The 72,089-nt window shown below is 38.4% G+C and overlaps 1 protein-coding gene across 4 annotated transcripts; it reads left to right on the plus strand.

The window, feature by feature from the left end:
* Window positions 1–12,268: 12,268 nt before the first annotated feature.
* On the plus strand, window positions 12,269–47,679 carry PEX2 (peroxisomal biogenesis factor 2). 4 transcript variants are annotated; one of them, XR_005017105.1, is made up of 2 exons: window positions 12,269–12,748; window positions 47,182–47,679. XR_005017105.1 is itself a non-coding variant. In XM_036831012.1 (2 exons), exon 2 carries the CDS (start codon window positions 26,682–26,684, stop codon window positions 27,597–27,599), a length of 918 nt encoding a protein of 305 aa, XP_036686907.1. In that variant the 5' UTR covers window positions 12,620–12,748; window positions 26,665–26,681; the 3' UTR covers window positions 27,600–27,945. The 4 variants fall into 4 exon arrangements, 3 of the variants coding, with proteins under 3 accessions (XP_036686907.1, XP_036686909.1, XP_036686908.1); XM_036831012.1 differs by lacking the exon at window positions 47,182–47,679 and adding an exon at window positions 26,665–27,945 and having other exon boundaries at window positions 12,620–12,748; XM_036831014.1 differs by lacking the exons at window positions 12,269–12,748; window positions 47,182–47,679 and adding exons at window positions 12,767–12,827; window positions 26,665–27,945.
* Window positions 47,680–72,089: the final 24,410 nt, after the last annotated feature.

Raw genomic sequence — 72,089 nt, forward strand, 5'->3', positions numbered from 1 at the left:
TGTTGGTAAAAGTGCGTGTCAAGAAGTAAAATAAAAACAATTGAGTTAGTTTTATGCAGAGTTTCCACTGTTTCTGGTAAGAAAAAAAAAAAAAAAAAAAGATATTCAAGTACAAGTTACAAAAAAGCATCGTGCAATTTTGGGTGATTCCACATAAAAGTTAAAAGCTCTTCTATTTGCACTGAAAATAGACATTGCACAATACAAAGATGAGTGGCAAAATTCATGCTAATAATTTCAATTTTTAATTTTTCTTTACTTAGAACGACATTCAATGGCTAATGAAAAATTTCGTGACAAGAGGGTGACCATAAAGGAAGGGAAAAGGCTTTATATTTTACTATCGCTAATCCTACTTTTTGAACAAAAGGCCCCACGTTTTCATTTTGGACTGAGTTCCGCAAATTATGTAGCCAGCGCTGGCCACAAGCTAGTTCTTCCCATCTCACTCATTTACTGTTGAGTGATTAAGTGAAAAGCAGGATTTGGCTACAGTTGCTCAAGTCCCAGACTGTGGCTCCAGGCCTCAAAATTCAGGGGAGCTGAGGTGCAGGCTGATTTGTGGAGAGAAAGCATATCACAGTAATTAAGAGCACCGATGCCAGAGTCAGGAGTCAGGGTGCCTAAGTGCAAATTCTGAACTGTCGCCTTTATGATCTGGGACTATTTACTTAATCACTCTATGCCTCACCTTCTTCATCTGTAAAATGGGATTGTGATCATCATAATGCCTACTACATGGTGTTGTTGTGGACATGAAGTGAACTAATACCTGTAAAACACTTAGAATAGTGTCTGGCAAATAGTTGGTACTACATAAATATTAGCCATTAATATTATTTCATCAAATAGAAGGAAATAGTCTAACCTTAATCTGAAATAAAAGCCACCTACACTTTATTTAAGATTAGCATTATTTTTAAAACTTCTGTATGACAACACAGAAACATTTGCCTTCACCAAACACTACTTAAACATACTTGGATATAGTATAAGATTTTGATAGGTGAGCAAGGATCCATCATGATTACCCGCCAAATGAGCATTTTCTGGTCATCTTAAGCTTATGATTAACATGCTCAGACGCTGCTTCAGGTAATCAGCTGATTGATAGCCAGATAGCAATAATAGGTACATTATTGCTATATTGTGTTTGAGCTACAATTACTTGGGAATGAGGAGGATGTTATAAAACTGTATTTCCTAAATTATATGTTTATTTGGTAATTCACAAGCCACATGGAAAAAAATTACTCAGGACAAAGCTAGCTGAAACAAATTTGCCTTAATGTATCCTAGAGACTCAGCAATGTTTGGAAGATCCAGGCACACAGATCATACATTATACTGGTGTAACACAACTTGGAAGTTTCAATACTACAGAGGATAGAGTCTGAACTTAGATAGAACTGGGAAGTAATGTTTGTAATTATAAAGACCTAAGTGCTCATTTCTCTAAACAGCTATGAAATGCTTCCGTGTTCCAAATCCCTTTGGAAGCACATGACTGTAAGAAGGAAATAAGTACCCAACCTCAATAATTAAAAATACCACTGCAACGTTTATCTTTAAAGAAAGCTTTGCACGCTGGGAAAAGAAAGATTTCAACCTGCTTCTAAGTATAATAATCTTTAACAAAGTATTCACAAAATTATTTTATTAGAAAACCAAAGCATACATTTTTCCTTTTAGCTAATTCTATTCTCCTGCAAAATTTCCTGGGATTTTTGACTCTTTCACTCCTGTTCATATTTTTGCTTCTTTGTGGTTTTTCTCCTCTCCTAGTACTCAAGCTACCTAAGGGCAAGTGCTTTCTCGTAAGTGTTTGTATCCTTCCGAAGTGTCATATATGTAATATACCATCACATATGCAGTAAAAATCTCGTGTCATTGTCATTGGATTAGTGAAACTTACTAGGATTTTACTAACGATAAGAATAATTTTAAAATGATGGAATTTGAAGGAGAGTAAATACAGAAATCATAGATTTTATGTTGTCTTTCTGTAATGATGGCGGAAAAGAACACCTTGAAATTATTAATCTAAGTTGACTATTATAAAACAAAGCACTTAGAGATGGTATAGCAAGAGCAAGCCTCACATTCATTCTGGGCTACTTTTCTTTTCAGAAGTTCTTGGAATCAAAGTGGGTAAACCTAAGCCTCTACAATTCTGGATAATGTTGAAGCCCAGCTAAGCAGCACTAACCTTTGATATTCATTGGCCTTGGTGTTTGGGTCTAATCCAAAGTATCAACAGGCATGTGGCAATTTACTCATAGAATTGTAGAAATTTAGAACTAAAAGAGTTCTCAAAATTTATCTAAGCCATACTCTTCAAAGTCACATGACCTGCTGAGGCCTCAAGAATTCTGCCATTTGTCTAAGAGCACTCAACTCAATATATATGGTGGACATAAGTGATCAAGTCTCCTTAATGCTAAGCTCAGGTCTTGTAATTTTACAGCATCACCTTTATCCAACTTTCAGGGAATCTCTATGACCCAGAGATAATCAGAAGCAATGTTTCTTATTAGATCCTTTAAAATGAGTCGCAGGAGGAGCAACACGCTAATCAAGAAACTCAGGAAGGATGGGGACTTCTGGATGCTTTCCAGGCTGTTGAGGAATTATGTGAAATTCCAGTGCACCTATATAAACCTTTACTCTACTCCCTACACTTCTGAGGGATACAAGAATACTGGCTGCAGACCAGTCCCGCACTTCTGATGTAATGAGTAAATAGCTCTTGTTTGGAACAGCTTATCATGGTTTCAGAGGCTTCTTTTTGAAGAAATTCCCTGCCTCTAAGACTGACTGCAGTGCTCTCAGGTTGAGAGTTGTGGGCTCGGGATGGATGCTGAGGTTGATAAGGTTAAAGGTGTCAGGGTACATTATTGCCATATATTTTTTCTCTTTTCCTCACTAACTACCTCTGTTATGGCAGTAAGATATACAGTACAAATACTTAAATACATGCAGAAAGGAGAGAGATTTTACAAGGAAATGACTTCAAGCTTATTGCTCTAGCACTGGTATAGAATCTATCTGCCCTAGGGGTGGAGGGAGTATCAGCTCCTAAATTATGAGACCAGAATTAACCAGAAGAGGAGCCATATTTAGCCTCTTATGGATGTAATTATGTTACTGCAGAAAACCTGCAGACATAGAAAAGATGGCTTGAAAAATATATATGGAGACCCAAGTGTTTAAGTATAGCATTGAGCTGAAACTGCAGTCATGCAAACTTGGCCTTCAGAATCCTAATCCATTAAAACCAAAAGGAATCAAGGAATCTTTGAGGACATGTCAAACAGATGAGAGAATAAGAAACCGAGGCTCGTGACAGTTAAGAGACCTTCCAAAGGTCACACAACTGTCAGACAAACCAGAGTCAGGCCTCTGTAGGTATTTCATATTGTAATTGCTTGCTTAATACTGTTGTGAAACAGAAGTTCAACCCCTAAATTTGAGAATCAAAATGTACACTGCTTGAATCTAGGCATTGGAGAGTTTTGAGACATGTCAAGGACACGAGAGGCTACAGGAAAGGGGATTACATATTTTCCTTTTGTCATTATTCAATGAGCTCTCCATTCCTCCATGGCCATTGCTTTTGGCTAGGTATGAGCTGTGGAAACATTTTCCTGGATTCATCTATTCCCTGGAAAGGAAACTCAGTCTGCTTAAGAGAAAAAGTTCTCTCCAAGTAATGATAAATTGTCTAAATTGAAAGCTCACACCATAAACAAATTTGAACAGTACAGACATCTTACAAAATTAAATTTCCATCTAGTGCACTTGAATGATGTTTTGAGAAAAATAGAGGATAATATTTTAAGCCCTGCTTCATATGACTCCCTTCCATAGTACTGTTTTTAAGGTCCACTCCCAGGTAACTGAAAACACAATCATAATGCTTTTTTGTTCTTTATTTCTATAGGCTCTATTTTTAGTGAAATACTTAATATGCTTTGAGGATAACCACTAATAGTATTGTTTTTACAAGGAAATAAAAAGGCCTACAAATTTTGATACTCTTGCAGTTTTACTGAACCTAAATATAAACTGAACACGTCTTTGAATGTGTTAAGAAATTTAACAACATGAAATGTTCTCCGTGTATTTCTATTTTTCTTTTGCACTTCACTGGAACTAAATTTCATATTCCCACACAATCCATACAATCAGATTCTCTGTTTCAGATTCACCAGAATATTACCTCTCTAATAGTTCCGTTCTATAGTTTAAACTAAGAGGTAGGTGATTGAAACTACTATCAAAAAACTCAAGAATCGATTTTTTTCTTAAAAATATTCATAATCTTTTTACATAACTATAACCAGGCTCCAAACTACCTTTCTAATTTTATCTCCCACCATTCCTCATCCTGCCCAGCTCTAGACGGTGTGACATGGTGTTTTCTCATCTGTGTCTCATGCTTTTCCACCTCTTTTGCTCAGCTTCCTTCCTCTAAGAGCCACGCACCTAAATCGTACCCAGCCTCCGAGAGTCAGATCAGATGCCTTCCTGGCACCCTGGCATTTCCTAGTACCCCTTATCAGGATTAATCTCATCTAGTTGTGAACTCTTGGAGCTCTGCCCTTTCTTCCGGCTGCACCCATCACCTTTGCCTTATAACATGGATCCTTTGGGAACAATTTATTATAGTTGTTAAGAGGAAAAACTCTAGAGTCACACAAACTGGGTTCAAATCTTGCCAGTATGTTGTTAGTCAACTGGAGATCTTGGGCGTGTCCTTTATTTAACCTCTCTTAGCTCCAATTCTATTACTTATAAAATGGAGATAATTATAATACCTATCTTATAGAGTTGTTATAATAATCTAAGATAATATATATATATAAAATAATTTGAAAGGTGCCTCATAGCCTAGTAAGTGCTCAGTAAATGTAAGCTACTACCAGTATTCTTATTATTATTATCATCATTGTTTGCAGTGGAAAGAGCTTTCACTAATAAGTGGGAGACCTACAAATTTGCCTTAACATTCCAAGTGGTTTTTTTGTTCGTCATCTGTACTGAAACAGTATTAGCTATCTATTGCTGCATAATAAATTACCCCCAAACTTAATGGCTTTAAAAAATATTTATTACCTCATAATTCTATGGATCAGGAATCTGGGTGAGGTTTAACAGTGCCCTCTGGCTCAGGATCTCCCAGAAGGCTGCAGTCAAGGAGTTCACTGGGGCTGCAGGCATCTCAAGGTTCAACTAGAGAAGGGTCCACTTCTAAGTTCATGTTCTGGTCCTTGGTAGGACTCAGCTCCTAACAAGCTACTGGACTGAGGGTCTTGGTTCCTTTCTGGCTGTTGGCCGGAAGCTGCCCTCAGTTCCTTGGCCTCTGTATAGGGCAATATAACATATCACAATTTTATTCATCAAAACAAGCTAGAAAAAGTGAAACAGAGATAGCGTGAGCAAGAGGGAAGTCACAGGTCTTCTATAACCTAATCCTGAGATGATATCCTATCACCAGTGTCCTTGGGAGTGTCACCAGATCCAGCCCACACTCAAAGGGACAAGATTATACAAGGGCATGAATACTACGTGGTGGGGGTCACTGAGGGCCTCTCTAGGCTGCCTACCACTCCTTATAAAGTTATTGTGGGAATTAAATGGGACTAATGTATCTGAAATTCATTGTAGAGTGCTTAGCCCATAGCAGCTATTCAACCTGATTCTCCCTTCCTCACTAGAATAAAAGTTCTTGAAAACAAGGACATTGCTCAGTGAGCCCTGCAGTACCTTAGCACTCTGCGAAGAAGACATGGCTCTTACCAATCACTGGAAGAATAGATGATAAGTGATACTGACAAAACTGTTCACAATTTAGTTAATATTGTCTCCATTTTCAGAAAGTACAGCCCATGTACCTTTCATCAGGGATACTTTTTTTTTGTTTTGGCTGCATTGGGTCTTCGTTGCTGTATCAAGTTTTTCTCTAGTTGTGGTGAGTGGGGGCTACTCTTTGTTGCAGTGTGCAGGCTTCTCATTGCGGTGGCTTCTCTTGTTGAGGAGCACGGGCTCTAGGCGCGTGGCCTTCAGTAGCTGCAGCACATGGGCTCAGTAGTTGCGGCATGTGGGTCCTAGAGTGCGTGGGCTTCAGTAGTTGCAGTGTGTGGGCTCAGTATTTGCAGCACACAGGCTCTAGGGCACAGAGGCTTCAGTAGTTGTGGTTCGTGGGCTCTAGAGTGCAGGCTCAGTAGTTGTGGCACACAGGCTTAGTTGCTCTGCGTCATGTGGGATCTTCCCAGACCAGGGATCAAACCCATGTCCCCTGCATTGGCAGGCGGATTCCCAATCACTGCACCACCAGGGCAGTCCCAGGGATTCATTTACAGTACAAGAGTGTGGTAGGCAGAATAATGGTCCCACAAAGATGCCCTTACCCGAATGCCCAGAACCTGTGAATAAGTTACATGGCAAAAGGGACTTCGAAGATGTAATTAAGGACCTTGAGATGGGAGATTGTCCTAGATTATGGAGGTGGATCTAATTTTATCACAAGAATACTTAAAAGCAGAGAACCTTCCCCATCTGTAGTCAGAGAAAGAGATATCACTGCAGATTAGTTAGAGAGCTACAACATTGCTGGCTTTGAAGATGGAGAAAGGTGTCCATGAGCCAGAGAGTGTGGACACCTCTTAGAATCTGGAAAAGACAAGAAAATGGATTCTGCCCTAGTGTCTCCTGAAAGGAATGCAGCTCTGCTGACAACTTGATCTTACCTTGGTCAGATCAATGATGGACTACTGACCAATAGAACCATGAGATAATACATTCATGTTGTTTCAAGCCATATGTTTGTAGGAATATGTTACATTTAGCAGGTAACAGAAAAATAATACATAGAGAAAATATGTCAGTTACTCAGGAGAGGAATCATACACAAGTACTCTCTAAATGTTTAATGAATATATCATTCTATAACGTAAGATATTAAACATCACTAAAAGCTAAAACATCGCTAGTTAGATATCACAATTACAAAACACTGGGCTATTGTTTTTATCACTGTATTATAAGGACATTAGCTATTATCAAAAGTAATGAGAACATAAACTATTATGTCTTAACTTAACCAACACTTATAGAATATTTGCTTTGTGGTAGACACTACTATAGACACTTCATAAACACAAACTCATTTGGCTCTATTAACCCCAAGAGATAGTTACTATTATCATCCCTGTTTTACAGACAAAGAACAGACTCAAGGTTCAGAGTGCACAGGCAGTAAGTGGCAGAGCCAAAATTCAAAGCCAAACACTCTGTCTCCAGAGTCCATGCTCTTAACTACCAGTTATGCTTCTTCTAAAATCAGAACCTTATATATTCCCAGTAAATTGCTTTGGATACATTTGGGGATTTAAGCAGCGTTTTTTTAACTGTATTTATTTGGGGTTATTTTTCCCTATTCATTCATTCAACAATTACTAAGCACCTCCTATTTCTTGGGCACAGAAGAAAAGAGAAATAAAACAACAAGCTTCCCCTTAAAGCGTCCACAGTTCAGTGACAAGAGACAGACATGTAAATAGGCAATAATGAAATAGTATAATAAATTCATGCAAGCGAAAGCATCTCTTATTCCCTATCAATGAGTTCATCATTTAGAAGGAAAGACGAGTGCTTAAATAAGCATACTTTGAATGCAACAGTGGAAGCACCTAACTGGTGTTAAGAGACATAAGAAAAGGAATAATATTTGCAGGAACTGGTGTCAGGGGTAGACAATGAAGGGTTTGAAGAAGAGTAACTATGTATGGAGTTTTGTACTTTAGAAAGATTATTCTGGTGAACAGGGAGGAGAGTAAGCTTGAAGGGTGATAAGGAGGCCACGAATTTGTTAGGAGATAAAATGCAGAGAACATGAGGGTTTGAATTAAGGCAATGGCAGCAAAGATTATTAGAAGAGGGTAAGGTTTGGAGTAGTATTAGAAGGCGTTATGGCCAGAGACCCAGCATCTGCCATGTCTCCCTCCAGGAATAATAATAGCAAAAGAGAACAGTGAGAAGTTAGAAATGGTGGATGTGTAAATACTAGGCAGAGGAATGGCAGCAGGGGGTATTTGGAGCTTGTGTCCTGGTGCCTTTCTATGGAATTTGGATGTTAACCTGGGGCAACTAGAGTCTGGACAAAGTGTTTAAAGTGTACGATCAGGTAGCACTAGAAAGTAACACCACCAGAAAGACGGAGGCGAGGCTGCAGTGGAGAGAAATTAGAGGCTGGGAAAGGAGACAGCATTGTGGTGTTTTAAAAGGAAAAATTTAGGGCTTCCCTGGTGGCACAGTGGTTAAGAATCTGCCTGCCAATGCAGGGGACACGGGTTCGAGCCTTTGTCCAGGAAGATCCCACATGCCACAGAGCAACTAAGCCACAACTACTGAGCCTGCGCTCTAGAGCCCACGAGCCACAACTGCTGAGCCCACGTGCCACAACTACTGAAGCCCGTGCACCTAGAACCCGTGCTCCACAACAACAGAAGCCACCGCAATGAGAAGCCCGCGCACCACAACAGAGAGTAGCCCCCGCTCGCCGCAACTAGAGAGAAGCTCACGTGCAGCAACGAAGACCCAACACAGCCAAAAATAAAATAAATAAATAAATAAAATTTTATAAAAAGGAAAAATTTAACTTTCCGTTTTTATTTCATAAAGAGACTGAATTTGCGTAAAGGAAACATTCCTTTTTTACAATAAACTACTGTTTTTAAAAGTTGAATTGTCACCAATAATTATAGCTAGCAACAGCTCACGTGGAGGCCCTTTTCTAGTACTTCACGTATAGTGCCTCATTGAATCCTCAAGTGTTATTATGAATTCAGTTAATAATTCAGTTACCTAACCAGGGAGGTTAGGTAACTTGTCCAGGTCATCCAGTAACTGGTAAAAGGAGAATATAAATCCACACATTGTGATACCAGAGCCTGAACTCATAGTCACTATATCACTAAAGCATGTTTAGTAAATCCAGACGTTCACAAATTATTTCTACAGTGTTGCGGTTAAGAGCGTGCAGGGGCCCTGGAATCAGACCATGTAGATTCATATCCTAATTCTACCACTTAATAGCTGTGAGAAGTTACTTCCCCACTCTGTACCTGTTTCCCTATCTGTAAGTGGGGATAAAAACAGTACTTGTCTCCTACGGCATTTCTGAGGACTAAGAGTAAATGCAGAAAAAGGGTTTGGAATAGTGCCTGGAACATATTATACATATGATAAAATTTACCTGTTATTATAAACATTATTATTCTATCCTAAAGTACTGTGAGAGTACTGATAAGAAATGATGGATATACTGCATGGACCCAAGTATGATCTGTGGTAGGTAGAATAACCTCCCCTAAAAATGTCCATGCCCTAATCCCTGGAACCCCTGAATATGTTACTTCACTATGGCAAAAGGGACTTGAAGGATGTGATTAAGTTTACGGACCTTGACGTGGAGAGATTATCCTGGATTATCTAGGTAGGCTCAACTTAATCAGAGTCTTAAAAAACTGAAATTAGAGAGATGAAACAACAGATGAAACGGTAAGAGAAATCAGAAGGATGAGAGGATCTCAACCTACCATTGCTGGCTTTGAAGATGGAGCAAGAGGGCCACAACCTAAGGAATGTGAGTGGCTTCTACAAGCTGGAAACATCTCTCAGCCGACAGCTGGCAAGGAACCAGGGACTTCAATACTACCATAGCAAGGAACTGAATCTGGTCAACAATCTGAATAAACAAAAACCTGATTCTTCCCTAGACCCTCTAGAAAGGAACACAGACCCGTGGACACCTTGATTTTAGCCCAGGGAGACCCGAGCTGGACTTCCGACTACAGAAATGTAAGCTAATGTACTGGTGTTGTTTTGAGCCACTAACTTTGTGGTAATTTGTTACAGCAGCAGCAGTAAACTAACATAAGATTTATGTTTACCTTTTTCCTAAAAGACTCAAATATATTGATTTAAGAACTCTGTAATATGCTAAAATAAATTTAAGTTTTAAAGTCAGCAATTTTAAACTATGTTGGGGCATAAATCAATGTCGCCTTTCCATTTCTGTTATTAAATTCCTTAGAACCTAAAAGTTGCTGAAAGGCTAAAAGAAGGTATCATAAATAAGATGCTATTGTAATTTTTTCATCTTTTCTTTCTTTTTAAAGGTGAATAGGCAAATTTAATCTTTTTCTTTGAGTTCTCATAATTAACAGATGAATTAAGTATACTTTGATTTTTTTACTAATATATTTTAAGCCCATAGTCAAGTCCTAATAAGACTCTTCATTAAAATGTCCGCAGGAATATATAAATTCTGGGTTTAAAACAATGTGTTGAATTTACAGAGGTAAAGCACTTACTCAATGGCAAAATACACTATGCCTTGGTTATTATGTACTTTTTCACTGTCTCTGAATTGATAACCATTAGCTCCAAGAGAGTAAGGGCCATGTCTGAGTGTTAACCTTTACATCAACACTGCTTAGCAATACCCCTGGCCCCCGGCAGGCTTTTACTAAATAAATGAATGAAAAATAAATATATTTTTAAAGCAAATATAAAAACTGGAAACAAAGTTTCCCTGAAACCTCAGCTTACTAGCTCACTGGAAAACTAAAAAGTTCACTATATCTAGAGATTAAATGGTAAAACCCAGAACCTATGTGAAACATTTTCAATAGAAATTTTAAATGTTCTACACGTTTTGCCCTCTTAATCAGATTCCTTAAACATAATTCAAATTTCTCAATAGCTTGGTATCTTTTATCAACGGATATCGTGACGTTCATGTGATATACATAAGGCTCCATGAATTAGAAACTGCTTCCTGAAAATGTCCCCTATGTTAGTCTTTCTTTTGGTCCCTTTTTCTCCCTTTCATAAAAATTAAGTGAAGCACAGTACAGATGTAGGTCCACCTGAGAAGTACACGGTTGCCTTCCTTCACAATTGCTGCATGAAAGACTTGATCTTCTTCAAAGAGCTAGAACAGCCCTATCCAACATAAATGTAACGGGAGCCACATATGTAATTTTAAAATTTCCAAAACATTCTCATGTTGACATGTAACCAATATAACAAATGAATAGTTTCCATTCTTTGCTTTTCATACCTTATCTTAGAAATCCAGTGTGCATCTTACACTTAGAGCAGATCTCAATCTGGCCTACCCACACTTCAGATGGCTCGTGGCTACTAGTGGCCAACTCAAGCTCTGCAGAAACCTCCCCTTCTGTACCTAAGGGAACTACACACCCTTTCAGCTTGGAGCTCCTACTCTATATCACTTGTACTCTTGGTTCCTATAGCGGGAATTTCATTAATTGTAGAAACCATCACCATCATTCTCCTAGGCCTGACCTGAGAACTCCTTAATGTATGGAAGACAAGAAAATTCCAGGTATCTGTGGTGTTAACTGTGTATCTTTCAGGTAAAAATGAATTTGAACAGTTATTAGACTTCACTGAGAAATGTTCTTTTATCTTGTCTATAATGTTTTAAATTCTGAATAACAAGTGTTCCACGGGATAATTAAAAAAAAAAACAAAAACAAAAAAACCCAAAGCTTTCTTGCATCACTGCTTCTACACGATGAGCTCTCCAATGTCTATCAATACAGCTGTTGTAGGACTGATTGCTCCTGGTGATTAGGCGGGGCAGGGGAGACAGGAGCTCAAACGTTTCTAAGACCTACTGTGTGCAGGAAACTTTACGCACCTGACTTCATTCAAACCTTAGAGCAAACCAGCCCGACAGTGCCATCCATGAGTAGGCGGTGGCGATTCTCAACGCCGGCTACACATAATCGCCTGGTGAACGCTCAAAAAATACCTTCCGTCGGGCCCCAGTCCTAGAAATCCCCCCTCACTTCCCCAGAACTGGGCGACCTGGCTGTCGGTGTTTCTAAGAGCTCTGGGGTGATTCACACCGACCCTGCGGCCGGGAGCTCACGGCCCCCAATGCTGCGAGCGCGTCCAGTTCGCCCGGTAGGGCCTCCCGAGCCGCGGTTTTGCAGGGTGGACGGCCGACTAGACGGGGCCACCTGCCTCCCTGAGCCTGCAGAGGCCAACAAGCCCCGCCCCCCCACCCCCACCCCCACCCCCCACCCCTACGGCAGCGCCGCGCCGCAAAACTGCCCCAGCCCGGACGCTGCCGCGCTATCCGGAGGCTCCCTTCCCAATGGGGCTATCCCGCGGTGGGACCTCCACCCGGGGCGAGCGAAGAGCCCCCGAGACGCGGAGGCGCCCCGCCGCCACTCGGCGGCGCTTGTCCGGAGGCCAGCTGCCGGCGCCCGAGGGCAGGGAAAGCCTTGCCTTCGAGAGCCCCTACTTCCCAGCGACCCCTGACACCGAGGCCCCTCCACGCGCGGCCCCCCCGGGTTCGCCACTCTCCTGCCAATCAGATACGGATTTCCTCCACTGCCAGCCGACCAATCATCGCGCGCGGGTGTCCTCTTCGGTCCTTCGGCCCTTCGGCCCTTCGGCTCTTCGGCTCTTCGGCCCTTCGGCCTTCGGCACATGGACATTCGCTGTTCTGCGGCGCGCTAAAGCTTGGTTCTCGTTGGTTTAGTTTCCCCTTTTTTTCAGGCACTTCCGGGTGCTGCGTCACTACGTAAACGCGCGAGTTCCGGAAGCTTGGAGAGCCCAGGTTCTGCTAGGAAAAGCCAAGCTTCCCAGAGAATGTTTCAGGAACAGTTACTTGGAGCGGGGCGTTTCGCAGACTCCTAAGGTCAGTGTCGCCCGAGAGAGCCGGAGTGCGGACCTGAGGTCTTGCGTACAGCTGGGAGGGCGTGGAGTTTCACGACCTTGTAATTGTCGCCTTTTACTTGTTTCCCTGTTGTATTGTCTTCCTGTCTTCCTGGAAGAGGCAATCACAATCTGATTTTGGGAGAGGCAGTGGGACAAACGTAAACTCCTAAAAATAGTCTTAGGATCGCACCATTAAAAAGAAAAAAAGAAAAAGAAACACAGCTAGACTTGAGCTCCTTTGCATTCTGCGAAGTGACTTTCTAGACACACACTTGGAAATCTTTTCCCCGCACTTGGCGGTGGTGAGATTTAACTGTTACGAACGGCTTAAGAATTATTCAGGGTCAAAACTTTAATATCTGATGGTTCATGTAAAATGTTATGTTTGGTACCAAAAAAGTTGAGTATGCTTAAGTTTCCAAAATTTTTGAAAGACGATGAACTCAAAAGCAGTTTTAATTTTCTTGGGGAGAAAACGTTACTGAGAATTTTCTTAGAAAATTGCTTGCCATGAGCGTGTTATGTTTAACATTGATTTCTGATAAGAGATAGAATGTAAAAATCATTGTTCTTCTGAGGTCTTAAATTAAAACTCATTGTTTGTTTACTTATTTCTTTAGGTCCCATTTTCCAAAAATACTACACTTAGTGAAAGGGCTGTTCACAGAATCAGACCAAGTTGTAGACCGTTCACAACACATCTGTATTCTATGATGTCCCTGGAACACTTTATACCTGAACAGTTTCAAGCAATTACAGGGAGGCTGAGGTTCCGTCCACACCATAGTTTGTCTTCTAAATACCTTCCCATAATGAGTTACCTTTAGTTAAGCCTGAACAGAATAATCTTGGGATGGCTGACTCTTCCTTTTTCTTTTTCACTTTATCTTCTCACTGATCTTGCCCATATTATCCATTACTTGTATCCAGAAAGATTAGAGTTGAATGGTTTTGGGCCATAAAGAGATTTGGAAGAAAAGAGAGAGTGGAATTAGGAATTATTTACAAGTTAAAAGGAGAACCCCTTATTTTTTTCCTTAAAAAAGAAAAAAAAAAAAAGGAAAGAAAATAGAAGTAACAGGACATAGTAGAGAACATGCTAGACTAAATCAAGAGAATTGAGTCCTACTCCTGACCAGGTCTACCTCTTAGCCTTATTCTCCTCATTTTTAGAAATTAGGAGAAGCACCTCAATCTGTGGTGTTAAAACTGTTCCATAGGAGGACTTCTGTAGAAATTTACTGGAGCCATGCAGAGGAGAGATGAAACAAGCTGACCCTCAGCAGTATTTTACAAGAACAGCTATTTTTTTCTGTTCTGCTTGAAAAACAGGGATCCCGTTAGGAAGATTAAATTCATATTTTAGACTAGATGATCTGTTTCCTTCTAGCATTAAAATTTTGTTTCTTTGGTTAATTTTTCATTTGTATTCAAGGTGCATTCCTTTGATTATTACAGTTTTTTTAAAAATAATAAAGTGTATATGTTCACAGTTAATTCATTACCAAAAGCCACAAACCTGTCTATATTCAATCTTATTTAATAGATACAAATTTTAAGTTTCTTTCTTTTGATCAGAGTTGTAATTCCTTTTCTCTTTTCCCCCTACTTTTTAAAATTTTAGCCATAACATTTTTGCTTATATTTGAAGCTCATAATAGTCTTTGCAATAGGGAAGGCAGATGTTTTCCATTTTCCATTTTTGGTAGCTGAACCATAAAGATGTTAGCAGTCTTACCTAACGTCACGTTACTAGTAAATTTCCAAGTCCTAGCCCCATGTTTTCCTCACAACATCAAGTATATTTTAAGTGTCTTTGCCTCTTGCACTCCACCATAGTCCAGTTCCTCTAGCACAGGAAAAGGTATGCAATATGCACAATCTTTATTTCTGGACGAAAGTTCTGCTCTGAATCACTGGCTCTTTTTTTTTTTCCTCCCTTGATTATCTGGGTTGGACAACCTAGAAGCAAATTGAACATTCCCTTTTTCTCTTCACTGTGAAATGACAGCAGTTTCTAAACATTCCATGTTCCTCCTCAGTTCCTTTGGAAGGTGGAAGAAACCTCAGGAGAAAAGCCCCCAAACTGCCCGCACTTGCCCCACATCTGTAATCCTGTCACTGCAAGTGCCATCGCTGTGATTTCTGGATGTGGACATGGAAGCAGGGAAGAGGATGTCTAGCACCCTCTGTACTTCCCATCGTGGGCTGTTAACTTCCCAACCTTTTCCCAGCTTGGAATCAAAATGCCCTTTTCTAGATTGCTTTTTATCTTGCTTCATTTTATTTTCCAGAGCTCTTCCTTCTTACCTGCCTGTCAATAAGGTGAGATAAAATTTCATTCCAGTTTTCTTTTCCTTCTTCTTACTATAAAAACATGAAGACCAAGAGCTCTGGAGTAATTCTGTTTTGATTATGTATACCCACTCCTTTCCAGTGTCAGGTAGGTGAGTTGGCATTGCCTCTATCTTGCGTATGGTATATGTTCATAATAGTTAAATGAATGTTTGCACCTCCTTTTTTCACCCCCATATTCCTTTGGTTCAGATTTGATATTGAGTCTCTTTGAATGGTTCTCTGACCACACAGAAAGACAGGGAAAGTAGATGAGGTGCATCCCAGGCAACTCGGGCAACTTTACCAGATTCCTTGAATTTCTTCCCTGTCTACAGTCCTGAGAGCTTGACTGGCAGTCTGGTGTTTGGAAAGATCATGAGGGAAAAATTCTGCTTTGAGCTCTGTGGGATTGAATTTGATCCAAGCTTACCAAATACCCATACTACTAACTTCCTTTTGTGTGTTCCACCATTTCTCTAGTGTTTACCAGAAATTTACTAAGCGCCAGCTTGACCTTAAACAGGTTGTCAGTCTTCTCTTAATTTTTTACTTCTTAAAATGGGCATAATATTTACCGTGTTATGAGGATTAAATGAGGTAAAGAACTGTAAAGAAAACGTCTAGTGCCTCATACATAGTATGTATCCCATGGTACTTCTCCTTTTCCATTGCTAATACCTCTGTTCCTTCGTGGCTCTTCTCACATTCTCTCAAGTGCCATAAAATGTGCAAATAAACCTGTGTTCCAGTAATCTTAAAGTCATTTAGAATTCTCTTCTTAGGCAATTATATCCTCAGGGTTTTTTTCCAGATTTATAGAGCACTTAAAGATCTATTTGCTCCGTAAGTTTTATCGGGTTGCTCTTTGTTCATCCTTGGATTGCAATTTTTGCTGTAGTGCATGCCTGTCATCTTCATCTCGTAGTACTTAGCCACTTAAAACAGCCCCATCTGCATGTCCTGCAGTGCCACACTGAAGTGTTTATGTTCATCTTTTAGGTCCGTCATCGCCTTGTCCATAGAGGATGCTGGTACAGAGCATGGCCCCACCACTTCTGCTTGTGTGATTTCATACAAGTCAGCTCATCTCTCTGTGCCTCAGTTTCCTTGATTTAAAACAAAAATACTGAGAGAACCTCTTTCATAATATTGTAAGGATTAAATGATTTAATACTTAATTTTGCAAAGGACACTTAGCTGTTGTCGTTGCTTATTAGCACTTCATAACCAGAAAGTAAGCGGTACAGGTTTACTGCGGTTGTAAACTCACAGATTGGTTGGGTTTCTCTTCCATCAGACTTCACTACTTTTTTCCATGAGGACTGAGTCTGTCTCATGGGTACCACCGTTCTGATTTCTCTGCTTTCTCTAGTCTTTTCCAAACTCATGTTCAATGTGAACCATTTCTGCAGTTGGAAATGACTGTTCTTTTATTTTTTTCTCTTCCTCTTCCAAGGTTTCCTAAAATCCTATAAGGATTCTAGAGAGGTGGACTTTTTACAGTGCTTTTTTTTTTTTTTTAACTGCTGAAGAGTATAGCGTGGTAAAATGACTTGTCCAAAGTCACACAGCCTGTTGGTAAACCTGGGCTAGAATACAGAAGTAATCAGAAGCAGTTTAACTCCCCTCCCCCATGTTCACTCAGACATCTGCTCTTTATTTCCACAATGTGCTTTCTTTCTCAAAGACTCAGAAGTATCAACTTTCTGAAAGAAAAGATTATGAGTGCCATGCTGTCTTCTTACAAATGTATTTGTGAAGTGAGGCCGAAGTAATGGGCAATTCTGCTCTCAGGTTTAAAAAAAAGTATTTTGTGTTACTTGTAGATACTTGAGTAAATAACCGTAAGTGAAATAGGTAAGGTGCTCAATTGTGTAAGACTAATTATAGTCTTGAAGATTGTAGTCTTTGAGTTGAATTCCCAACTCTCTCCAAATAAAAAGAGTATTTCCCCTCTGCTAGGGCAAGTTACTTATCATTGTTCTTCTTTTTGAGAAATGTATACTATTTTGAACTTTATCCTTCAGATATATTTTAAAGACACTTTGTTGCGTACCCACTAGCACCCCCAAAAAGAAAAATTCTATTTGGAAAGTGATGAGGATTGCATTTAAGTTAAGAGTAATTCAGAGATCTAGTGTCCATAAGGGAATTTTCAAATTCTGCATGTCTTGTCTGTATCCAAATGAGAACAGTTGGGATTTGTATCATCAGATATCTGTAAACTATTGAGACTTAGTTCATATTTGATGAAAGAGAGGAACAAAAGAGCAGTGACAAGTCACTTAGCAAGCCTGTGGCAGAAGTGGGATTTGAACTTACAGTTGTTGATTTCTAGGCCTGTTCACAGTGCCAGAGGTCACTGTGTTCTAATGGGTCCCAGCCATAGCTTTTTCTCTTTTGCTCATGTTTGAAATGTGTTCTGGGAATCAGTGTCCTGTTAAATCTCTCTTTGATGCATGTCCCATTTATTAGTATTGATTTCAATACAATGGACAGTAAATCTATCTGACTACACAAAGGAAATAAATAGTAGGGTATAGGTTCAAAGCTTAAGATCTCGGGTTATAGAACTTTTTTCATATAACCTCCTAATATGAAATGCTGATTAAATTTCTTTTTTTAAAACCTAAAAGGCAAAAATGGTCTCATCCATTTTGATTACTAGAACCTTTAAGATAGTGTGACAGCAACATTGTTATACTAAAAATTAGTTGATTATTGTGGATCTAGAAAAGGATAGTCTGGCAGGGAGCGGGTGCATGGATGGGTTTGAAACCTTAGGGATTACTTGGGAATCACATGTTTCTGCTGACAAAGTTTACAGGACTGTAAATTTCAGTGTAGAATTTTCGTCGGCAGCATGCATTGACAAACATGCCTAATGGTAATACATCTAGTACTGAGCATCTCGGAATAGGTCAATAATAATGTGTATATTGACAGCAGTAATGTAGGAGATGTTACTTGGTATTATAGCTAAAAATCCATGTTATCCCCTTAATCATAATTACATTAATATTGACAGGCCCTTGACAATACCCACATTATTATTGATAGATTTCTGTCAATAACATGTTTTTAAATAAAATATATTCATTCATAATTTGTACTATACTCAATAAAAGCTCTGGAATGCATCCTGAAAAATTCTTCCCTCTTTAGTGAGATACAATCATTTGTTTTAGTTTTGGAATGCAATATAGATGACAAAGTTTTATTTGGGGAATGAAAAGCTTAAAAAGAAAGCATGAGTTATTTAAGGGATAAGGTTATATATTGCTGCTCTTAGTAAACAAATTTTCAGTTGTTTTTTTCTCGGTGAAAGAAAAGCAGTGTGGCCTGTCTAGTGATAAGATATCAGCAGGAGACCTTTTTAATAGTTTTTAGTGCTAGATCATTTTGTCTTAAACATATTTATGTGACAGGTTAATGACACTAACCCTCGTAGGTGCTATACTTTTTATCTGGTCTTGATTTTTGCCTTAAGCATCTTTTTCACGTATCCTTAACATAGCAGTATCCTTCACTAAACACTAATTTATTTAGTGCCAATTATACTTTTAATTAATTATTGTATAAGTCTCTTTGCATGGCTGTAAATGTTTCCCCCTGGGTTAGCTTTTTAGAATCTTAACTTAGTATAGTTTGGGAAATGGGGAGTGGGGAGGAAGAGGTTGATAGGATTGTGTATTAAAAGAATGAGATTTCATGGCAGAGTAGGAAAAAGCATCACGTGATTTTGGCCTTCTGGAAAAATCAATTTGAATTAAATCTGATGGTGTTTCAATTCAGAACAATCCCAACTTTTTTGAAAAAAGATTAGCTTGTATTTTTTTTAACTATTCAAGTTTGAGCCTACTTTTGTGAAATTAGATACTAACCTACAAGGACCAATAATATGGGATTTTTAGTACTTAAACTCTTGAAAGTAGAAGTAGACTGACCAATAGTTGCGTGTGGATAGCAATCAATGTAACAGAGTCAGGAAAGCATTGGTTTACCAGAAGAGTTGGGGATTTTTGATTCGAAAATGTGAGGACACTGTAATCTTTTCTATTTTCATAGTTGTCAGTGAAGCAAGTTAAATTACTATGACTTGTTCAGAAAGTTATTAATAAGCACCTTAGTTAAGGCCCTTGAAAGGTTGCAGAAGTCCTGTAACTGGTCTTCCAGAATTGCAGTTTTCCTTTTCTTCAACTTCTTGAACTCTACCATCAGATTAATCTTTTAAAATTTATATCCTGTTATGTCTCTTCTCTTCAGTGGTTACTCATGGCTACAAAATCAGTGCAATTTCCTTAAAACAGGGTCTTTTTGCAGGGTGTTGACTCTTCAGCCAGTCTCTCCTGCCAAGCCATTAAGCTCTGGTCACAGCAGACGACTTGTTTCTTTACTTCCTAACAAGTGCAAAGACGTTGATGGGGATTAAATAACGAAGGATGCAGCTCCTGTTGGAACCCATCCCTGTGTTTCCCAGATAGACCATAGCCAGTGTCAGTGTTTGCATATTTCTGGAGTTTGCACAACATTAAATGCAATTTTTCTCTTTTCTGCCCCGGGGAGTTTGTGACCCTTTATAGTGTTTTCCGATTTTGAGATCCATTCTTTGCTTCAGAGATCAATGGCTAGTCTTGATTACCATAGCATCCTATTTCTTTAGAAATGCTTGACTAAAAGAAGTTAACTGAGACTTAACTATTTGGACCGAATCCCTGGTACCTAGGAGAATTCCCGGCATTTTGTCGGCACTCAATAAATATTGGTTAAATTGAGTAGCCATTTGTCAGAGAATTAGAATTCACTGAAACACCAACTTCTTACATTAGACTGAGAATAACTTTATGTGATTTTAAGACACTTATGGCATTTTTCTGTATTCTACACCCATTATGGGGAAATAGTATTGTATGACAGTGGAAGGAAGAAGTTCTGTAATCAGATGAATTGAACTTCTAGTTATTTCGATTTCATCAGTTTCTTCTACTCTTGAGCACTGCCCTTCTCTAAAGCCAGTATTCTAAAATAACTGACCTGCCAGAAAGTAGGAGGGGTGGGGAGGAGGAACTGAATGGAGTGTGTCAGTGAGGAAGCAAGGTTGGATGCTCGTCTTGGACTGCCTGTATCAGGCCCTGTTCAGCGAAGCACCGTAGAGTCAGGTGCTATCGGTGTGCATTCTGGAGGTTTCTTTGCTTCCGGATCAACAGGCACAGCCACGTGGATGCAGGTGAAACAGCCCAGAGAGCAGGTCATGCTGGCATCCACCCCTGTTCTCTCGGGATTCCCACCCCAACATCTCCTCTCAGATAAGATGCAAGTGAAGGGTGTGATGAGTTCCACTGGACCATGTCTCGCGCCTTCCCGTCCGACCCCCACACGTGCCCACATCAAGGTGACATCATGTTCACTGTGTAACTGCCCCAGTTATGTTTTAATGGTGTAGTCAGTATTTCCTGCGGAAAAAAAATTATTTTACCACAGGTCGATTGAGGCATTAGATGAGTAACAATGAAGATTTCAGTCTTTTGAAATGAGATTTGGTAAAATCCACCGAGTCTTTTTCTTCTGATGCTCATCCCTAACCAAAGTAGCAATAATACAATAATAATACTGCTTTCCCGTTTCCAAACCACTTTCATAACATTATCCGCTTTAATCTTACCAACATTGTCAGGTAGTGGTTCATTTCCAACTTCTAGAAGAATCTGATGCTAATGACTTTTTTAAGATTACATAGCAACTAAATGACCAAGCTGGAATTTGAGCCCAAGTCCATCTGATTTTAAACCTGGTCTTTCTACTCTGTCACAGTTGCCAGACAAGAATATAGAGCAATAGGAAGGCTATTGTACTTTAACAAACTATGGTGCCTAATGGACAGTGTCTGTTCTATGTTTACAACTAAAAGAAGTCACAGAAATGACTAAAATGTTAGAAACTAAAACCTAAAACAAAAAAAACAGAGAAACAAATTATTCATCTGGAAGAGCAAAGGCCAAAGAGTAGTTAATAATAGTCTTCTGCTCTAGTAAAAAGTCTTCTGTAGGGAGGAGATCGAGCCCAGCTGTTCTTAATCTACACCGAGGCCAGGCCTGGGGCGAAGAAAAGGAAAGAAAAAAAAAAAAATGTTAAACTGTAACAGAAGGGATAAGAAAGAATTTTTTGATAATAAGGATTGTTAAATATTGGATTGGTTAGAGAGTGTGTTAAGTCTTCTTTTCTGGCAGCCATTAAAAATTCCTGTCTTTACTAAATGTCCATCAGTATGGGTCCTCCAGAAATGAGGGACTTGAAATAGATGATTCCTCTGAGAAGCCACTCTCTCCGAGCAGTTTCTCCCTACATGTAAGTAAGGAACCTGAGAAGAGATCGCGCCCCACAGCCTCCAGTTCCTCTAGATGCTCTCAGCAAGGTTCAGTCAGTACAGATTCACTACCAAACTACTCATTCCACTGCATATGGGATCAACAAATCTTTACTAAGCAACTACTATGTGCCTGTCTTTGTGGTAAATTTTATAAGATTACTAAGAACTGACTGTGACTCTAATATCTGAAGATACATAAATTGGCACAACTGGTGCTCTAACACAAGCCATATTTCTCACCTGACCCTCAACTGAAAAGAATAACAATCCATCCAGTTCAATGCTGGGGGCAGGGAAGGGGTGAGGGGAGGGAACTGGTAGTGTTGGACTTGATATTGATGTCCAGTATGATCCGAGCTTTTTCAGGAGTACTTTTTTACAAATAAGGGAGTTTCCCTTATCTTGCTGACCACAGAATACAAAACCTGGGGAAGACACCGAGTTGTTGACACTGTCACAGTAGAAGAGTTGCATATACCGTATTCCCACCTATCCTGAACGATTATAGAATTTTGCGTGAGGAAAACTGAGTTAGGTATCAAAGTCACTTTGTGGGTGGCAAGCACTTTGAGAAGCAAGTATGAGGCACTTTCCCGTAACTAGTTTATGGTCAAGTTAGGGAGAGAAGATGTATTCACACAACTGAAATCACAGTACAGAGTTGAGGGCTCAAGCATGTGACACAGACAATTGCTGTCAGAGTTAAAAATGCTGACAATGGGAGTTGGAGATAATTGTGAAGGTTTCGTGGAAAATGTTGTAACTGGGTTGGAATGTGAAGGGCAGATGGTCGAGGGTGGTAGGAGGAGTTGCTGGGGAAGGTAAGTGTTTTAGGTACATGAGAAAAGGTACAAACGCAGGACCGAAGGATAGTCTGCAATTAAAGGTTCTTTGGTGAATAATGGGTTATATGGTTACAGAGATGGAGACAGAATTGAGCTAGGTTAGGTCTAAGAAGTTTGTACTTTATCCCAGGGGCGATAATGAGGTAAAAAAGACATGATTTGGTAAATAAGAACAAATAACTTTATAGAGTTTGGTTTGCTTATGAGGTTTTTCAAATAATGTTTTCGCTTTTTCTTTTCTTAATTACATACATGTTATGTTAATTAGAGAAGATTTGTAAACTGCAGAAAAAAGTGAGCAAAATAATCACTGATGATTTTTTACATAAATTTTGGGATTTTTTTTCTATTGAGATAGTTTGAAAATTTATGTAGCGTCTTTGAGAATCTTGCAATGCCATCTACCTTCGCTAATGCCCGACTTGTCCATCACCTTGCCTGCTTCCCTTGTGCAGACCTTGGTGGGAGTCTTTAAAGTGAGAGCCAGGATAAGACTTTATCTTTGCATCCCAGGCACCTGGCAGGGCTAGGATGTATTGATGCTCATAGAATTTGTGGAATCTGTGAATGGTCTCAATCTCACAAGGACTACTTAATAGCAGAAAGAGAAAGCCTGAATCAGTGAAGATTTGTAAGAACCTCTGTAGATCTAGGAATGAAAACCAAGCAGAAATGAGTGGGAAGACCAGCATGCAGCATTGAGCTGTATGGGTGATAGATATGACCACAAAATTATGAATTCAGCTTTGAAATGGACTAGCCCAGTAATTTGCGACATCACCTGGGAACTTGCTAGAAATGCAAATTCTTGGCTCCCACTCCGGGCCTACTGAATCAGAAAATCTGGAACTGAGGGACGCAATCTAACAAGTCCTCCACGTGATGAGTGCCCAGGTTTGAAGAGCGCTAGACTAGAAGCGCAGAGAAACTACAGGAATGTGATGCGAAGACCCCAGCAGAGAAAGATTGAAAGGCCAAAGGTTTGTGTTAGCAGTGAACGTAACCCATGAAATGCCACAGTAGCTGGAGTAGGAAACCGTGAGAATAAGGTGATGTTGATACAAAGAAAGTTGAATGTGCTGTAAATGGACAAGATCTGCCTAACTTTAGACCACTGCCTTCCCGATCGTAGCATTTAAATAGATCAAGTAGATTTAAAATAGATGGGTCCCATGAGAGGGGGCTCACACTCAAAATCTCCACCCAGATTCTCTCTGTCATATCCCCATAACCGCCTACTGAGCTTTTCCACTGAACTGTCTCACAGGAGCCTCAGATCTCTAAAACTACACAGATTTATTATCTTTCCCTTCAAATCTATATCTCTGCATGTGTTTCCTATTTCAGAGAATTGGACTACCATCCACTCCATTACTCAAGTCAGTTATTCTTGGCTTACTTCTCACTAAGTCGTGTCCATTCTTCCACCTCGAAGCTTTCAAAGGTACCTGCTTTTCTCCATCCCCATTGATACCTTTCTAATTTAGACCATCATTAGTTTCTCACTAAATCATGTTAACAGTCATCTTAATTGGTCTCTCTGCCTCCAGTCTTTCAGCCTCTGATCCATTCTCCATGTGGCCAGAACAAGCTGTCTAAAATGCAAGGATTAGTTCTTTGCTTACAGCCGTTCAGTGGCTCCCCCATTACCTTCTTGATAAAATGCAGCCTTCTCAGCCCGGCGTTCAGAGCCTTCGCTTCCGTCTTTTGCTTTCCTTTCCAGCCTGATCTTTTGCCCTGACCCCTCCTGTCCTTGGCGCCTAGCGTTCCCCCTGTTGGAGTGGTTTTCTTACCTTCTTTTACCTGCCGGACACTGCTCATCCTTCAGGTGGCTGCAGAGATCTTGCCTCCGCCACCCGAAGCCTTCTTGGACCTTCTGAGGTCTAGTTGCGAGCAAAATGTTCTGAAGTTCCCCTTGCGCGTCACCTATCACACTTTATCGTAATCGCCTGTGTGTTATTTTCTGCAGCACACTCTTCCTTTCCCCCTCCTCCCACTCACTAGATTATCATCTCCGCAAGGGCTGAGACTGTGTCCGCTCTCCCATTTTATCACTGGCTCTGACACATTCATTGGGAAACAGCAGAGGCACAAGAAACATGTTGAAAGAAATAGTAGTCAACAGTCTGGATATGGTAACTTGAAATAGTTTTAAAGGTTTGGGGATGGGAATTTGTATTTTCTACCCTTCACCCACCCTAGACTTTCGTGTTCGCTACTCCACTCATCTAGTATTTGCAGGAGGCAGTCTGTGTACCAGGCACTGCGCTAGTTGCTAAGATTCAGCTGTGACAGGACTGAATCTTCGCAACAGGGCTTATCCTCTAGCGGAGGAAGTAGACAATTAAAAAGTAGTTTACGAACAGTAAATACATAAAGGCCAAGAAAGAGGAAGGACGGGGTGCTAAAGGAACAGCTAGAGAAGCACCTAACTCATATTTGGAGGGTCAGAAGGAAGTGGTCCCTAAGCTAGTACTTAAAAACTTAGTATCATGTGAGTTTTTCAGTTAAAGAATGGGAACAGACTGTTCCAGGTGACGGGAACAGACAGCAGATGTCCACTAGCGAACAAGAGAGGGGGCCGCTTTGTGACTAGAGGTTGAAGCATTAGGAAGGAAAGCAACCTAGGGGTAGATTTGGGGAGGCTTGTGTTGTAGAAGGATTGCCGTGTGGGAAATGCACTGAAGGACGCAAAAGGTAAGATAGACCAATTAGATGTCATCCAGCGGGGAGCTGAGAGCAGCCAGAATGAGGAAAAGGCTGGGAGGGAATAGAGTCGTAAATGGATTAGAAAAACAGAGAAGAAAGGGCACTCTGTCCTAATCCCCTTGTTTCTTTCCTGTAGCTCCTGGCTAGTGTGAGGCAAGGATTTCACAGAACTTGCAGCCAAAATCCCCACTGTTGTAGCTTATAGGCTGCCAAGTCAAGTCTTGAGGGAGCTGCAGGAAGGGGGAAAAAGTTGAGGTCACCCACCCCATTTATCAGTCAGAAGCATTCCTGTCATGGATCTGGTTTGAGAAGAAAACAGCACTAAACCACCTATTATTTAGTAGTCATTTCTGTTTCTTATTTTTGTATAGTTTTGTAAAAAATTATAATAGATTTGAAAGAACTTTAGAGGTCATTTTGTCTCCGGTTCTTAGTTTTGTAAGTGAAGAAACCAAAGCAGAGACATGGTAAAATGACTTGACCAAGGTCACAATTACTGCACAGTTGGCGGCAGTGAACTTCACCAGGATCCCTGCCTCCATCTGTAGCTCAGTGTTCCCTTAGTGCCTCGGGCCTTGGAAAGGCCTTTTGACGGCCCAGAGATCATGATCCAGCTCTGTGTGTTGAGGGCCTGTTTTAGAAACTAAATTTAAAGGGATTTCTTGTCATAGTTTGGATTTGCCAGTTCATTAATAAAATGTAAAATACCTAAAGTAAAATGTAGAATCTCTAAACTCCTTAACAACAGTAGCTGCCGGGTGGTTTAATCTCATTGATTTGCACAAAATAGGCATTTAATAAATGTGTTTTGAATGAGTCAGTCATACCCAGCTAACCATTAATCAGCTTTTTTCTATTTCATTTTAAAAGATTTTTATCCCTATAGCACCTATTGTTTCCTTAGTGTTTTTATGAAATGATCTCAGTGTCTATTTTTACATCATAGTTTCCTTTTCTTAGAAAACTGTATGTGCACCTTAATAATGACATTCCTGCATTCATGTTGCTTTGTGCTACTATTTATTTTCTATGATTGTGTGCTAGAATAATACTTACTGGTTAATTTTGTTTTCTCCTAACTTCCTTTACAAATGTAAAATGTTCTTGAGACACATTAAATGACTTGTTGAAAATATTCCTTCGGAGTCAGTAGAAGTGCTGGAAATTAAACTGAGGTCTTGACTTACCATCCATTGCAACGTTCCACATAGTTCATGGTATTTATTAAGTTCATGTATTTAATAGGTCATGTTATTATCCAGCCTCATCGCTGTTAGCCTCAGGATTTTATCATCTCCCTTTAAAATATCTGACCCAGGAGGACTACCTAGGGGAAAGTTTGTGGAAAAAGGATGCAACTTGCTAAAACTTGTTATTCCTTTGATTAGGAGGGCCAAAAAAAAGAATGGAAAGAAAAGATAGGAAAAGAAAGGAAAGGAGAGAGGGAGGAGAGAGAGAGAAGAAAGAGGAAGAAGTTCCAAGTAAGAAGTGATTACTGTGCTGCTTTGATGCTACTGAAAGCCCATCTCCTCTGTGTCCTGTGTCATTTGTGCTGTCACAGTTTTCCAAGTGTAAGTCGAGAAGATAGTACAAGATTGCAACTGTTTGTTGATGGTTTCTAATTATACTTTTTCCTAGAGACCTTCAGAGAAGGCATGGCTTCCAGAGATGAGAATATGAAGCGGACAAACAGAGTGCTAAGAATAAGCCAGTTGGATGCACTTGAACTAAACAAGGCCCTGGAGCAGCTCGTTTGGTCCCAGTTTACTCAGTGCTTTCATGGATTTAAGCCAGGGCTGTTAGCCCGCTTTGAACCAGAGGTGAAAGCATTCTTGTGGCTTTTCTTGTGGAGATTCACCATCTACTCTAAAAATGCCACCGTGGGACAGTCAGTTTTGAATATTCAGTACAAGAATGATTTTTCCCCAAACCTGAGATACCAGCCACCGAGCAAAAATCAAAAGCTCTGGTATGCCATCTGTACAATCGGTGGGAAGTGGTTAGAAGAACGATGCTACGATTTGTTTCGAAACCGTCACATAGCATCCTTCAGGAAAGCCAAGCAGTGCGTGAATCTCGTGGTTGGACTTTTGAAGCTGGGCAGGTTGATTAATTTCTTGATTTTCCTTCAAAGGGGCAAGTTCGCAACTTTGACCGAGCGTCTGCTGGGCATCCGTTCTGTATTTTGCAGGCCCCAAAATGTCCGAGAAGTAGGCTTTGAGTATATGAATAGAGAACTCCTCTGGCACGGCTTTGCCGAGTTTCTGATTTTCCTCTTACCACTTGTCAATATCCAGAAGTTGAAAGGCAAGCTCTCTTCGTGGTGTATCCCTCTGACCGGAGCTCCAAGCAGTGACAGCACGCTGGCCACCAGCGGCAGACAGTGTTCTCTGTGTGGGGAGTGGCCCACCATGCCTCACACCATAGGCTGCGAGCATGTTTTCTGTTACTACTGTGTGAAGAGTAGCTTCTTATTTGATGTGTCCTTTGCTTGTCCTAAGTGCGGCACAGAGGTCCACAGCCTGCAACCACTGAAATCAGGAATCGAGATGACAGAAGTGAATGCCCTTTAGAAGCTAAAATTGTTTCCTCTGAGGAGAACAGTATTTTGTCTAAATCCTTAGCGTGAGTCATCCTAAGCATTCTATTTAGGTATGTCTTATGAGGACATAGGCTTCTCAGCCGCTGCCCTCTGTTCCTTTCCAGGCACGACTAAATTCTACTCACACTGGAAACCACATGATTCTAAATATATGATACAAATGGTAACGTATTATTATTTTTTTAATCATTGCATTTCATTTTTAATGTCAAGAATAATGGATAGTTTTTATCAAATGACCACTAAGAATGCTCCTTCATTCTACTACTTCCTGGAAATAGGTTAGACTCTAAAATAAAAGATTGTGGTGACTCTGAGATGAGTGGGCATTTATTTTCAGAAATGACACCATAACATCATAAAATGACAATAGTAAGACCTGTTGTTTTAAACTTTCAGATCTGATGTCTCAGTTGTAATTTTAAGCTTTTCTCTGAAGCCAGCTTTTAAAGGATTCAGTCAGCTTCATTCTCAGGCCAAACGACGGCCACCAGAAGCTCAAGACTTCCATTTTACCAGCTTTCTGATCCCACTGGCCTGAGAGCTTCTTGCCTAATAGTTCTGGCAAAGTCCAGGAGCTCACCGTTAATGGTCAGCCTGAGATTATGTGCACATTCCTAAACCAGAATGGAGAAATACTGCTCCCGATCATTCAAATGTGGGTGACATACCCTCACGAACACCCCATGCACCTAAAGCAGGACAGGAAGCAGTTCACCACCTGTGTTCTTAGGAGAATGGTGGCCACCAGAAAGGGGGAAGCAGTAGGTCCCAACTAGAATCTCCCTTTGCCTTCTATATCCCGGAGTCTTTATTTTACCGGTGATCTACTTTGATAAGGACATTATAAGTAAATGGTCGTCTTAGACTGCAGATTTGAAAGGATGAAATAAAGTTAACAAGATTTTGTTCTACCAATAATTTTGTTATGGTGTTATTTTGATAGCGAATTCTGAGTAGGTGCCCACGTTGTCATAATTTTAACGTGAAAACACAATACACCTATGCTAACTAACAGTTGTCAATATTATGGGGTTTTCTTCTTCTCTACAGACCCTAATGGCACTTAGTACAATTTTTTTTTTCCTTTTTTCATTTCACATCTGCCACCCCCACTAAGTGATAACCCCCCATGAGGTCAGAGACTGTGGCTGTTCTGCTCATCGTTGGATAGCCAGAGGCTGCCTCTTGGTTCCAGTGTACCAAGAGACATCTCTTTAGCCAGTGATGAAACCTAACGTCACAGGTCGGGTTCTGCAGAAGCAGATGTCAAAAAGGGTTAGAAGTATCAATACAAGATATTCATTAGGGATCCACGCCTGTGAAAGGAAATGGTGAAGAAGCAGGAATAGCAGAGGAAACAGAACTGTAAGCCAGGCCTGCCAGCCTCGGCCAACCCTGAGGAGATCTCTGGAGCGTTTTGTCTTTCAGGATGTCCTAGGCGGGGCCAGAGTAGTCAGGCCTTTGACCTCCACCTCTCAGACCCTGGATGTGGCCGCTCCGGGGAGGGCACAGCCTCAGGCCTGGCAGCACTGCACCCAGGGCGGACCCTGAAGGAACCGAGGGCTGAGGCAGCCTGCGGACCTGACCCACCACAGTGAGGCCGCAGGGCCATCCTCAAAGGAGGAGCCGGGTGGCTACCCCAGTGGGTGTCACAACCGCTCCCGTCTCTCTGTCTTTTTTCTTTATAGTTTCCCTTCTTTTGTTTTCCCTGCTTTTAAGGATATTTGGCACAGAGCACACTAAGGGCAGCTGGCATTCACCTTCTCATCAGTGGGTGACGTGTACCCTTAGTGCTGCCTCAGGGAACTTCACCTCCCCCCAGAGACGCAGGCCTGCTGGCCAGGCTGCTGTGACAGCCTCGGACTCCATCAGTCCCTGCTGCCCTGTGGCTGCCAGGAGACTTGCTTGAACCCTGGCGCTTGCGTTCCCACTCCCCAGCGGCCTCAGGGCCCAAAGTTCACGACAACTGGGTCGTATTTAGCCACATCCTGTGTTTCCACTTCAGCATCCAGAACCTAACGTTCAACCTGAGTGTACCCCTTTGAGAAAATAAGAACTTCCACACTAATATTTTTCTTTTCTCTCCCGTGCAACTTGTTCTCAAGTCAGGTTTGCTACTTGTGTATTTAGTGTATCCAAGTGGCTTCAGTGATCGTATCTAAAATACATCCCTCCAAGCGAACACAAGGCATGACCCGCTCCCTTGTTCCCAGCTCCCCCGCCTTCAGTACTTAGCGGCTATGGGGTGTGGACAGGTTTATTTAACTTCTCTGAGTTTCAGTTTGCTCAGTCTATGAAATGGGCATTCAGTAATGTCAACCTCTTAGGACTGTATTGGGAATTAAATAACATATCATTCTTTCAAAAATTATCTCTTGAGCCCCTACAGGCATTATTCTGTACTCAGAGATGTGTTCATGAATAAAACAAAACCCCTGGCTTTCATGGAGTTTACATTCTTGGAGGGGTGATAGACAATAAACACATGTTGTAAGATCATTTCAGATGTTAGAAGTTCTCTGAAGAAAATAAAACAGGCTAAGGGAATGGAGAGTGACAAGAGATGCTGTATTGAATTACATGCTCCTGGAAGTCCTCTCTGAGGAGCTGAAATTTGAAGAGATCTGAATGAAAAGAGGGAGAGAGCCAAGCAGAGAAGGGGTGCCAGGATAAGAAAATGGCAAGTGCCCAAGGTCTCAGGTGAGCGTCCATCGCCTGTTCAAAGAACAGCAAGAAATCAGAGCGAGCAAGAGAGGTGGGAAATGAGGCAGTGAGATAAGGGGATCCGGGGCTGGCCCTTGCAGGCCAGGGTGAAAAGATACCCGAATTTATTCTAAGGATGAGGAAACCACCAGAAGGTTTTAAACAGAGAAATGACATCAAACTTACATTCTTTTAAAGGATCACAATGACTAATGTGTGAAGAGTTATGAGTAAAAGCAAGAAAACCAGTTCAAAGGCTACAGCAAATAATCAGTCGATACAAGCCACGATTCTTATGAATTCTATTAAGTTTGTGGTACGTTAACGGCATCACTATCTGAAATGGCCACAGCCAGCAAAGCCTTGAGAAGTTCAAACAGGTTTTCATAGATTTCATGCACCAAAGCTCTACCCATGGCATAGTTCTTTGAGTTCCCATTTAGGGGCTGCTTTATTTTGAATAGATTTCTAATGAACTTTCACCAACAGATGAAAAATAACAGACGAGAGATGGAGAACACTGGTAAAAAGCAAGCATGTTTATACTAACAAGGAATAATAGAAAACCTGGTATCAATGGAAAAAAAGAATTTAAAAACTCTAATCTGGTAACATTTACAATAGGGACACACAGACTCTGGAGAATAACTGAATAGTAATTGTGGCTTAAAAAAATGACCTCGGATCATCAATAAAAGTACTTTACAAGCTGTATCATCTGGTTAAGGAGGCAGTGACATTAACATTGCTGTATTTGAGGAAGCCTTCAAAATGTGTTGGCACTCAAAGGCAAAAACTTGATTCCTTTGGAAGCTGTTTTTCCTAACAGCGCTCAGTAAGTGAAGTGTTACTCTATTAAGAAAAGATGTTTTCAGCAACAGAACAATTCCAAACAGACTTTTTAGCCAAACCAAAAGGCCATATTGTCTATAGGACTGATGTTCCAGGGTTCTCTGCAGCCAAAATTAGTGTGTAGTGTACATTTGTACTCATTACCACAAGTAATTTGGCAAGTATTTCACATGTATGTTTTTTTTTTTCCTTCAAAGAGTATGTACATTATGTAACAAGACAGAATAGGCCTTTATGTTTCCAGGTTGTAATTTTCTTTCGATATTTTCCAGGTCTTATTTTCTCTCGATATTTTCAAGAAAAAGTGTATGGTTTTTAAAATGTCATTTAAAAAAAAAAAAAGTAAGCACCATTTTATACAAGGGCCTTCATGGAATCCTGCCTTGAGTTGTTGTTCTGGCAATTAAAACAAGTCAAATGAGGTTAAACCAAGTCACTTCTGAGGCCAGGGAGTACAGTGTTAAATAGGTAGTTCTCTTTCCTTCTCATTAGCAGTAAAGTAACTTCTTCTCATTAACAAGTTTGGTTCATGCCTTTGCTGAAATCCCAGAACCAATAAAAAATCTATGGAAGTAAAGCTGATTTTAAAATCAGATGGATGTGGACATGTTTATATCCATTGACCTTAAGAATATATTTCAAGGAAATGATAAGATTTTAGATATAGATTTACTGAAATGATGTTCAGTATAGCACTATTCATAATAAAGATGTGAAACAACACAAATGTTCAACAAAAGGGAAATAAATAAAATGGTAGAGCTATTTAATTAACGCAATGTTATAAATACCATAGAAAAAAATTTTATGCAATAATATACATAAATAATTTTAATTACATGAGAACATGCTTACAATATAATATTAAAATGAAGAAAGAAGTAGGTTATTAAATTAAGTACAATATGATCTCAACTATGAGATAAACAGGCACATAAACTTACAATAAATAATTCAATTTTGATTTTTTCTTTATACTTTTTCTGTATTCCCCAATTTTCTACAATGAGCATGCAATACTTCTTAATTACACCAAAACGAGTTACTTATTTCTTTAAAATCTCCTGGCCAATTTTGTTTCAGTTCAATTCAAAGGTAAACATGTGCACAGCTAGTAAACAAGTCCTTTAACTATGTGAATTTAGGAGATACAAGATCCTAAAAACCTTAGAGTAGCTATTTTTGCATTACAATAAATAGTCTGCCCTTTTTATGGACAACCACCCACAACTCTTAAAAGAGTCTGAATTATTTAATGCATTTATAAATTACATATTAAATCTCTAACTCCATATAGCATATACACTTTTTTCAAGCACTTAGAAATATGTAGGCAACAAAAAGGTAAAGAGTCCCCACTCCCTTTTCCAAAAGTATTTGTATGGTACTTACAAATGCATGTACAGTATTTGTAAATGAATGTAGTTTAGTTACTTTAAAATATCTAGAACTAGTACACCAGATCAAAACAATTGACATAAATATATTATCAATTCACCTAAGCCTGTAAGATGACCATATGTCCTCAACTAAGAGTCAAGACACAGGTTCTGACCCAGGAGTTTGTATTCTTTCCAGATGTGGACACAGAAATGCTGACATTTCTGAGGTATTTTTATGGTTTGGTTGCCAATAAGACATAATGCAAGCTTGAACTTCAGCTGAGACTTTATCTAGTCAGAGTTCTGAATTAGTGGAGCCAGAGGCTTTACCGTCCTGTGAGGTGTCAGGGATGGTTCCCTGGTAAACATATTCCCTAAGCACTCAGGAAATACCATCCTCTCCTGACAGCCTCTATGCTTTCAAATCTCCAACAATTTGTAAGAGTGCCTTTTTAATCAGCAAAAACTATAAAACACCACGATTGTTTTCCACTCATGAAAAGTATGGTTATTTGCTTTAAAAATGCTTAGCCCCAGACCAAGTACAAAGGGCAAAGAAATTCTTTGAGAGTAAGGACCCCCATCCAGTATTGTGTGCAGTATTTCTTAGTGCCCCTTCTCAAAGCTACCAGAATATTCCTCAGTTTCAATTGGATGACTCTCTTTCTTAAATGGCAAAATAGACTGTGAGCTCAGTGAAGACAGAGACTGTATCTTGCTCATTGTTTTGTGACACTACAGCCGAAAACAGTGACTGGCACAATACAAGTGCTCAGTAAGTGTTTGAAGAAGGCAGGAGAGTTTGGGGTTTGATCGTGAACCCCTTAACAAACATCGAGCAGAGCAACTAATGGTATTATTGTGAGAAGATTTCTACATGCATTTCTATAACACCATAGAGAGGCCAGCACCCCCAGTTTGTCTTTGTGGTGAATCTTAGGTGTGCCATTTTTAATTTAAAATGTTCTGTGGTATTCTTGCTTTGAGGGGAAAACAGTTGGAATTCAGGAGCACAATAGAGAATTAATAACTTTTCTTTGAAAATACATGCAATTTTGGAGCTGTCAATTTCAGCTATGTCTCTTTAAATACTTTTTCTTCTAGAATACAACTGGGTAGATGAGATTTTTTTAATTCCATTATAGAAGTAATAGCCCTGTTTTGGTGTTTTGTAAGCAGATAATATTCTGCTAGTGACTGTCTTTGCAGTAATGCATTGCTCTGAATTCTGAATTCTATTATTTTACATCTACAGCAGCTTAAAGTGTATTTTTTATAAGCAGCAAACTTCACCTCATAAAAATTCATTACATAAGGGCATAAACAAGTGCTTTTCCTTCTAGTCATTGGCAGTAAGTGATTCATCAGTTTCCCACAGAAAACCAATTTCATTGCAGATGTCCTGTAATTTCCAATCTCCCTGAATTGTGGAACAATATCACACAATCCCAATGCAAGGAATGTAAGGATTTTTTTCTTTTTTTAAGGTCTGTGCTTAGTCTCTTTAATAGGATTGAATATCATTTGCTGTCTCATCAGTTTTATTTTTAAAAAATTAAGTAATCAGTCTTCTTTCCTTTCCCACGTATGTTGCTTCCACACATGGATAGATTACTGGTAGAAAATTCAAAACCCACAGATTACTTGATGTCTGCAAACAATAACATATACTCCTTTTCCCAAGGTCAAACTAGAAATACTGAAACAAAATTTTTCCAAGACTAAATCCTTTTTCCTCAATAATGTTTACTTTCTCTTTTCAGCCCCACAGTGAAGGAGTGTAAGAGGCTTTCTATTAAAAGTGGAACTTCTGACAGTGATCCTTGGGAAAACTACCTCTACCAATACTTGAGTTCAGTTTTGTCTGGTGTTTCAAAAAGTTGATAAATGGAAAATGGGCATTCAGGTATAAAATAAGGAGTTAAGAGGGAAAAAATGCCTGCAGATTCCGTGATGGTCTAAGGCCATATATGATACATGAAAATTTCTCAGAAATGCTGACAGGGAAAGGGTTAAATATCTCCTAAAAAACTTAGGAAATTAAAGTCCAGTCTTTTTAAAAACACCTCAGTCTTTGGATTGAGAAGTTGAATCAAAAGCATGATAATTAAATTTACTAATAACACAAAGTTATGAGGTATTGCAAGGGTGAAGTGACAGATTTTCAAGATAACCAATTCGATTCTGAAGCTGGTCCTTATTTACCCCTCTGCCTTCCAACTGCAGCTCTGGTTACCCACATATTTCCTTTAATGAGTTACATAAGGAAGGCCCATGAACTTGTCTCAGCAGGACAATTCCATGCAGGGGCTTCCAAGTGTGTTTTGAAAAGTATAAATATCTTCCATGAGTCTGCCATGGTGCCTGGAATTCTAGCATCAGTGGATGTCTCTAAAGTTAGAGCATGATTTCTAATTTGCTAAATTATATGGAATGTGCTGCCACTTCTAGTGGCTTTTCTGCTGGCACCAGGCAGAGACCAGAGGGAGCCAGAGAAAGGGGAAGGTTGGTCTCTATACATACACCCATAAACTACAGAACCACCAATCAAACCTGGTTTATCTCCTCGTCCCCTGTGCTCCCCGATTATTGCACATTGCCTCTTTTCACTTACTGTCCTTCAAGTACGTTTTAAATCGGCTTCTCCTTTATACAATCTGAAATTGGAAGTCATAGGAACAATTAAACATAGGCTTCCTCTCCATCCAACTCAGACAAACAATTATCGAACACTTTCTTCTGTCTACTGAGCACTAGAAATCCAAAGATAAATAGGAGATCAGAGTCTACCAAATGAGAAGATGAAGAGAGTAAATAGACAAAGTGCTTCAGAGCATGGAGAAGTGAGTAATTTATTTCATCGGGGACCTGTGGAAGGCCTCCCAGGGAAGGTGACATTCGGGTTCAGTCTTGACAAGTATGTAGGAGATCTTCAGGTGAAACAAACGAAAGACATTCGAAAGAGAAAAATAAAATTACCCTGGGATTTAACACATGAGCCTTTAGCAACCAAGTTCAGATGAATAGTCATTGAATAGATAATCATCAAGCACCTGCAGGGTGCCAGACATTGTGCAAGGTAAGCAGTGAGGATGCAAATACAGAGAAAACACAGGGCATGATTTCTGTCCACAAGGAGCTCATAGGTTTCCTTGAAAACTATTTATCACTGGGGAAAGCAGGGTCCAGTCGGAGCAGGGGTTTGCACATGAGCAGGGCGAAGATAGGTTCATAACATAAGGCGTTGTCTAGAGAAGAAAGCACACATTAATAACCTCAAGTGGAGATCCACATCTTCCAGTGCCAGCAGGGAAGGCTAAGGATTCCTCAGAAGACACCGGGCAGCAAAGCTAGAAATAAGATCAGTGAAATGAGGCAGCCCAAGTAACAAAGTTTGGTCGAAACAAACCAAAAATTCTTAGCTCTGCTCTGTGGCTACTTTTCTAGAATTTTTTATTCAATGAGAAAAGTATTATACAAGCCACACTTCACAAAAGCAGCAACTAAGTAATTTGTCCAAAGTTACGGTGCAGGTGTAAGAACTACGATCTTTCTTACTCAAAATCTATCCTCTTTCTATAATACGAAATGGCTTTTCAATTTTATTTCACAATTTCTCCCAGAGGCTCACTGTTCAACTGGTTTGTCCATATCTCCTGTGTTACATGGATCTCAACAAAAATCAGGAATGTATCAGGAAAAAAAGAAAAAAAGTTACTCAGAGGGAACTATCCTATAGAGTACTGGCCAAAATAGAGCAGACACTGGTCAGAATGTCCTATTTGAGTAACTGTACCATAATTGAGAAATAGGGGAGATACAGTGTATCCTTGAGATACTTAGATACTTGAGAGAAAAAGTCCATGCCAAGAATTTCTTCTGACCCAGGAAATGAAGATAATGATTCAGGAAAAGGAGGGGGTATTATGGTTTTCTTAGAAGTCAGCATTGTGCCTGGTCTGTGGTGGGACTCACTAATTATTAGTGGAATGAATAGAAGAATGGATGTCAAGGGAAAGGTGAAATATCAGAGATGCTCATTTTACCCTACATATTGGCAAAGTTATTTTCTAGTGGTGCTATTTTTAATAGTCATACCAAGTATTGTTAGGGGTATAGAGAAATGAGCATTTTCTTATATTATTGAGGAGTATAAATTGTTTCGGAGAAAAGATTGGTTATATGTATCAGAAGCTTTTAAAATATGTCTCCTTTTTCACAAGAAATTATAATTCTATTATTTAATACTACTGATAGTTGGAGAGATTTGTTTACCAGGACGTTCATTCCTATTTACTATGGTAAAAATTGCTGACAACCAAAAATTTCCAACAGGAAATAGGTCAAATAAATCATGCTATAAAAGAATATTTAATAACATGGCAAGATGTTTATTATATATTCTAGAGTAAAAACTGAAAATCTTACATGCAAAATGTGAAATATTTTCCTAAAAATGAAATATTTATGTGTATATATATTTATCTATATTCACAACAAAAGACTAGAAGAATTTGTAGAAAAATATTGGTAATAGCTATCTCCAGGGGAATTGGAGTAATTTTTACTTCCTTCTATGTGATTTTCTGCATTTTCCAAATTTTCTACAATAAATATATATTTCTTTTACAGAAAGAAAAGAAATTCATAAAAATGTAAAGGCAAGCAACAAAATGAGAAAAATATTTTCAAATTATATGAAATAAAGGGTTAATGTCCTTGAACCTCATCCTTAAAAGAATGAATAAAAAGACATGAAAAGACAATTCTCATAAAAGGAAATAATAATGGCTAAAAAACATAAAAATATGTTCATCTTGGCCAGCATTCAAAGAAATGCTAATTAGAATAACAATATGCTATACAGATGTGACTATTCATTATTGATGAAGGCCCAAATAATGATATATTTGAGGAAAGCAATTTGCCAGTATGAATGAAGAGCCTTAAATAACTCATAGCTTTTGACCAAAGAATTCCACTTCTCAGAATCTATCCTAGGAAAGCAGCCCAAAATGGAATAAACTTTAGAGATGTGCATATCAAGTCACTTGAGGAGTTTTGACTAAGACCAAGAAGAGGAGGGAGAGGATTTATACTCTGGTGCCAAGACTGGAAGGAGAGACTGGCATAGTGTCCTGCCCACCCACATTAAATAAATATGACCCTTGTATTAGTCAAGGTTATGCAGAGAAACAGAACAAATAGGATGTGTATACATAAATAGGATATAGACATAAATATGTATTTTTATATATATGAAGAGATTTATTATAAAGAATTGGCTTTCACAGTCATAGAGGTTAGAAAATTCAAAACCTGCAGAGTACACAGGCATGCTATTGACCCAGGATAGCCGATGCTGCTGATTTGAAGGCCAGCAGGCTGGAGAATTCTGTCTTGCTGTGGGTAGGCTGATCTTTTAGTTCTATTCACGCCTTCAACAGACCGGATGAGGCCCACCCACATTAGGAAGGGCAGTCTGCTTTACTCAGAGTCTGCCCATTTAAATGTTAATCTCATCCAAAACAGCTTCATAGAAACACCAGGGTAATGTTTGACCAAATATCTGGGCACCATGGTGCCAGCCAAGTTGACACATAAAATTAACCAACACACCCTGTGATGGAGGGGCTGCCAACAGAAGATAAAGGAGATGTCCTTTGGAAGATCCTTGTCAGGCACAGACATAAACAGTGTTGCTCTGGGGCCTGAAGGACAAAACCTGGTCAGAGTGGAGAGAGAGGCCTTCTTCTGGTCTTTACAGAGAACATAGCAATGGTCTGATGCAATGACTACTTAAAGAGTCAGCACCATTTTGATACCTCAAACATTTGCAGCAATGGGAGCTAGCAAACAAGGCCCCATCTTCAAATGGTAATTTGTTATGCAGCAATAGATAACTGATACAATAGTACCTTACAATACTGAACCTGGTTTTAGACTATGCTCATGCCAAATGGCAATAGACTATGAAAGGTTGCCACATGAGACAGAGTAAATATTATTTAAATTTTTCTTCTCCACTTTGACATAAAATACTTTCAATTAAGTAGCAATGATAGTATGCTAAATCCAATAATAGTTGGTTTATCATAAAGATGCACATTTCTGGTCACTTACTAAAGCTACTTAAATTGAAATAATATTTTAGTTAGCTAGCTTGTTAGATCAAGCTGACAACAACTGATTTTTTTTTTAAAGGCACTGGGTGGTGGTCACTGCTGCTGCTTATTGTTTTCATCTTGATGAATGGATTTCCCATAAATTAAATGAGAATACATTTTTTTAAGTGATAAGTTATTTGTTTCGCTGAGTACCTCTGATCTTTTAAAAGTTTATTTTCCAAAAAAAAAAAGTTTATTTTCCTCCATTTCTGACAATTCTGATTACACTGCTGTCACTATAAATAGGTATTGGTTTACATAATTGGTAGACCCAATGTTCTACTTTATTAAAACTATTAACTCTTAGGTACACTGATCTGTTAGAACCTGTTTCTAATCTCCAATGAGAGCTGTGAATTGGAAGGTAGACTATGTTGCGAGATGTGCAGGAACCCCCTGAACCAGGAAACTGGATTTTTATCTTCCTGACCTTCTATTTATCCTTTGAAAAGACAGAAACAACATGAACTGTGAAACTAACCTGCTGGTTCAGGTTCCTCTTCTTCCTTCTTAGTGAGCTGTTTTCCTTTCTCCATTTTCTTTCAACTTTCTTCACTGCTGAAGTCTGAAAAACACTCAATTTTATAAGCTTACAATTTTTTTCGAAAATAAGTTTCTTTTCCTTAAATTTGTTGGTCAATTAATTTAATATTCAATGAAAACAAGGTTTTTGATATTTATTATTCTTACTTTCTTACTTCAGTTAAATACAGATACTTGATACCTGTACACTTATTTACATCTGGGTCTTACTGAAGACCCCCCTTTTGAAATAAAGTGGATGTCCTAGATGTGAAGTATACCAAGTCAAAGCAATTGAATGCAGAAACAGAAACCAACAAACACTAGTTATCCAATTACCTACATTAGAAAATCTGGGGAATGCAGACACATAATCTGGCCAAAGTCAAATCAAGATTTCATCCATATCAACTTCTACTAGAATAATCTATCAATCCAAGTAGGACTTTTAGGACAAAGCTGCTCTGTTAAATCATAGTCAACTGTAGCAAACATTATACAGCTATGTAAATATTAAAAGGTAAGTGGGAGCGGGGAGGGGGCTCTTCTATTTTTTCCCCAAATCTTTGTATTTGAGAAAATATTCTTCTTACAAGAGCCAACCCAAGTTCTCTCTCCTCCATTCCAGCCAGTCAGCTCTCCTCTGTGGTCACAGATTTATTGGTCATAACACTCAAGTAATCATCAAATCACAGGCTTGAAAGAATTTTCTTGAAGAATTCCTCTGTAAAATATTTATCAATTAAGTATCCAGAGTCCATTTTATTACTTCCAATGACTGAGTTCACTGTCTCCCAAGAAAGTCAGTCATGCTTTTGAGCAGTTTTATTTACTTAAAACATTTACCTGCCATTTTGAAATAGTTATCTGCTGGTCATAATTCTGCCCAGTAAAGCCCTTTGAAAAAGTCTAATCTTCCTTCCCCAAGAGAGTCTTTTATCTACTTAAAGTAAAAACAAAGCATGGCTCCCTTCCTTTTCTCTTATCTAGGCTTACCCTCCCTCTGCCACCAGCACACACACTACAAAGGGAAATTGGGTCAAAAGGGTGAGTGGGAGCTGAAATTCAGGCCACACTCTCCATGCTAGGTGTTGAGCTCCAATATGGGGCTGTAGACAACCACAGGAGACGATGTCTTTTATAATTTTCATGAAGGCACTCACCCCCCATTAAGTCCCCTTGCCAAACTTTCCACCTGCAGGACTTACTTTATCTGGAGAAGTGACCTTATTCAGGCACCGATGTTGTATATGTCAGGGAATCTGTGCTCCTTACATGACATGATGTCAAATCTCCCCTCTGTGGTTCCTTCCTAAATTTTTCTATTGCTATCACCATGCCTACATCAGCAGCTTCTCAAAGATGGATTTTTCTTAATCTGTGTTTTTCTTAAAAGTTGTATCGGGATATACAATAAAGTATACTTTAATACAATTTTTATTATTCCACAATTTAGGTCTTCAGTAGAGCTTGTCTAATTACTGTATCAAAGTTGAATTCTTTGACCTGGTTTTCAAAGACCATCGTAAATTTGGTTTAACCTGAAATTTTAACTCAACCGGTTCAAAACTGAACTGATCATCATTATCCCCAAACCCACTTCTTTACTATGTTCTTTCTTTTACTAATTGAAGTATAGTTGATTTACAATGTTTCATGTGTACAACAAAGTGATTCAAAGTTTTATATATATATATATATATATATATATGTATATATATATATACTTTTTCAGATTCTTTTCCATTATAGGTTATTACAGAGTATTGAGTAGAGTTCCCTGTGCTATACAGTAGGTCCTAGTTGTTTACCTATTTTATACATAGTAGTGTATATCTGTTTGCTATGTTCTTTTAATTGTATCGCCATCTACCCAGTCACCATGAAAGGAATCTTGGGCTCGTTTCTTAATTTCCACTTCTCCTTCACTTTCACACTCAGTTGGTTGCCTAGTCCTGGTACTTCTACATTTGCATTACCTTGTACATCCTTTCTACCCACGGCTCTCCATTTCTACTTTTCCTGCCTAAGTTTAGGTTGCTACCTCTGACTTACAGTAACTAGTCCAGCCATCCAATATTTTACCGTGAGGCTTGCTATCTAAATTTCAAATTAATAGGGCCTTATCCTGCTTTAACGCGTTTTTTGATGGTTTTCTATTTATGTAAATGGAAGAATATCTAATTCATTTGGCACAGGTTTCAAAATCTTTGAAATCTTTCTGTCCCCAGTTGGCTCTCCATAATGGAAATATCATGGACATCTATGGCTGTGTGATTCAGATGATTCCCACTGCTTTATAACTCGTGCTTTCTACTTCTTTCCAAATGTCAACAATCATCATGGCTATACTAACCTAATTATCTTTATTTCTAGTTCATCCCAGTTATCAGTGACCTTAAACAATAATCACTCTTCATAATCCATAAAGGAACTAGTAGTAGGGATTAATTTATGGTAACTAAAATAAATCCTCTCAGAATGGCACTTTAAATTTTACCATGATTTCTGTCTTTCTGTTTTTAAATGTCCGACATACATGTGTCACTTTTACTCTCTGTAGACTCTGTCTTGTTGTAAATGGCAACACCATAGTTGAGTATTAATTATTTGTACCTTTGCTTGTTATCTAGCACTTTGTGATTTTTATGTACTTTCTTACATTTCTATTTGTAGTCTACAAATCCACAGAATGTGGAATCTTCACATAAGGCTGTGACCACATGCTTTTAACTATGTTGGCGAAAACATTGTCTAACCATTTTCCCTCCAAACTAAGTAACATCAGAGGATTTTAACCTGTGAAGAAGTTAGGTCAGAATCTGTTTTAAATTTGCTCCTCGTGTGTTATGTTGGAATATTAAGATGGTCTAATGAAAAAATATTTTTAAATAAAAGTTCTTATGAGCAGAAAGCTTACTTGGCTCCTTGTCATCAAACTTTCCTAACAGTTCAGGTAGAGATAGGATAGACCAAAAAATCTCCTTAAGGTTTAAAATCATTTGAAACCCACAGATAGGAGGGTGAGCTGAGTCAGATCTAAGCCTAGGATACACCAGGGTATCCAGACTTCCTACATTTTTCAGAAGTGATAGAGATCTGCTGTCTCCAAGCCCACTACTGTCTTGCTTGACCAACATATTACTTTAAACAAAGAAACAAAAACAAACAAAAGGGGGTGAGGGTGCTACCCTGACAACATTCTTCTGTTGGAGAACAAAGTTTCACGGAACAGTTTCATGGTTGGGGATGCCATGAGCACAGGGAGAAAAGGTTTGGCTCCCCAGTGAATGGACAACTTTTCTTAGAGCTTAATTATTGGAGTAAATTAAAAAGTCAACACCTAACTGGCTTCACGTTTATCCCAGAGGATTTAAGCCTCAAGGAGGAAGAGCAGTTGGCCTTGTAACAACTCCTGGGGATGTCCCACAGGCAGACTGCTCCAGGAAGCCATAGATATGAGTAAAAGTTTGGGAATCCTAGATTGAAGATGGTGCATGAAAATGAAACCCAAGAAGGCAGTCTGAGCCATCACAGATCAAGAAGAAAAAAAACCACAAAATCATTTCAAAATTCATATCTTATTTCCTTTGTCCTTTCTATGGAGTGTGTCATTAATATTTATGATGTTTTAATAGGATTTGCCTCATTTTGGAAAATGCACATCTCTAGAGTTGGTTCCCATTGTTAGCAATCGATGAGAAGACTGGGGTAGGATTTTAGCTACCTAAGAAGACAATGAAACCATCTAATTGTGATCAGTCTGAACCATTAGGCCAAAGTCTTTAAGAATGTGATTCAATCCACTTGTTTTAATGGTGAGCATCGCATTGCCTTATCTGAACGCTAGTAGTCTTTAGAAGGGTGTTTTTCAAACTACATATCAGGACCCAGTAGGGGTCATTAAGTCAGTTTAATTGGTTGGGACCAGCATTTTTGAAAACTAACATAAAATAGAACTAAGCAGAACAGAAAACACATTTCCTCACACATGGGAAGGGTAATGTATTAGTCAGGATAAGCTAACCTATATTTGATATCTAAGTAGCTTTAACACAATAAAACATTTCCTTCTCACTGTTATAAAGCCAGTTCAGGTTAGGTGAGTCTCCTCTATCTAACAGCTTCACAATGTACAACATGTGGTCTCCAAGTCAGGGTGTAACCAACCCTGAAGAGAGAGGTTGAGGGCCACACAAGGAATATTTAAGTTCTAGGCCTGGAAGCAGCTTGCATCACAGCTGCCCACATCCCATGGGCCAGCCCTGGGTCACATGATCCCAATCAAACTTGAAGGAGCGGGGCACAACGTAGTCCTCCTGTGCACACAGAAGAGACAGTGGAAAGGACATTTACACCCACTCTATTTACACCCACTCTTCACTGAGTTCAGTATGGATGAGCTTCTGTAGAATACGCATTGTACTTCAGATATTTTAACAAATACCTCACCTTTCCTGGAATATTAGGCAGCAATTTTCTTTTCTTTTTCTGAAAAGAAGGTACTTTCTGTTATCACTGGGCCAAAAACACAAGTTGGTTTTTATGTATTTGGATTTTCCTATCAAGTTAATTAAACTGACATGTATTGAACATCTGTTAGTGTATCCGGCCCCATGGAAGAATCAAAGATGGAGGGGACAGTGGTTCTTCCCCTTTCTCCATCATCTCTTTCTATATCAGCATCATTTCTTAAGTCATGTGCTCCCACTGAGCTACACCAGAAGCCTGACATTAGAGACTGCTTTTTGCCCTAAAAAGTTGGAAATATGCAAAACGTCCTAATCTGAGAAAAACTGTTACCCTATTGTGAAGAACTTCAACTCTGGTGAAGAATTGCTAGTGGACTAGACTACCTGCCTGCGAGTTCCTTTTGCACAGCCTCTCTGTGTGGATTCTGTATCCATCATCCCTTAGTCTTTACAGCCTTGGCGCCTGCCTCTAACTAGATACTGCTGTGGACTGAATTGTGTCCTCCTGCACCCACCCCCAGCCCAATTCATATGCTGATGTCCTAACCTCCAATGTGACCTTATTTGGAGATAGAGATTTTAGGAAGAAATTAAGGTTAAATGAAGTCATAAAGGTGGAGCCCCAATCCTATAGGACTGGTGACCTTATGAGAAGAGGAAGAGATGGCAGACAGTTCTCTCTTTCAGCACGAACAAGACCACATGAACACAAAGGGAGTAGGCAGTGGGTCTGTCAGCCAAAAAGAGAAGCTTTCACCAGAACCCGACCATGCTGGCACCCTGATCTCGAACTTCTAGCCTCCAGAACCGTAAGAAAATAAATTTCTATTGTTTAAGCCACCCAATGATGGTGTTTTATTGTGGCAGCCCAAGCAGACTAAGACAAATGCCTACCTTGGGTAATCAGTAATGATATATAGCATTAAATGTCTCCTTCTCTGTGCAGGTTGCTCTCACCTGTCCGAGCAATCTTTCTGTCATTTGAGGACTTTGCAGACACACTGTATCCATCACACTCTACTGTGGTTACTAGAGTACACATTCTGTCATCTACTCAAATGTAAGTTCCTGGAGAAGAGAGATCAGTCCAAAGATAACCCCTAATGGTGGGAACACATGAAACCACCATCAGAGGCAAGCGTTATCTCCTTTTGCAAATGAGAAAACTAGCTCTGATATGACCCTGAGGTCAGGCTGTAAGCAATCAGTGGAACTAAGATTTCAATGAATGGATGTCGATCTCCAAGGAACATTTTCTTTTAATAATAAAAGTTATAAGCCTCCGCTCTTCCCTTTCCTCCTATCTTGCCAAATTTTTGGACCTGGTACCAGAACACTAGCTCAGCCCTGAGCACTGAACCATCTCTTTATTATTTACTTCTCTGCTTTTCCACCATCTCTGTCCCTTAAATCCTTTCAGCTTTATTTGTCCTAGGTCCACAACCCAGGGCCATCTACATTATTGGAGCTGACACTTTGATTAAAACAATGCAATATTGTAATATTGACTGCCTCTGTATTTAATTATTTAACAATGCTTTCCTTAGTGCGTTAGTCATTATAACATAGCTAATGAATCAATTTAATTAGATATAAACAAGTTTATTTTGTTTTCTGTTAAAAACTATAATCCAGTTCTCTTCTTCATCATTTTTATCGCTACAAAATAACAAGCTAAGCCTTTAAATCACTTAAATCCATGGGGTTTATGCCATCAGGTACAGAAATGTTTTGCCATCCACAAGTCTTTAATTATTTTTCCCACTCATAGTAGGCACTCACAAGTAAGATACGATATGAATTTCTTGAACTATTGCAAAACAAAGAAGAAAAATCACGCTCCTTAAAAGCTTGATCATCATCATATTTTGATGATTCAGATAATGAGCAGTAATATAAATAGACTAATGAAATTAAGAGTGATTCATATTCACTCCCTGGTGCAACTGGCTTCACTAAAGAAAGCATGATGCTATTCTAAGGCTAAAGGAAGCTCGTTCTTTTAGCTGAATATTTATATATGCCATTTTAAAACAAGTGCTTTGTTTAAATTTGATTGACTCTCCTCAAACCATATGGCCTTAAAATATTTATGAGTCATTTTTGGTTGAATGCAAGACATATTGGCTGTAAAAGTACATTAAAAATAATACTAGTAATAATCTATAATATTATTTTCAAGATAAGTCTTTTCCTGATCACTGGTAATGTTATTTTTCTTACTCTTAGTTACCATCTTTATTTCTTAAAAAAAGATCTCAAGTTTTAGCTCAAAGATGTTCTCACTACAGAGTTCCAAATAAGTTAATAACCTGTTGTAAGAACAGTGGGAATGAGACAGAATAAATTGAAACCAGCATTCCAATTAATCTTTGCTCAATTCTAGCTTTTGGGTTTCTCCAGACTCTGGGATCAGGGATTTCATAGAGAAAAAAATCAAAACCCCCAAATTACCAAACTGCCCTACCAAATATACTCCCTGTCTTTGGATATTCCAAAAGAAGAGTTCCATGGTCTAAGATAAGTTCCCAATGCAGCATGATAGTAAATGGATGACAGCCTAGATCCATTGATCCTAGTGCTTAAAAAAAGAAAAGAATGCATATAAAGGGACTGGCATTGTTATTGACTTCTATTTATTTTTATAAGGGTTTTTAGTCCCAGGCCAGTTGTCCCTTAATTGTTCAGCAAGGTCTTGGGTAGCTTTCTGCTCAACCTATGTGTTCCCATGGAATGCAATCTAATTGCAAATATTGGCTATCCATGAATCATGTAAATCTCATTCCTTGGAAAGCCACAGGTAAGTTTCCCCACGAGGAATACATTCATTCCAATGATCTGTTATTCTGGATTATTCACATTGCTGCCCTTGTTCAGCCATTCAATGTACATCTTTTGTGTGTCTACCAGAGGGCTGCTATCTTTAGCATGGGAAAAACAAAATGAGAAGACACCATTCTCACCCTCAACAAGCATACAGGATGGCAATGTGTTAGGAATTACTGTGTTTGAATCCTTACAACAACTGCCTTGAATGGAGTAGGTGTCACCATCCCCATTTACAGATGGGAACAACAGAAGACATAAACCTGAACCTCAGAAAGGTTAAATATTAAGTCCAAGGTCACAGAGTTAATATGTTACAAAATTTGAGTTCACATCAAAGGTAGCTCTATCTAGTTCCCAAACCTATGATCCTTTTATTATTACTTTCTGCTTTCCTTTATCAGTTTAAAAAACAAAAAATTTACTGAATTTATTTTGTTTCTAAGTCTTCCTCAAACCTTCCTTATTCATTATTCTTAAAAATTGACATTTTACTATCTTGTATACCAAAACTTTAATACATTTGCTTTTTTTATAAAAATAATACTATTTTAAAATATTTTAGGCACTAAAATACCATACAGGGTCTTGTGCCATAAATATGTTTTTACTTTCCCCGCTTGCAGAGAGAAGAGGTGCATAGGGACCACCCCAGAATGAGCCCCATTCTTCAGGCCAGTCATGGGGGTGAAACGGCTGGAATTAGAAAGAGAGTGTGGTCATGAAGAAGCATTGCCTGAAGAAGAGCCAGAAAGTCCACTTAGTCATTCTAGAATTTGAGGAGTGATTTTTAACACGCCAGGAAGAAGTGAGTCAATAAGGAAGAATGTAAATCAAAAGGGTACAAGTAAAAGGAAAAACACAGTCACTTTTATGTAAATTGAAAGATCTGCTTTTGCCAAAAGGATATTCTGGGAAAGATCTTGCCTGCACATCAGCAAAATGCAGGCAAATTCCCTTTTGTTTTCACCCCTCTGTCAGGAAAACTTTTCCCAGACCAGTGGGGCATGTAGGACTAGAATGGAAACAGGATGGATTGAAAATTATCTTTGCTATGAAATCATAAAAGGTGCAAAGAGGTAGTTTTTTTTCTTTCTTTCTTTCTTTTTCTTGAGCAATTTTCAAGACTACCATATGAGCTGGACTAAGCTCCAGGGCTAAGACCAAGTCTTTTCTAGACCCTTTCTAGATTTAAATTGTCTAGATTTAAATTTTAATTGACCAAGAGGTCAATCATTTTAATTTTGTCAACCCTACAGAACCTAAGATTATAGGGAACAAACTGTATATTCTGCAATGGATATTCACCCCATTTCATTTAAAAAAAATGTTTTTCTTTAATTACAAAAAGTAGTGGTTTGTGGTGGGGTTTTGATATAAAATATTATTCATTTTAGCTTATAAAAACTTTTTAAGGACTAATTATCAAACTGACATTTCACATTTTATTACATAATTTCTATTTTAAAGCATGTAATATGAGATCCTTCACCTCTGTGTAATTTTGTGAAAGAGTGTGACCTTTGAAAAATAAATTATCCATGCATTTTTGGAAACCTGAGAAGTCTTTATCAATATCCTCCTAAATATTTTATATGTTTTCTCTAAAATCCCCAATTTTTTTGTCAGAAAATTACTATAAAATGTCTATTTCGATAATGGCCCCTGAATTCTTTTTTTTTTAATTGCCGTTGTAACAAATGATCACAAACTTAGTGGCCTAAACAACATACATAAGTCTATTATCTCACAGTTCTATAGATCAGAAGTCCAGGACAGATCTCACCAGGGCAAAATCAAAGTGCTGGAACCCATCCCCTGGGGATACCAAGGGATGACTCTGCAGTTGTAGAACTGATATTGATGCCAAAATTCGGCCTCAGAATACCGGTACAGAATTGAATCTCAGAGACAGAGTTTTGGGTGAAGTAGAAAAGAATAGCTTTATTGCTTTGTCAGGCAAAGGGGGCCACAGAGGTAATGCCCTCAAAACTGTGTCCCCACCTGGAGGTGGTAGTGAGGAGTTTTATAGTCATGGTTCAAAGAGGAGGCCGTGATCAGCTCGTGGACATTCGTTTGGTGGTGAGGTAAGTGGGAGTCGGCATCATCAACCTTCTGGTTCCCAGCGGTCTGGGGTCTACATGCTTGTGGGCAGCATACAGTTCACCTCTCCACCTGGTAGGGATTTCAGTATCTGCAAAACAGCTCAAAGATACTGTTATGTGTATCCCTTGAGGGAGGACCAGGACCCTGCCCCAAGGCTGCACTATTGTTTCTTGACTGCTCTTCCCCTGTCTCTGCATCCCCTCCCTTCCCTGATTAGCAACTGTTTGAACCTGCTCTTTGGAACTCAGGGAGGGTCACGGAGGCTGAATGAAGCCTATATCCTTATACTCCAATAAAGATGTTAAAAAAAAAAATTCATAGCAACAAACCTGGAATCTCAAAAAAAAAAAAAAAAAAAGAAACGGGAGACACAGAAAGGCTTTTGTGCCCAGGAGCTCCAGAGGGTCCTGCTCTGTTTCAAGATCTCTGTTTCCTTGCTGTCAGCAGAGGGGACCCCTTAGCTCCTAGAGAAAACCTCTCTCCCATGCTGGCCCGTGGTCCCTTACCTCCCTGAACTAGCAGCAAAGTGTCAGAATCATTCTCACACTGCCACCTCTCACTCACTACAGCCAGAAGAGGTTCTCAGCTTTCAAGGCCACATGTGATTAGATTGACTGCACAGAGAGAACCTAGAATAATTTTTCTGTCTTAAAATCCTTACGCTCAATCACTTCTGTAAAATCCTTTTGCCTTGTAGGGTAGTATATTCACAGGTTTGGGGATAAAAATGAGAACATACTAGGGCCATTATTTTGTCTCTCACGGCACCTCCACTGCAGTGGAGAACTGGATTCCTTCAGATGAACTATCTTTCCCGGTAACTCTCTCAAATGAAAGTGGATCACTGTCCCAATTTATAATATTTCAGAACCAGCAGATACCACCAAGATCCACCTCCTTTCCTTTCTCACTGCCACGTCTTCGTCTGTGTGTGTCCACCCTCGTTTAATTTCCCTTCCCACTTTTTTGCCTCTATGACTCTACTCCTATTTTTTTTACCAGGATTTTTCTTAACTTCAGGAAGCTCCCCTCCATGTTCAGAGTTCTTGAAACCTGCACCAGATTCCCTCTAGACCTGCCTTACCTCATTGCAGTAGAACAACCGCCCAATACTCAGATGTCACAGTTCCTGGACCAAATCCAACACATTTTGCCCTCATCTGGTTTTAACAGAGCCACACCCTAGCACTTCCATTATTTGGAATTCTTTAGTCCCTAAATGCCAAACTCTAAATTTTTCCTCCGATCCTTATTTTGAGCTTCTCATTGTCAATCTTGCACTACCACTAAATCTACTCTTTAATTTCATCCAGACTTCCAGGCCTAACTTCTCTCTACTCTATAACCATTCATTTATGCCCGACTCATTAATTTTTGTAAGACCAAATTCATTCATTCATTTCTTGATCAAGGGTTTATTTAAAACCTATTCAATGCAGATTTTACAGAAAAACATTCTAGTTGTTCCTGATCTCAGAGTTTACAATCTGGTTTCACTTTCCTTCCTACCCAGTCAGATCCCCAAGAAAAGGTTCAACTATTCACTCACAAGTATTCAAAATTGTATTGACTGCTTACCTTATTCTAATTCCACTGTGCAGTTAGTTCCCCAAATATAGGTTCTGTGCTTGTCTAAATCAGCTAATTAGGCAAAACCATAAATATTAGATAGTTGAATAAATAAACATGGAAAACCTAAAATCCACTTTCTATTTTTGAATTTCCCGACTTTCTAAATGAAGCTGTCAAGAAGGAGAGACATGACCAAACCTGATTTATTTGGTGACAAGTGTATAGAGCAGCCTTTACTAGTCCAACGCTGCTCACTAATTCATTGAATTAGTTAACTTACTATTCTTTTTCCAACAGTGATTACTTCAGAAGTTTTCTGCTCTTTTAAACCACCCACATAACAACACTCTAACGTGTTCTATACATCACAGAAAAAATGAAGACCACCAGATGCAAACTCTCTCAGTTGCTATCACTTATTCCTTTCCAAACTTACTTATAATGGCAGCCACTAATTTTTAGATTAACTCCGGTACCCCCTTTAACCCACTTTATGAACACTGCTACTTCCCAAGTGCCCTATGCTTGTTCCATCAATTACCCCTACCCTCCCTTGCACCTTCCATGGCTTCTAACACCATTGGTTACAAGTCTGATTGTCTCCATCCTAATGAAAACTTCCCCATTCTTCTCTTTTATTCCCTTCACTACTAAATTTTTCAAGAAAATATTCATTACTTATGACCCTTTTTTTCTCACATCTCATTTCCTTCTTAATCCCTTAGGATCTTATTACTGCCCATAAAATATCATTGCAACAATTATGTAAAAGGTCATTTAGAATCTATTGGTCACTATTCAGTTCTCATCCAGCTTGACCTATCTAGGAAGAGATACTATTAATAATCTTGCTATTTTTGAAATTCCCCCTTGGCTTTCATGAATGTCTACCTTCCTGACTGCTCATCTGAGCAGCCTTCTACATTTAGGACTGCTGCATCTAAGTCTCATTCACTGGCTCCATTCTTTCTGCCTATCCCACATCCAACCCTTCATAATGACTTCTGAGCCTGCACTTGGTCCAGAGGAGGCTTCCTCCATATCATGGTGTCAATGATGCTAATGGATCTTGAGTCTATATCTCCAAGCCTGATATCTTAACAGATGACTGATATTTATTTATTTATTACAGTAGGTCCTTGTTGGTTATCTATTTTAAATATAGCAGTGTGTTCATGTCAGTCCCAAACTCCCAATCTATCCTTCCCCCCGACCTTTCCCCCTGGTAACCATAAGTTCATTCTGTAAGTCTGTAAGTCTGTTTCTGTTTTGTAAATAAGTTCATTTGTATCATTTTTTTTTAAGATTCTGCATCTAAGCAATATCATACGATATTTGTCTTTCTCTGTCTGACTTAAATTCACTTAGTATGATAATCTCCATGTCCATCCATAGGGCTGCAAATGGCATTATTTCAGTCTTTGTAATGGCTGAGTAATATTCCATTGTATATATGTACCACATCTTCTTTATCCATTCATCTGTTGATGGACATTTAGGTTGCTTCCATGTCTTGGCTATTGTAAACAGTGCTGCAATGAACATTGGGGTGCATGTACACTTTTGAATCATGTTTTTCTCTGGATATATGCCCAGGAGTGGGATTGCTGGATCATATGGTAGCTCTATTTTTAGTTTTTTAAAATAGTGGCTGTACCAATTTACATTCCCACCAACAGTATAGACATTTTAGATGCCTGATATTTTAACAGTTCAATATAGTTGATTCTTCTACTCTGGCAAATATGCCTCCATAAAAACCTGAAAGGCCAGGTTCAAATTTAAACTTCTTTCAGATTTCTGGGAATTCCTCCCAAGAACATAACAAAAGGTGAGAACCATTCCAGTCCTGCCCTCTCTCTTTTTCTCCACCTCCTGGCTCTATCCAATACCATGTGAGACCTCATGTGTAGAACCCCATACCTCAGGTGCAGGCTGTATCCATACACTTACAGACAGCTATCCTTTGAGCATCTCTTGAGCCTAAGGGAGCACATCGGAAGATGGACCTAATGAGGAAGACTGCACCTATTCCAGAAGTGGATTGAGGGCCATTTGGGCATGGTTTCTAGGGTCTCAGGAACCCAGAGCTGATTTAGCAATGAGTAGTGGACTCCAGGGCACATCCCTCTTAGACCTGTGGATTCCTCATCCCATGGGGAAACATATCCAGACCAGGACCAGGGTAGAGCCCTCTAAATTGTGGGTCCTTGGGCAAGGGCTCCTCTCCAGGGTCTAAGGGCAGGACTGCAATTATTATCAGACAATAATCTTTATAATGATATTATACTGGTTTATCCAATTTTTATTTTTTCTGGTCTGAACTTATTTCACCAACGTTATTCTTTCTAATTCTGGTCCTCGTCCCATGGGCCTATGGGCAGAGAAATCAAAGCATCTTGAATCTCATCACCTTCTTCCTCCCCTCATTTGAATGCTCACCCAGTACTATTGGTTCATTCTCTGAAATGTATCTAGCCTTTTCCTCCTTTCCAACACTACTTCCACAGTCCAAGCTGAGACCTCCGTTCTCTTTCCTGAGTAGCCTCTCAACTAGTATTTCTCTTTCTAATCTCTTGACTTTCTAGTCCATCCTTTAAATTCAACTTATCTTTCAACAGGTTAAATAATGATGCATTCTTCCTCCAAATCTTCACTGGTGTCTCACTGTCTACCAAATAAGATTCTTAGTACATCATTATATGCCCTTTGTATATCTAATGCCTCACAAATTCCTACTCTGGCCACATTTGCTAACTTACCATGCCAACAATATCTAAAAACTTCTATATTTTCTTACTTTAAAAAAACTTTTCTTCCGTTAACCTAGAAGAACTTTCCCCTTTTCCTTAGTCTATTAGGTTCAGCTCAAAAGCTATGACCTCAGGAAACCTATCCTACCTTACTTTGAGAATTAAATAAATTCTCCCTTTACTTTTAATTTGCCTTGATAATTCCTCTGCTCATCTATCTGTCTTTTCTTTCATTCCTCCATCCATCCATTCATTCAACAATGTTTATTGAGAACGTACCATGAACTTGGCACTCTGCTCTGTCCTGTAAGAGTTTCTGCCCTCACAAAGCTTAGACTACTGGGGAAGACAGCTATTAATTAAATAACGGCCCTAAGAAATAAGGATAAACTGACGTGAACTAGAAAAAGAGCTCTTCAAGAAAACAAAGTGTTTTTTGAGAATGTATAACTAGGGTTTTCCTGAGCAGTTGGGATAAGCTTTTCTGAGGAATTGACAGGCAAACTGAGATTTCAAGGATTAATAGGAGTCAACTAGATGAAAAGGGGAAAAGGTAGAGGGAGCTGAGAATGCTAAAGCTTCATGGTGGGAGTGACTTTGGCTTATTCAAAAAAAATGAAAGAAAGTCAGAGATACTTGGAAGACATAAAGCAAGGGCTGAATGAGGTGAGAGTATCTGTTGTGATAGGAAGTGTCCAGATTTCGTCTTTATTCTAAGAGAAATGGAAAACCTCTGAGTTTTAAGTGGGTGACATGGTTTTGTAAAGAACCCTCTGGTTGTAGCAGGGAAATTATCTGAGGATAACAAAAGCGGATGCAGAGTAACCAGTTACAAGATTATTGCAGTAGTTCAGGTATGAACTGGTGGCTTGGGTGTTGGGGATGTCAGTGGTGGTAAAGAGAAGTGTACAGATTTGAGAAATACTGAGATCATAAAATCTTCTAGACTTAGTGATGGTTTGATATGGAGAGTGAGAGAGAGGGGGATGGCAGTGTTTCAGGGTTGGGTATAATGAGTGGTGGTGCCATTCACCAAGACAGGGAACACTGGAAGAAAATCAGTTCTTGGGGAGAAGATACTTTCACTTTGGTGAAACTTGTGTTTAAGGTTCACTTAAGATCCAAGGAGAAGTCTGTGTTGATGTATATTTGAGGCTCATTGGCCTAGAAACTTCTTAGAAAATATAGAACATTAGAGGGGATAAGAGCCAAGGACCCATCCTTGAAGAACATCAACAGAGAAAAATCTTTAAGGTGTGAGTTTGTATGTGCAGGGGAGGGAGCTGGCATGGAAGGGGATATCCCTGCAAAGGAGTCTGGGAATTTTTTTTCTGCCTTGATTTATACATGTTTTGGCTCTGCAAGTCACCCCCACTGAAAGTTCCTTGAAGATAGAGAGTATATCTTATTTATATTTATAGTCCCCCAGCATCTTGGGACACTGTATTTATGAGATGATGCTTGAATTGAATGTTGGTGACTCTTTGACAGCCATTATTTTCTTCTTGTGGAAAAACGTTGTCTTTTAAATCTGGAGTAATTTGTATCCATTTAATGTTTTTAAACTTAATTTAAAACTTCTTGGGCTATGGTTTAGGATAATTATTTCCAAAAGAAAAGTTATAATATGTTTCATCCTACTCATAAGAGAATGAAGATAAGGTCATAGTAATATCTTTCTCTTTGTTTTGTTTATAAGCAAAAAGCAGTCTTCTGTACTGATTTTTTTAATGTGACTGTCACCAAAATTTGAAACCATCATAAACTAAAAACATAAATAAAATCTAGCAAGATTAATTTTCCAAAAGTCATAAACTTCATTCTAGGTCAATTCCATTCTAAAATAAGTCTGAAAGGTGATCGTTTTTAACATTTTCAATAACAAAGTAGTTTTAAGGTTAAATAGGTTAGTTTGTACACTTTCCATTATGTCATTTTTTCATATAAATAGGAATTTTCTAACTGTGGGGTCATTAACTACATGTCAAACTAAATCTAAGAAAATACACCGCTTTGAAATTAATAACGTCTACTTAAAATATTCTCTTGTAACCTTAATCTTTCACAATTTTTAAACACTGATCTTAATGTAAGTTTTCTCCTCTATTTATAATTTTTTTTCTGACTCCTTCCTCCAATAGCAAGATTATATGCAAAAGAAGATACCTAATTGAAATCTCTGAAGCAAAATGACATAATACTTTGCAAAATATTCTGTTGATGAAAAAGATTGAGAATAACATTATATATGTTTTTTGAGTTGGGCTGAAACTTTTCTTCTCCTTGGTAATTCTTAATTAGATTTATGTAAGAATGTAAATGGTGTGCATTCGCTTTCAAGGTTAACAGTTCTCTGTCCCCAAAGCAGATCAGTGACAAATGAAGTCGGCATTTATTACCACATCCCTGGCAGAAATTGATAATCACCTATGGCTGGTGAGTAAGTGCCTATTCGCAAAAACAATAGGATTTAAAAAATTCAATCTCCAAGAATCTGTTCTATCTGCTCTTTATGCCTTTTATGTACTTTTTTTCCTCATATTTTCAGGTCCTTAAATGTGGAGCCAGGGAACTCATGGCCCGACATTTTAACATTTTGGCTAGGGACTCACTGATAGCCTTTAATTACAAGAAGTTTTAAAAAAGGGAAAAATCTAGAAGCTACACTAGTTTCATTATCTGTGGCACATCTATTGCAGAAAACAGACAGATTTTAATAGTTAGTGAATATTGACTTTAAATCTCTGGTTCACATATTAGACAATAATTTGAGGCTTCCACTCACAGTTTGCTTATATTCACTTTACAAGACTTGAATGGCTCATTGGTTTTTCTTACATGAAATAGTAAACATCTTGACAACAATGTTATTGTTTCAAGCTATTCTGGTCTAAAAAGGACTACTCTTGCTATTCCAGAGAATCTCTGACTATCTCTATTAGTCCAGGCCCTCAGGAGATGAATCTCATTACCGAGATAAAAGGACAACTTGAGCAAAGCAAAAGATAAGAAAATTATTGAACAAAATATCACATAAGATCATTATAAGTATTAATAAAACAGTACTTTCCACAATACATGGCACAATGCACATAATAAGTATTCAGTTAAAGTCACTATTATTAAACAGTGAATTGAAACAAAAAGTTAAATTTTATAACAAACAATTTACAAGTTGTACCTAAAGCTAAATGACAGAAGAAGGCTAACAATTAAGGCATAGCCAAAGATATTACTAACTAAGGTATCAAACAAAAGAAAGCCAATATCAATAACAACATAGAATTCAAGACAAATAATAATGTCTAGGATAAACGAGGACCATAATCTGATTTTCCCTTTAAAGGAGTAAGCATGGCTCTTATGTTGAGAATAGATTATGGTGAGAACAGGATGATATGGTGAGTTTATTTCTCCTTCATTTGAAAAAATTCCAGAGGTAAGCATTCCAAGGCTGGTTTGGGAGTCTCACATGATATTAAAGACTCAAGCTCCTTCTGCTATCCCTCTGCTTTACAATCTTTTGAACACTGATTTCATTCTCAAAGTGACAAGGTGGCTACTGGATCTCTGACCATAACATCCACCTTCCAGCAAGAGAAATTAGGGACAGCAAAGTCAACTCCCTTAAAAAGCCTGTCTGAAAGTACCACCCACTACCTTCCATTTACATTTCATTGGCCAGGTTTTAGGAGCATGGTCACACCTAACTTCAAAGGAGACTGAAAAGTGTAGTTTTCAGACAACACGTATTGCTACCCGAATTAGTATCAGGATTCTGTTATTTAGCTAAAAAGATGAGCTTGAATATTGGGTAGGCAACTAACAGCCTTTGCCACAAATCCTAGACCACATAGAAACATATTTGGAGGGAAATATAACTTTACAAATATGAGTAGAAATGAAACAGAAAACAAAAAAGTAAAATTAATAAGTCCAAGAGCTTGTCTGTTTTTTTCCTTTTTTCAAAGGCAAAGAGAAAAACGTCTGACAAGGCTTGACAATGAGAGAGACACACACACAGAGAATGAACAAGATTGAGAGGAAACAGATAAAACATTATGAAAAAAGAGATGATATAACCAAAGTTGTAGGTAAGATTTTTTACATATATGGGAATATCATATAATTTTGAATATCTTGATGAAATTTATGATGTTCATGGAGATGATAAATTTCCAAAACTGAGTTAAGGAGAAAAAAATCTACTCAATCAATAAACATGAAATGTAAAATTCTGTAAAAGAATTTTCTTCAAAAGGTATATGATTCACTCTTTTATAGACAAATTATTCAAAACTTCCAGGAAAATGGTGAACCTCATTCCTTTTATCTGTTCCATAGAAGAGAGAAAGTGGAAAATTCTCAATTTATAACATAACAGTGAAATTACCCTATTAACACAGTCTAACAAAAGATAGTGACAAAAAAGAACCATTTCTCTTCTGAAGATAGATGCACATCCTAAATGGAATAATAGAGAATAAACCCAGCAGTATGTGCAAAAGAGAGTCCAAGTATAATTTACTATTAAGAATCAATACAATTAATTTTCCTACTAGGTCAAAGGAGCAAAATCAAAAATCATTTTGATAGATGATCTAAAGGCAATTGATAAATTTTAATACTCCTTTTAAGAAAACTCTTAGCAAAAAAGGAATAGAATAATTTCTTAACTTGATATGAACATGTATGGTATCTTAACTAACTGTCATCATGCTTAATGTTGGAATAGGAAGTAATTTCATTTAGAGTTAAGAATGGGGCAAAGGTACTCAATTCACTGTTAGCACTTGACATCTTTCTGGAAATGCTAAGTAATGTAATCAAAAATGAAATGAGGTCTTATAATACTGGAAAAGAGAGAAACAATTTTTTAAATCTTCAAATGATGTGATTTACCCACATGGAAAAAAACTCAAGAGAACAACCTGAAAAATCATTGGAACTAATAAATGATTTCATTAAATTGGTCGTGCAATGAACTCAATAGCTTTCTTATATACCTATGACAACTACAATCTAAGTTCCTTGATGAAAAAAAAAGAAAAAAAGTCTTTCTTTACTGCTGAGATTTAGCTCCTAATAAATAAATGGAAAAGAAAATCCATATAAAAGAATAAGTAAAATACAGGATATCCAGAAATAAACTTATTTCTATGGAGAAAACAATAAAAGTTTTATCTATCTCTAGCTATATATCTATCATCTATCATCTACCTACACCTACATCTGTGTAATATAATCCTAGATTTCAATTCTGCACTCTACACAATTTATAGCAAAATCCCAAAACAATTCTTTCACAATTGATTGAGATATAACAAAAATATAACCTAAGTAAAACAAAATTCACCTCTTTCAGTCATCATTTTGATGACATTTGGTAAATAAGCAGAATAATGCAACCACCACCACAATCAAAATTTTTAACTAAATTAATAACTTCTTTAGAATGCATCCCAATTTTAAGGTAAATATTATGAATGCATACTGCTAAAAATTGCTATCTTGAATTGGAACCCTGCAAAGGTGAGAAATAGGGGACAAGAAGGAAAATATTCAGCAAGGGAAGATACTTATGAGCCAATCTGTCTTCTCTTTTAAAGGAGATTCTAAATTTTAAGCACTTTCGGGTTGGGTTCCAGAACTATTCTATTTTTATTCATAGACAGAAAACAGGCCTGAATCAGGGATTAGGAAAGCTTATAGGTTATTAGGAAAGTCCTTTTTAGGAAAATCATAGCTATTAGTCTGCTGCTGAGAAAGTTGGGCTCCGTTCAAAAATCTCTTAATTATCTCTCCTCTTGCTGAAGCTGCAGGTAACATATAGAAAAGAGTGTTCTTCCCTTTAATGAATTCCCAAATGCTGTGGCATTTATTAAGGAAATATTTAAGTAGAGTCATTGTTCAGAAGATATTTTATTCTTTCCTTACTACCACTGCCCCTGCTTCAGCTTATTAGTTTCCTAGTGGGAGGTTAAAACAAATCCACAAGAATATATTGTATTCTTCGTCTGGCCTTATTCCTTACTTAACTTTGTACTTAACTGGTACAAAAATAAAATTAAGTTCAGACCCTAGTGGGTGCTGATTAAGGAAATTCTTAAGCAGGATACGTGTTTTTAGCTCTACTAAGATTCTGTTTTCTTAGCCCTTTCACTTAATTGTCGATGTAAGGAAAATTAAAGTTTATAAGTATTCATTTTTTTTCAATGCATATTTATAGATTATTCAGTACAAGTGAGACTTGGTATTCAGTTCTACGATACAAAGATGAATAATACAGACTTGGATCTTGGTCACATAGACTATAATCCGGGTAGAGGGGAAGATAAATATGTGTTCATACAATGTAATAAGCACCAAATTAGGAAGAACATACCTGATGGGTACTTATCCAGGCTTGGGAGACCAACGTGCCTCCAGGAGAAAATGTGTGGATCTGCCTTTGGGGGAGACTGGATGAATATAATTGAAGAACAGTAAACATTTTGGTGTTGGAAATAGGCAAAATGTTTTAAATTCTACTCTTCTACCTTTTGAGAAGAGTAATCTTCTGATTGGTATCTGGGAACTTAAAAGTGATATCCCACAAGATGCTCAGTCCATCAGTCAAGAAGCATTTATGGTGCCAGTGAATTTCTGAACATTGTGCTAAGCACAAGGGATAATATCATAAATGAGACCAAATCTATGCTTTCAGGGAGCATATATTCAACTGGCAGGAACACGGGTGCAATGATGCTTTTGTATAACACAATCCAATATTCCATTCAGCCTCAGAAGCTCAGATTTCTTAGTACTTGGCAACTTGATGCTCAATGTCATGTGGGATGATAAATGTAGACCATGTATTTATCTCAAAGCATTCCACCACCCTATTGCAGATTATATTTCCCTTGTCTATGTTTTCCCCACCCATTTTCCATATCTCTATTACAGCTCTTGGCACAACTAACTTTTTAAGTCAGATTTATTTAATTTCTTAAGAAAAGTTCCCAACAACATACAGTCGTGTAACTACCACAACATCAGGACATAGAAATTTCCCATCACCCCAAAAAGTTCCCTTTTGCCACTTCCTAATCTAATCTCTCCCATACTCACATACCCTGCAACTGATCTGATAACTGTTCCTCTAGTTTCACCTTTTTTATACAGCATCTAGCCTTTAGTGTCTGGCTCCTTTCATTTAGTACAATGCTTTTAAAGTTATATTTTATTTATTTTTCTTGCCTCATTGCACTGGCTAGGACTTCCAGTACAAAGTTGAATAGATGTGGTGATAGCACACATCCTTGACTTGTTCTCAATCTTAAGGTGAAAGTATTCAGTCTCTCACATTAAGTAAATTTTTAACTACAGTTATTTCAGGCTGAATCTTCCTTTTATTGATTCTTCAGGAATAATTTCTATAGAGAATGTCTCACAGTGGCTCATTTGACATTGGGTGGTGCCTCTCCTCTAGCTTGATACATACAATACACTCCTCAGCTTCTGCACTCTGTGGTATACACAGGCTTCTTGCTGCTGGGATGTCTCACATTTCTCAGCAAGCTCTCTAGGACTTCATTTAAAACAAGCTTTGGGCCTGTTCTCTTCCATTGGGCCCTTCTTCAATCCAGGGGAAACACATACAACTCCGACCTGTCATCACCTTGCTCACAGTGTTGTCATCACTCTTTCCGACACCAAGACCATCTTATAGATACTGGTCAACCATGCCACCCAAGTTCCAGGATTCTCGAGCAGGTTCTCTAGATGGTCTGCTTGAAACACCTCTCTCATGGCTTAAATGAAGGGAAAGCAACACCCAATCCTCTCCCAGAGGGAGGGCAAGGAAAGCACCAAAACTTGCAACAGCTTTCTCCAAAGACATTTGCTCTCCCTGTATCTTTAAACTCAGACATTTTATTCCCTTGAGTGGGCTGAAGACCATAAAACTGGGTTTGGGGGGGACCTTTGAAAATCTTGCATAGAGGGGTCAAATGACATTTTTGAAATGTCAGGATATTTTCTTCTATTGCTTTATTCCTTTGGAGACTTTAGTTGATAGAGAGGCAGAACAAGTCCCATTTTATAATGTATTACAAGTGAATGAACTGATACCAAAGGTTGACATTCTAACTTCAATTTGTATTTATCTGACTACATTACACTATTTCAGTTTATCTTCTATACATGATGGGCCAAAAGAACCATATTTGTGAATAAGGACAGCAAATAAGGAATAGCTATGTACACATACCCCTTTTAATCACTGCAACAAATTCCCATTATTTAAGAATTACGGAGGAATTACGAAATAAAAAACTGCAGGTGAGATTATGTAAAACTGACAGAATTGCAAAGAGTAAATATTTAGCAGTAAGGCAGAGTAAGATCCATAGTTTTAAGACTTTTTAAAAAGTGAAATCTTGTTTTGAAGTGAAATCTTTTTTTTTGTTCATTCAATACCTGTTTATTAAACTCCACATAGGTACCTGGAAGAGTGTTAGAGAGTGTAAGTGCTCATGGGAGATTCTATTCCCAAGGGAGTAAGAGATAATAGACAATTAAATGAATAAATGAGCATGATCATTTTGGGTAATGACACATATATTAAAAAAAAATAGGGAAACATGATATAGAGTGAGTGGGCATGAGAGTGGGGTATTTGGCTAGACTTGAAGACCTCTCTGAAGAGGTGATATTTGACTTGAGATAAATAGCAAGAAGGAGCAAACTCTGCAAAGATATTATGGCAGCAGCTTGTCCTAGGCAGAGGGAACAGAGAGTAAAGATGTCCTAAGGCAAGAATACACTTGGTAAATTCATAGATCAGACACAAGGCCAGTGTGACTGTAGCATAGTGAGAGGTGGAGCACAGTAGATGATGAAGTCAGACAGCAGCCAGTTCAAGTAGATAGATAGACAGATGAAGTCAGACAGTAGCCAGTTCAAGAATCTTGAAGGTGATGATAAGTCATTAGATTTATTCTAAGTGCAGCAGAGAACCTGCAGCCTGGGAACAACGTGTTCTAACTAATGAATTTAAGGGATCATTCTCTCTACTGTGCAGAGATTGAATTCTAAGGGGCAAGAATAGGAGTTGGAAAGCCAAGTAGAGAAAACGCTATTACAGTGGTTCAGGTGAAATATGATCAATACGGATTAGACAATGATCATGGACAGAAGTGGATGGATAAATGGTATACATTGAAGGTAGAATTGATGGGACTTGGAATATAAATGAAAGAGGTGAATGACTCCTAGTCTTGAGCAATAGATGGCTGATTGAAAAGACTGGATCAGAAACAGTTTTAGGGATCAGATTTGTACAGATAATTTGAGAAGCCTGTTAGATATCCAAGGGAAGAAATCAAATATGTATTTGCATATGTATCAAAGTCTAGAGGCCAGTGTAGAGATCATGATTAGAGATACAAAACTGGGATTCATCGACATTTCAGTGACAGCCAGGGAACTAGATAAGATGTCTTAAGGAAAGATAGTGGACTGAAAATGTTCAAGGATCAAACTCTGAAACACTCCAACATTTATAGGTGCAACATAAATTCAACAGCAATGAGGTAGACTAAAAAGATGAAGCCACTGAGGTAGGAGAAAAACCAGGTCAGTGTCCATCATAGAAATGAAAAGTGTAAAATGTGTTACAAAAGAGAGAGTGAGTGGTCAGCTCTAGTCTAATGTTTCTGACAGGTGGAATAAGGACAGAGAAATGACCATTGGAACATGGATGCCAATGACAACTGTTTGAGCTTGTATAACCAACCAGAAAGCAGAGTCTGAAACAAAGGCTACAGTGAAAGTAGTTTATTTTGGGACATGATCCCAGGAACTAGGAGTGGAGGACTGGGAAGAGTGAAGCAGGGAAGGAAGGAAAGTCAATACAAGCATACATTCACCTCATCATCACTGGAGACTCAATCGTCCTAGAATCATCTGAGAAGCTGTAGAACATGCCTTAGAACTGACTGCCTATGGGACACAAAGATCATTCTTTGTGATCTTTGATCAAAAGTCATGAGACAAAGGTCATTCATGAGATGTCCATTCTTCATACTCCCAGGTGTTTACAAACTCCACTATTGAGCGATGCTGCACTCAGTATAATCAAAGAAGTGTCAGAACAGAAAAATAGAGATACAAAGTACAGCAGAGAAGAGGTATTGCTAGATTATGCTTGCAAAAATCTGGTTGCTAACAGCAATAATTGGAATTAAAAGTGAACATAAAAGATGTAAGATGGGGAATAAGAAAGTCTGATAGTATCTGTTCCTTGCATCATTCAGGAACCTTCAAGATAATGGTGACTTTAATTTCTACAAAAGACAACGCTGAAGGGTTAGTTGAGCAAGCTATAGTTCCCACTGCTGCACCCGGGACTGAGGCTGCGATTTATATTTATCAACAGATTTCTCTCCCACCTATTCTATATTCCCCTTACCTTTGGTCAGCCCTTCATCAAGACTAGGCTGTTTGCTTTAGTAGTGACTCAGACCTTCATCCCTAAAGGGTCTGAGTCTTTAGTTGCTTGGCATCTGTTTGGCTGTGGTTGCTGGATTTGCCCATTTAGAGGTATTACTGATCATGGAAGTAATAAGAAATACTCCTGTGAGTTCCCTGGATTTTACATATGTTCTCTTCTGTCCTCATTACGTGTTAGCAATCCTAGGTTCTAATGGTAATCAGTTATTCCCACCAACGTAGTAACTCCTTTCTTTGCCTGCTGACTCATTCACATAGCAAGGCTGAACTGACCAGTTGGTAGCAGTCTCTTCAAGTTCAGTAGAATCCTTCCTGTGTTCTCTGTGGTAGCATCTTTTCCACTTACCCAAGATCCAGGACTTTGAATCCTACAGAAACTAAGATTACAGGGGGAAAAATGTATATTCTGCAATTCCACTCTTTGATTCCCAGGTCCATATTTCTCACAGTTCTGGAGACTGGAAGTCTAAGATTATGGTGCCAGCTTGGTCGGGTTCTGATGAGAGCCTTTCCCTGAGTTGTGGACATCTGACTTCTTTTTGTAGTCTCACATGGTAGAAAGGGTGTGCTCTTCATCTCCTTATAAGGGCTTCAATCCCATCCCATCATGTGGGCTCCATGTCCATGACCTCATCCAAACCTAATTACCTCCCAAAGCCCCTGCCCCCCATATACTATCACAATGAAGATTAGGCTTCGATATATGAATTTGGGTGGGGGAGACACAAATATTCAGTTCATAGTATGCTGGAACAATGGATATCTTATACCTAAAAAGAGGAAAAGAAAACAAGAAAAAAGAACTTCAATTCATACCTCACACCATATACAAAAATTAACTCAAAATGGATCATATACTCAACTGTAAATTCAAAATCTATAAACATTCTAGAAGAAAATAGAGGAGATAACCTAAATGATTTGTAAGTGATTTGGGGTTAGGAAATAATTTCCTAGCTATCACACCAGGAAGATGATTTACAAAAAGTAAAAATTGATTAATTGACTTCATCAAAATTAAATCATCTTCTCCTCAAAAAGACATTGTTAAAATCAATTTTCACTGCAAAGTAAAGGAGCTGTTACAGTGGAGGATTACTGGACTGAATGTCAATATTATGACATAGTATGAGTGTGTTTCATGTTTGGTAATTGCAATCATTGTTGCTTTTGTTGTGGTCATCCATGTACAATGCTTGGTGTCAGTCTATTTATGTCTTGTAAAAATAAAATACAGTGTGTGTGTGTGTGAATAAAAAAAAAAAAAAAAAAGACATTGTTAAGAGAATGATAAGATAAGCCATAGACTGGGAGAGAATATTTGCATATCATTGATCTCATAAAGGACTTGTATTATAATATATAAAGAAGTTAAAATTCAATAAGAAAATAAAAAGACACAATTAGAAAATGGGCAAAAGATTTGAGCATACTCATCACCAAAGAAATTATATGGATGGCAAATAAGCACATAAAAAATGCTCCACATCATTAATAATTAGAGAAGTGTAATTAAAATCTCAGTAAACTACTACCACACAGCTATTGACATGCCTAAAATTAAAACGACTCACCATACCAAGTGTTGGCAGGTATATGGATCAACTGAAACTCTCATTCACTCCTGGTCAAAAACAGTGTGGCAGGGTCTTAAAAGTTAATTCTATATCTACCATATGATACAGCCATTAACTCCAAGGTATTTCCCCAAGATAAATAAAGCATATTTCCATAAAAGACTTGAACATGAATATTTATAGCAGCTTTAATAGCCTCAAATTGGAAAAAATCCAAATGCTTATCAGTAGATAATATAACAAATTGTCATATATCCATTCAGTGAAATCCTAATCAGCAATAAAAGGAATGTTCTAGTGATGCCTACAAACAACACAGATGAACCTCAAAAACAGTATGCTCAGAGAAAGAAGAAAGATACAAATACTACAATTTGATTTCACCTATAGAAAATTCTAGAAAATTCCAATTAATTTGTAGTGGTAATTAATTAGTAGTGGCAAAAAACAGGTCAGTCGTATCCTGGGAGAGGGGTGGCAGGGAGATGCAGGAGGGGAGAACTGAAGGGCAGTGAGGAACTTTTGGGGTTGGTGAATATGTTCATTATTTTGATTGTAGTTGTGGCTTTACAGATGTATTCATGTGTTAAAATTTACCAAATCATGCACTGTAAACAAGTTCAGTTTATGTATGTCAATTATAGCTCTATAAAGCTAATAAAAAGAGAGAAGTATTGGCATAGGTAAGACATGGTACTGCTGAGTCGCACATGTGCTAAACTGTTTGCTCAAAAATAACTGGAGAAAGAAAGATGATCCAAAAATATGAAGCCCATCACAAGAGATGTCTGATGTAATGATAGAGTGTGAACAGAGAAGTCCAAACAGTAGTGTAGGAAGAAACGTTTTTTAATAATAATAGCTTCCAATTATGTAATATTTATTTCCACTAAATAAACATTTCCACACATATATTACACACACAGATATTAGTACCATTTCCTCATAATAGACCCAATGGTAGATAATATTATTATCTTCATTATAAAGATAAGGAAATTGAGAATCAGTGAGTGTTAGCTGATGTATTAGACACATACAGAGAAACAGAACCAATAAGTTATATATTAATATTTATATAATATATAAATATAAGAGAGATTTATTATAAGAAATTTGTTTCACATGATCATAAAGGGTGACAATTCCCAAGGTTTCAGGGTGAATTGGCAAGCTGGAAACCCAGGAGAGCCCATGGTGTAGTTCTAGTGTCTCAAGGCCAGCTGTCTTGAACCCAGGAAGGCGGATGTTTCAGTTAAAATCTGAAGACAGGAAAAAGCTGATGTCTCAGTTCAACGGCAGTCAGGCAGGAGGAATTATCTCTTATGAGCAGGAGGGTCAGCCTTTTTGTTCTATTCAGTCCTTCAACTGATTAGATGAGGCCCACCCACCTTAGGGGAGGGCATTATCTGCTTCACCCAGTGTGTCCATTCAAATGTTAATCTCATCCAGAAACCCTCTTGCACACCACTCAGAATAATGTTTGACCAAATATCTGAACACCCTGTGGCTTAGTCAAATTGGCACAAAAATTAACCATCATAGCTAGTGAAGACTGAAGTATTTATTAAAGAAGTAAATAATACTTTTGAGAACTATCTGTGAAGGTAAGTTTAGCTATAGTCAGATATAGAACAGGTAGCACAGAGATGAGGAGGATAAAACCTAGCATTAAGAATTTTTATTTGAAGAGAATAAATGTTAGTACATGTATATGTGTTGAGATATGATCCAGAAGAAAGGTATAAAATTATGTTTCAGAGGAAATGATATAAATGCAAGGGAGAAGTCTTGGGAAGGGAAGCCACTGAACTGATTCCATGATGAGCTAATAGGTTGAGACCCTGCATTAGAATTGCATTCAAAGCCTCTTTAAGCTCAGGACACATCCTACCTTTCTGATCTCATCTTGTTATCACTCCCCATTTCACATATTAAAAACTATTCTAAACACACTATGTTTTCCATTCCTCTGGGACTTTGCTCTGCCTTTAACCTTGTATAAGAACATCCATCACATAGCTCCCATACAGTGAATTCTACCTCATTCTTCTCAAAACCCAGTTCAAATATCTGTGCAGCTTCCTTCAAACGTCCTGAGATCAAGTCTTATACTCCTGCTGTTATTCCTCTTCATATGACCCCTGCTAGCTCTGATCACGTTACATGGTGATGTTTATTTCTACATGTTTCCTCCTTACCTCCTTGAAGACTGGGCATTATATTTTCCTTTTAATCCCATTATCAAGTGCATTATCCACCACAGTGTTTATTCTCAAAATGTATTTCAATGGGTGAAAATATGAATAAAATGTAACAGTCTCAGCTGAATTTCAGGGCATATTTACATGTAGAAAGAACTTCAAACATTTGATAGTAACTCAGTGGGGAACTGCTATAACCATGTCAAAACTTGCCTCCACAAGCACACAAGAGTATAGAGTGCAAACGCCCAAGGCCAATAAGACAGTATCCCTAGGGTTAAGACTAGCACCTAAAGCACTGCCTGATCCCTTTGGGCAGTGTATAGTCATTGGCTTTGTCCCCCCACATCAGATGACCCCTGAAGATGGCATGAGCATCCCTAGGCTATTAGCAATTTTGTTGAGGGAGGCTGTGTAGTTTCCACTGAGCTATGTAGAAAGATGAAATCGAGCGACAGAGACTAAAGGACCTGCCTGAGGCTAAAGAAAGAGTCTGCGTTGAGTTCTACATGCCTGACCCCACTTGTACATTTGGAACATAGCCCTTTTAATTCAGCAGAGCTGCTAAGTTTAAGCACTTGTGGTAATAAAGCAGGAAATATAAATAATGCTTTTCCCCAGTAATAGGTCTTTTCCATGGGTATCAATTCTCTGCTGCAATTTCTCTTCAACAAGCTGAGAGAACTAATGAAAGGTGTTCTTCTTTCAATATATATATATATATATATATATATAAATTCTAAAGCAAGCTTATTCTGGTATATCATGCCCAATGTGAGTCTTAACACTTCTTATTTGAGATTTATAGCCAATTTCGAATCTGCTGTTGCTGCTGTTTGTTTCCCATCCTATTTCTCTGGGCTAGCAAAACTGTGAATAGTTTACATGTGGGTTCAATTTTTTGGTCTATTTCCTTGTCAAATTTTCAGGCTTTGAGCCTTCTAAAATGGCAGAAGTAATCAGAATTGAACTTGGGCAATGGGAAATGGTGCTTAGCAAGGTGTTCCTGGAACCTGATCTCCCATCCCCTTATTCTTTCTCTTTATCACCAAATTTTCTGCAGTTAAAAAGTCCTTGGTATCTCAGAAATGGGCAGCCCCCCATTACAGGAGGTCTATTAGCAACTCTTCCTTAGTGTAATGGCCCAATCAGATCCTGAGTTTATTTCATTTCTTTATAGTCAAAACTGTCTTTGTATATGCCTATATTTAATGGTTTTCTCTCGGGACTCAAGTAATTCATACTTCATGTGACGTAACTTAATTTTATGATGTGTCTGGTATAAATAGATTTTTTTTCTTCTCTACTCCTCTAAGACGATGACAATTTGATTTTCCATTTATGGTAACATTAATGTAATCTCCTGGAATTAAGCACATCATTTCTGTCTAGTTTCTAACAGCAATCTCATTTGCCAAGCATTGGATTGAGTGCAGGTTTTAAACACAGACCCAGAACCACAGACATCAAGGAGAGCTTTGGCTGAGTAACCAATCACAGATGAGGGTGAGCAAGAAATCTTCATGATGGCCTCTCATCTTTACCATGCTCCCAGTTGATAAAATGCCACCCTCCAACTTCAGAAAGTTATAAAACTGCCTCTACATACACATATAATGGTACATGTTAGATTTTCATTTTAGGTTCTATGAACCCCATCTCATTAAAGGTCCTCATACCATATTAGTTCGAAAGGCATAATCCTTCTTAAAAAAAAAATACCTAAAGCTTCCACTGCTTGTCATTAATGATACCCATAAATTTCTTCCCACTGCCAATATTGCTGTCAATCAGGGAAATTAGTGCAAAGAAAGTGCTGGGCTCAAATAAAGCAGACTGGGCCTGGAAGAGTTCACTCCAGTTCCATTGTTCTTAGGTACCATGCTGCTGCGAACATAATAGGCAATGAAGCTGAATCTCTGACATCGTGCATTTTAACTAGAATATTTTGACATTCTCTTATACTTGTTATACTCGTGTCTAAGAGAGAAAAAAGGCGATTCTTTCTATTTTGCACAAAAAAAGAATATCATTTTTTTAGAAGTCACTATACAAAGACTTAGTCAAATTCAGTTTTATAGAATCATATACCACCTACAAAAAATGCCCCAGAAACACATGACCTATGTTAGCCCATAGTTTTTATTTAAACTCTTCTTTCCAGCCAAGATCAATCCATCTTCTCCCACTGACTCTATAAAATACCTCTACCAAATTTCTTTGGGTATTCCTGAGAAAATTGGGTTGGGCACAGGGAATTTTTGAAATCTGATGAAAATATTTATGGTTTCTTAATGCAAATGTTGGAATATCATCAGTACACTGATGATACTCTGTACTACATCTTCTTTTCATCTATCCTGACAGTGTAGCTTTAGAGCTTACTCAGTGCCTGGCTGAGCTAAGGACTCATATGAAAGCTGACTGGCTGAGTTTCAAGCTAAATAAAACAGAGGTGAGGATCTTGGGGGTAAAGGGCTGAGAAGGAGCCAGGGACATTATTTAGAGAATGTTTTAAACCTGGGGGTTTTCTACTAACAACTGTGCTCCAAAAACCTTAGAACTCAGTGAGGATCATGCCCTATGCTTGACCCAGAGAACTTTACTGATCACCTAGACATTGTGAAGCAAGCTGAGGCCATGGCAATTTTTCATGAGCGTGCCTTGCCCACAATTCCATTATCTGTTAATCGTCATTTTTTCAAATGATGCCACCACCAGATTGTAAATTCCTTGAAGGCAGGGTCCCTGATGTTCACTTTTTAATCTCTGAAGTCTAGTGTAATGCCTGGCATATAATAAAATGATGGGGAAGGGAGGAAGGAAGGGAGGAAGGAAGGGAGGAAGGGAGGAAGGAAGGAAGGAAGACCCTGGTTAAGTCAATAAGTGGTTCATGTTAATCTTAACCTTCAAAACTGTAATAAAAAAAAGTTTTGATTCTAACTGTAAAAGAAGCTTAATAAGGTGTATTACAGCTTCAGACTTAAATAATGCCTGGGACAGCAGAGACCAAATAGAGCCTTTGTGCTAATCTCCTTCAAGTGCCAAGATAGACACAGCCTCACACAAGGATGCATGTAGCTTGGAGAAGCCAATGAAGTCTGGATCTCAGCCCCCCCTCGGCCCCTTAGCCATGAGCCCTTGTGCAGAGGGCAACCTGAAGCCCCATAGATTTACCAAGAACACCACCTCCTCAAAGCCCCATCTTACTGATCTTTATAACTCAGCAGAGAACTGTTCTTTTCAGATAGGAGACTGATTTAATATTAATAGATCCTCAATGGCTATTTAAGCTGCTGTGCCTGTTGCTATCCTAGGCTTATGATTCTTAAATTCCTAATATTTTCAGTTATAAATATATATTTGTGCTGTAGAGCAGTTTATCTAAGGAAGCAATTGAAAAAATTAAGTAAGGACTCTGCTCTGATTTACCAAATGAGACTTCTTGACAAGCCACCTTGCTTACAGACAGTCAAAATTAAATGCTGGGACACTTCAATAATGAGCCAACAAGCATTTAGCTGAGAATTTACTATAAAATTAGCTATGTTCCAGATTAAAGAAAGCTTGTGAGTACCTAGGAGCAAGCAGTCACAATGAAGCGTCTCATTCTTTCATGAACAGCGTTCCCAGTGTGTCCTTGGTTCTTGACATACTATGTTGTACAATATTGCATTGAAAAACAAAGGATGGGTGATAATCTACAGATTTCTAATCATCTCAGCTACTTACAGCAGACCACACTCTGTTTTGAATGCTATGAGCAAGTTAGCCCAACTGAAAGACTTTTAAGTACTTTAATCCACTGTACAAAAAGATAATCTTGAGGATGTAGCCCCTGCTACATGGAAGGGTTATTTACATAGTTCAAGGTAGTGCTCAAATGCAGAGTGACTGGGAACAGGTATCCAACTACAAATAGAATTCTCAGGTTCTATGTAACTCTGCAAAAGAAATCTAAGTAATGATTTAAATAACCCATAGAAAGAGATAACTTTTGTACTGCAAGATGTGCAATACAGTCGACTCTAATTTTTATTTTTAAAAACCCCACAAAATAAATATAAGGTAATTTTAGGGAAATTAGAAAAAAAGAAACAAATACACAAAGGAAAGGAAATCAAAACACCTATGACCCCACAATCTAGATGTAACTACTATGATAGCTTTGGTCAATATCATTCCAGGATATTTTCCACCCATCAGTATATGTTGTTATGATGAAAATGGTTCAAACTCTACATACTATTCATAATCAGCACTTTAAATTAATGATATACCATACATATTTTTCCGTGTGAATAAATATTTATCTAGAGCATCGTTTGTTACTATAGTTGTTCTTGTACCATAGTCAGTTCTTTTTCTCATATATATGGATAAACATACGCACATCATCACGTATTTTGAATCAGTACACAAATTATTTCTGAACATTCAAATAGTATCCGATTGTTCACCATCATAAACATTGCTTTAATAAACATCTTTGTAGCTCAATCTTTGGGTACAAACCTTACATTTTCTTAGGATAAATGTAGAAATGCTGGATCAAATATAATGCATATTGTAGCAGAGAATTTGATTTATTCACCAGAATCTATGGTCTCCTCTTCCTCCTAGATGCAGCCAGACTACCTTTCCCTCCCTCCACTGCTCTTAATGTGACCATGAGTCTGAGGTTCAACCAATGATAGTCAGTTCAATAATGACCCATATAAACCGCTTATGCATACTTCTCCATACTCTCTTCCCTTTTCAGTTGTTTGGAATGACAACGATCCCCAGGACAAGGTTGGAAGCCACATATTAAATGTGGTGGAATTTC

This window comes from Balaenoptera musculus, chromosome 17, assembly GCF_009873245.2.
Source record: "Balaenoptera musculus isolate JJ_BM4_2016_0621 chromosome 17, mBalMus1.pri.v3, whole genome shotgun sequence".
In the NCBI taxonomy this organism is placed as follows: Eukaryota; Metazoa; Chordata; class Mammalia; order Artiodactyla; family Balaenopteridae; genus Balaenoptera; species Balaenoptera musculus.

Coding starts and splice junctions, on each gene's coding strand:
- PEX2 (XM_036831012.1), top strand. CDS start 26,682: ATGGCTTCCAGAGATGAGAATATGAAGCGGACAAACAGAGTGCTAAGA.